The sequence below is a fragment of the Camellia sinensis genome, chromosome 7 (assembly GCF_055761805.1).
Source record: "Camellia sinensis isolate YWXY chromosome 7, ASM5576180v1, whole genome shotgun sequence".
NCBI lineage: Eukaryota > Viridiplantae > Streptophyta > Magnoliopsida > Ericales > Theaceae > Camellia > Camellia sinensis.
Genome location: NC_138967.1, coordinates 194,234,849 through 194,306,937, shown reverse-complemented (window position 1 = coordinate 194,306,937; position 72,089 = coordinate 194,234,849). Strand labels below are relative to the sequence as shown.

General features: G+C 36.2%; 2 protein-coding genes across 3 annotated transcripts in view; one reads left to right on the top strand and one right to left on the bottom strand.

Moving 5' to 3' along the window:
• Positions 1-49,983: 49,983 nt before the first annotated feature.
• On the bottom strand, positions 49,984-62,945 carry LOC114308408 (general transcription and DNA repair factor IIH subunit TFB1-1). The gene is made up of 20 exons (XM_082880291.1): positions 62,484-62,945; positions 61,658-61,736; positions 61,331-61,392; positions 61,083-61,146; positions 59,524-59,653; positions 58,749-58,824; positions 58,479-58,574; positions 58,085-58,129; positions 57,631-57,687; positions 57,344-57,499; positions 57,106-57,171; positions 56,490-56,613; positions 54,485-54,541; positions 54,238-54,365; positions 53,965-54,156; positions 53,751-53,864; positions 52,486-52,563; positions 51,852-51,899; positions 50,892-50,960; positions 49,984-50,315 (listed from the first exon to the last, which is right to left on the bottom strand). The coding sequence occupies exons 1-20, from the start codon at positions 62,562-62,564 to the stop codon at positions 50,229-50,231; spliced, it is 1,809 nt and encodes a 602-aa protein (XP_082736417.1). The 5' UTR covers positions 62,565-62,945; the 3' UTR covers positions 49,984-50,228.
• A 5,487-nt stretch (positions 62,946-68,432) lies between these two features.
• The window catches only part of LOC114308427 (protein DNA-DAMAGE INDUCIBLE 1), a 6,570-nt gene continuing 2,913 nt past the window's right edge, over positions 68,433-72,089 (top strand). Inside the window, exons 1-10 of one of the 2 annotated variants that reach the window (XM_028254012.2) lie at positions 68,433-68,799; positions 68,880-68,912; positions 68,999-69,129; positions 69,585-69,693; positions 70,018-70,134; positions 70,954-71,019; positions 71,245-71,307; positions 71,390-71,434; positions 71,793-71,854; positions 72,056-72,089. The exon at positions 72,056-72,089 is cut by the window's right edge and continues 60 nt beyond it. In XM_028254012.2, the coding sequence (XP_028109813.2) occupies positions 68,734-68,799; positions 68,880-68,912; positions 68,999-69,129; positions 69,585-69,693; positions 70,018-70,134; positions 70,954-71,019; positions 71,245-71,307; positions 71,390-71,434; positions 71,793-71,854; positions 72,056-72,089 (726 nt within the window). In that variant the 5' untranslated portion in view covers positions 68,433-68,733. The remainder of the gene's footprint in view (positions 68,800-68,879; positions 68,913-68,998; positions 69,130-69,584; positions 69,694-70,017; positions 70,135-70,953; positions 71,020-71,244; positions 71,308-71,389; positions 71,435-71,792; positions 71,855-72,055) is intronic. The other variant, XR_003645479.2, reaches the window with a different exon arrangement.

Genomic DNA, 72,089 nt, shown 5'->3' with positions numbered 1-72,089 from the left:
AACTGAATAAATATTGATCATATTATTATGGTTACATAATTGAACTTGTCCCGGATGAAGTGTGATTTGGAATTTTAAATTCCTTAATGAATATGCAGTTATAGTTTAGGATTTTGAAATATGTGCTTGTGTTAGTTTATGATTTGATTTAAGATTTTGAATGATTTGTTTGTGTTACGAATTGATTTTGTTTTGTTTTTAATTTTATAAGTTTTAATTCATTAATTATTAATATTGGAGCATTTTAGGAAATAGGAAAAAAATGACCCAAAATAAATATTTACAAAATAGGAAAAAAATAAGGCTCAAAAATAATTTTTTAAAGAAAAAAGTCCAATCCGCAAACCGTCCGCAACCGCCCGCGCATCGGCGAATCCTATCTGCACAAACCGCAAACCGCACTGCGGGCGGTTGCAGGTTGTCTTTTTCCCAAACCGCATAGATATGGGCTAGTCCAAACCGATCCGTAAACCATACAAATCCAAACCGTGAACACCCATAATAAATACATAGGTGGCATCATTCTATTGGATAGTTCAGATAACACTTATCATTTCATTAAACTATGACATAGGTGTAGACACCCCATTTTGACGGGCCTTAAGATTTTAGCGTTTTCTTTTAATTACCCGATGATGAAAATAAGAATGTGTTTCTCTCAATATTCTCAGTATGAATGATAAAATTTTTGCTTTATTTCTAACCCCAAGCCTGTTTTGGCCAAGTATTTTAGAATGTGTTTTGATTACCTTATAATGAAAAGAATAATGTGTTTCTCACAATGTTCTTAGTACGAAAGATAGAACTTTTTGCTTAATTTCTAACCCTAAGTCTGTTTTCGCCAAGTTTTTTAGATCCATTCAAAACTCATTTCTAAAATATTCCTTTTATACATAGTTTAAATAATTCTGCTGAAAATCCCTATTTTCTCAAAAAAAAAAAAAAAAAAAAAAAACAGTAAATGGTGATGAATAGTGCCAACCGGCCAAAACGGTCGATTAATTTTCCCAAGAACAGGGCAGTTTCGGCAACATTCTTAATGAAAGCGTGTAGGTCATGCCATTTCAAATCCTTTGTTGATATATTCATGCATGAGATGCATCTACTCCCAATCTATTATTATTTTTTGGCCTCTATTGTCAAAAGGGAGTTTGTTCTCTCCCACCTCGTCTCTCACCTTATTGACTTAACAGCCTTCCCTAATTGCTTGTAGAGTTAAAGAGGATCAGAATGTAGAGGGGGGGATGAATTAAAAGAGAGAGAATCAATTAAGAGAAGAAAGATAGAGAGAAAAAAAATTAAAAAAAAGAAAAAAAGAGAGAAGTTTTAATTTGAAACCAAAACTTCTATCTCTTAGATATACACTGATACATCTTATATTCTATTACCAAAACCATCAAAAAAACTCTGTTATAACCAAATTATTGAGCTTTGATAAAAAAAGAGTGAGTGTTGTTGAAAGAAAGAAAAATAGAGAGTTTGAACAACTTCCCCACACACACTGCTAAACCTCCAAAAAAACACTATTCCATTCAAACTAAGGATTGAGAACACACTTCCTAAACTTTAGGGTGATCAAAAAGAAGTTTAGAAATTAAATCCTTCCCTGGAAAATGAATTTTGCACACTTTTCATTTTCTTTTACTTTCTTGTATTTTCTTTCTTATTTTACTTTTCTTGCTTTAATTTCATGTTTTAAACATGTTGTAAGCTAACTGGAAGTAGTTAGTTGAGCCACTTACATATTTTCCATTTGTTTTTCTAGTTTCAACAACAAAATAAAGCATGTGGCCTGGCCTGATTGGCCAGCCAGCCAGGTCATCTTTTGGTCGGCCAGCTAGATTCTCCTGGACAAAACCTAGTAGGCTCTCGGATGTCGAGTAAAACAGTCTCCGACGATCTCCAAAGCCCCCTGAAGTTTCTGGTTTTTTTTTTTTCTGTTTTTCTTTTAATTAAAGAGTGTTTGTGATGATATATTTTGTTGTAATATTTTTCCTCTCCCCTATTCGGATTTGTAATATTCAAAGCGTTGTAATAATTCTCCACTCTCACTTCTTTCTATCCCGTTCTTTTATTTGCTTTCCATATTCTGTAAATATGCATATTATTTTGTTTGTCATCGTATTCATGTCTTGCATCTATGTTTTATGCCTTAAGATCCAGCTAGAGTTGTATCTTTGGGTTTAATAATTTATTATGTGATTTTGTGCGCTACTTGATATTTTGAGATGATTCACATGCATATATTGGAAGTCGGATCTATAGTTGCATTTCATGAGTGAATTGTATTAGGATCTTCTGTATAGGATCATGCTTGTTTTTGCTAACTTTGTCTTGTACCAATTTGCAAGACGTCGATAAATATATAAGTTTTTGTACTTTAGTATCCCGCCTGCGTGTGATTTTCTTACTATATTTAGCATCCTGCCATGTGGTTACGTGCTTATTTGATATAACTCTATGCATGTCAGTGGATGAATGTTGGGTTATTTAATTTGGAATAAAATTGATTTTCATGATTGCATTATTCAAAACACTTTCAAAAATACATGAAATCGAATTGCTCCAAATTGAACGACATAATCTATATGTGTTTGCTTCACATAGTAACTTTTAGGATTTATTAATAATCGGAATATGAACATAAAGTTAATAAAAATCATATTATGGTTAGTAAATGTCGATCTTCTGATCGGGTGAGCGGTGATGCTCAATTAATGACCTTTTCCCTTCATACTTGAGGTTCCGAGCCAAGCATCATTGGTTACAATGAACAGTGGCCTTGGCACAAGTCATGAGCTTCCTAATTCTTCTAAAATATTAGGTGGTGACTCTAAGATCTGATGATGCAATCCATTTCTGGCAAATATTTTTGCAATAAAATGAATTTTCCAAAAGTTGTCAAATCTACACTCTCATCTATGTTTCACATTGTACTCATGAGACTAGATTAAAGAGACTGAGGGTCCGAACTGTTAACAAGCACAGGTATCCTCAGACAGTGTTACAATAGGCATACCTTTACGTGGATAACCTATGAATTTCTTTATAGCTCTAATTGGGGTACACTATTCGAGGTTTGACTCTCACGAAGAGTCCTTCACAAGCTCCTTATTGATTGTCTTTTTTGTACCTTTCAATTCGCGAGGTCTCTCTCTCTCCCATTACCATCTCTCTCTCTCTCTCTCTCTCTCTCTCTCTCTTCTATTTATTTTATTTCACGATGTACACACTCTCTCTTCCATTACTCTCTTTCATACTGTCACGCCCTAATTTTAATTACTCGGAAACATTACCAAAAACCTGTAAATTAGGTCATTTTTTTTTACATTAAAAATATCTATTACCCTTGAGTAATAGAAACATAATAATAGATGTCCTCTCTCGTAATGAATACAACAATAACAATAATACATGCCAAGTTCCGGCTACAGAGTTACAAATAAATAAATACAAACATCCATGTTTAATATGATTACACATAAGAGGTACATGAACTTCTTAACTCTCCAACCAATCAATCCGAATTATCTTCCTATAAGAAAAATAAAACAACGAGGGGTGAGCACAATTGCCCAGTAGGAATCTCATAGCTCTAAAACAATAACCATCCTATAGATAGAAATGATCATGCATGCATGGTGATACCATATAGTAAAGTAATGTTTTGTAATTTCAAAATATCATACGTAGAGTACCTTTTTCTCAAAATTTATTTGAACATTTAAAGAAAACTTGCAACCATAAAAAACTATCCCTTTTTATCAGAAAAAAAAAAAACCATAAATCCTTTTTGAAAACAAATATATTTAAGGAACAACATCATTTTAAATTTATTAACCCATTCCAAAATGTTCCTCATTTAATTTCCATCTTAATATTTATCTTTTTAATTCCATTTTCCCTTTCTACTCATTACATTTATTAAAATTACATAACCTTAAGTTCATTTTCCCTTAATACTCCAAAACATCTCACATACATGCTATTCCCACCAATTTATTTATATTTGTTGTAACTCCTCAATGTAGAAATCCAAATCTCCTTTATATTCAATAACTGTTATCCTACACTCAACTCTTACTTATCTAACAACTACATCACATCCACACTTGCATTATCAATCATAATTCAACATATCACAACTACATCATATCCACATGTGTGTTGTCCATTATGATTCAACATATCACAAGGATAATAAACCATTTTAATTCAATTTCTTTAGATAATTTCTATATGCATTCAATTTCCAAGCCAAATTACACATCAATTGTAATTTCATAAGTTCATCTCAATTCACACATATTATCATCAACTCAACACATTTCTCAACACATTCCATCTTTTGCCGACTTGATATCGCGAGACAGTGGGTACCCAATCCATAACACTTTTTACCTTTTGCGGGCTATTATACGGCGGGAAGTGAACTCCCAAAAACCATTTCTCAAAAGCCATATCTTTTTTCTGAAAACCATTTTTAACTTTTTAAAACCATCCCTCACATTTGCCAGCTATTATACGGCAGGACGTGGGCATCCAAAACATTTTCAAAAACCATCCGTTTTTTCACTTTTGCCGGCTACAATACGGCAGGATTGTGTGGACACCCAAAAATATTTTTCCACTTTCGCCGTCTACGATACGGCAGAACTGTGTGGACACCAAAAATTATTTTTCCCACATTCATCCAGCGATAAGTCTATACAGGGCAATTGGGCACCTTGAATTCAAACCACCCCCATATTTACCGGCTATTATATGGACGGTCGTGGGCACTGAAAAACCATTTTTCAATTTTTTTAAAACCATTCCCCACATTTACCAGCTATTATACGGACGGTTGTGGGCACCGAAAAATCATTTTTTTGACTCCCCACGCGAGTACCAACCACAACACAACCCAACACAACTCAACTCCGCACAACACAACTCAACCAACTCAACACAACATAACCTAATACAATTCACATAATGCACAACAAAATTCAACACAACCATTTCAACACAAAACTCATATTATCCATACCATTAGTAATTTCTTTTCCCCCAAGTTCGATTTCAAATTATAACATAATTTAAAACATCAACATTAAGAGTTCAATCGCAACTTTTGCCTAAAATTTTCAAACTCTTTAACACCTCAATTAAACTTGTACATATATAATTTAACATTTCAATTTCATGATTCTACCATCAATTGAAGCAAAACCATTAACCATCTTCATGAGCCAAATTAGAGTTTTTAAGAGAAATTAAAGCTTTTCACAAAAACACATTTTATTCCAACCCTTCTATTACTTCTACACTCAAATTCATGACCCAAGATCATGATCCAACAAATAAACCCAACTCTCTTCAAACTTTAACCCCCAATCTTATGATTCATCACAATATGCATAAAAATGTGAACTTTTGTATTTATATAAAGAAAATATCACAAATCTATCTATAAATAAGGGTATTGAAAGAGAACTATAAACCCCTACCTCTTGAAACCAAGAGATGATGACCTAAAAATCAATGGCGATGAAACCACGAACCATTCGGATCAAAATAAAGCTCTTGGCAAGATCTACACTCTTTCTCAAAGAACCATGGTGAAAAGATCACTCCAGGTGAATAGATCTAGAGATTTAAGTGAAAAAGTTTGAGTTTTGGGAGGGGAGAGAAGAGAACTTACAGTTTGAGTGAGAGGAAAAAAGAGAAAAAATGAAATGAAAATATGTTTGGAGCCTATTTATGGTAGTAAGGTAATAATAGAATAATAACTCAAAAGTCAAATAAAAAGAACAAGTCAAAAAACTCCCAAAAAGTAGGGCCCAAGCCAGCCCAAAAAGCTGAAAATTACACGCAGGTGTCGACCCTTCGGGCATAGATGTCGACCCTTCAAGAAAAAAAGCAATATGTGCAATAGGCAATGTGTCGACCGTTAGACAGGAAGGGTTGACACTAAATTTCAGCAAGCAACTTCCAAATTCTGCAACATACAAGGGTCGACCCTTCCAAACTGGTGTCGACTCTTGGGGCCAACAACAAAAGGCAAGTGTTGACGCCTCCAAGATTGGTGTCGACCCCAGAACAAGATTTTCATGCTCTCAAACAACCTTTCAACGAAAACAAGCGTGAAAGAACAATCCTAACAAGATTAAATCGGATTATACACCTCCAAAACCAACATTCAATAACCCCAAAGACTCCCAAAAATGAAAATAAGGGAACTAAATACATGCTCCAATGGATTAAAGGATGCAGGCGTTATACATACTCAGACTTTTTTCAATTCACTAGGTCACTCTCTCTCTTCTATTACCCCTCTTGCTCTCTCTCTATATTCTCTCCTCTATCTCTCTACCATGAAATTCCTCTCTACTCTCCAACAACCGCTTTTTGATCAACCCTTGCTAGAAACAATTTAGCCTTCCATATCCCCTATCAAAAACTTCGATGTGGTGATGTGATGTGATGGCAAAGCGACGGCAGTAATGTTGATTATAGTGAGTCCTCTTTCACTTCTCCACTTTTAGATTCTCTTTCTTAGATCTATAAAAATGTTTGAATTTTTTTTTTTTCAATAACATGTTTGAATCATTTTTTTGGGGGGTTTAGTTATATACATTTTGAAGATATAGATCAATTGCAATTTGTGTGACACCTTGAATGTTTAATTAAATACCACATAAATATTTAGTTATATATAATTATGGGTGCATGTGATAATATATTATTAAATAAATAATAATAAATTCAGAATCTAATTTGACACTGGGTTATCAAATATGAGATTAATTAGGGATTATTATTTGGGATAAAATTAACATAAATATGGAATTATAGTACTAGTTGGGCCAAATTAAAGTTAAAAATAGTAAATAAATAAATAGGTTAATAAATAAATATAATAAATGTAATAAAAATATATATAGAAGTGATATCAGATATAGTAAATCTTTGAATTAATGATAATATCGGATTATATTTGATTTCCTAATCTAAATAATAATGAACGTGTACTGTTGGACTAATGAATATCGCCACTTGGGCTCTCAAGGCTTAGGAAAAGGTGAGTCATCCAAATAGGATGATTACATCATCCCCAGGCCTTGTGTATATATAAGGTGGGGTGGGGCTGTGAAAAGATTAGAACGGAGGGAAAAGAAAAAAAAAAAGAAAAAAGAGAGGAAGTGAGGGAGCAACCGTGAGAAGTTAACAACAATAGGAAGGAAATAGTAAGACTCAATCTTAAGGTGAGTTATATTATATCTTGAGTTACCATAATATATTTTACGTATGTTTTGACTTACAATAATTTATTTTATACAAGTGGTATTTTATTAGTTATATTAATACAAGTTATGTTTTATAAATATGTCAATTACGTAGATTAAATTCTGAACTCTATTTGTTAAAATGAAACCTATGGATATGTTTATTTAAATTTTAAAGAATATTTGACTATGATCTTATAAACAATTATGTTTTGTAAGTACTACCACGGGAGTCTCACGCCTTGGGGGACTTAAATAACCATTGGCCTCTGTTTGGCCACTTCGTGGTCTTCTGTTTGTCATGGATCCATTGACCTCTGTTCTGATTGTTACTTCTGTGACCTTTGTTCTGTTTTGTTCTATACCATGGTTATGGTTATTTATTTACATAATTTCTGTATTTCAGGTTCTGACATTTAAATGATTTATTTACCAAATTGAGTTATGTAAATGTTTTGGCTTAACTAACTATCCATAGTTATTTTCTATTCCCTATTCTCTTGGCATAATATTTCTCACTCTGCTGTGTGCTTATAACTGTTACCATTTCAGGTGAGGAGATGTAGGGGAAACCCATAACCTCACGTAATGGAACCCGCATGAGGATTGATGTTGAACTACTATTTTGTCTTTTTTTTTTTTTTTTTTTAAATATTTTTGCTCCCTTTTGTTTTTACTCGGGGTCGGTCACTGAATAATAAAATAATAAAAGTCCTATAAATGTATTTTCTCTTATTAAAATAGTAAAATGGAGTAATTTCCGGTTTAATTATTTTTATTTTGGCTTCCGCAGTTTAATTTGCTACAAATAGAATAAGTTAGTAAGTTGCGATTCTAACCCTAAACCCCTGGGGTTGGGTCGTGATAGTTTGTATCACCACCGACCGGTCTGTAATGACAATTTTTTTTTTTTTAAATAGCCAGTGCATAATTTAATTGAACAAATTTTCGAATTTGATTGCTGTGTAAATTCTATGCGAAAACAGTTCAGTTTTGTATTTTTTTTTTAAAAGAAAGGGAATATATTCTAATGATGGTTTTGTGGTGGAAGATAGGGTGATGATGTTTTTGTTTTTGTATGGTGGAATATAAATATAAAGAGAACATGCATGGTTAGCAGGGTGGTGGAGGATATTTCTTTACAAAAGAGAGAAGTGAGTGTTGGAGTGGGGTTCAAGCATGGGAGGGAAAAATATATTTTTTTAAGAGAGACACAGATACACACACAGAAGGCACATGGAGACAGGGACAACATTGCTTGGAGCTAAAAAAAAAAAAATACATCAATACACACAGGTTCTTTCTCTCCCCCTCTCTCCCGTGGGGAAAAAGAGACACACACGACGCACCTCTCTCTCTTTCCTTGTTCTCCATTGATGCTCAAGCTTTGAGCTTAGAGTGGGATCTTTAGAGTGAGATTTTGCAAAAGTGTTGTAAATGAAAGTCAGAGAGCTCATTGTGATCTTCGCAATGGTAGTCTCGGGTCCATGATCAGGCAAGATTTGCCTTCCAGATCTGCTATTTTTTATTATTTAAGGTAGAGATTTTCTTCATATTTTTACATTAAAGCTGTTAGACTTATTTATTTTGATGATTTATTTAACTATGTTTTTAATTTATTTGGAAGAGAAAAATAGAATCAAAATTTATTTTGATGATTTATTTGAAAGAGAAAAATATAATCAAAATTTATTTTGAAGAGAAAAATAGAATCAACATTTATTTTGATGATTTTATATTTTAATTTATTTGAAAGAAAAAAATATAATCAAAATTTATTTTGTCCCATTATTTCTTACCTAAAATTTGTATCCTAAATGTTGTTAGAATGTATTTAATATTTGATTAAATTAGAGGTTCAAACAGCCCAAAACAAAGGTTCAAACAGCCCAACATAGCAGCAGGGCAAAAGGTTAAAGTGGAAGATATTCAAATTAGTAATGATGGAGTGAGAGATATTCAAATTAGTAATGATAGAGTGAAAGATATTCAAATGAATGCAACGGCTATAAACGGCTATAAATTCAAATGAATACAACGGCTATAAGTTTCATTATATATACCAAAGCCTCTAATGTAAACAAGTTACAAAAAAATCAGAAAATATTCTTTGATCTATAATCACTCATATCTATTCTCTGAAAAATCCTGTGAGAAGTGTTCTTCAATTTTTGTTTACATCCTCTTTCAGAAATTATACACTGAGACGTATAGCTTTAAGCCTATCTCTCCTATGTGAGGTTTACAAAAAAACCAGAGTTTCATTTTTATATCTGTCTTTGAGAGATAATTATGGTAGCTTTCTGTGAAAGCAAAAGCATATTCTTTTCAACCTTGGAAGAGTGTAGTACACTCAGTGTTCTTGACTTAGAAAGTCTGTGTAAAATCTATGGAGGATTGCTCCATCCGTGAAAAGGTTGCTAGCACCCTGTGAAGCTAGAGTATAATAGTGGAAAATCTCAAGTGAAGTTTGAGAAGTGGACATAGGCCGAGTTGAAACCGAACCATTATAAACTTGTTTGCCTCTCTCTCCTTTATCTCTTTATTTTATTTAAATTGCCATAGCTATATTTCACATTTTCACTGCGCTAAAATCGTTAACTGACATAGTTGTTAGAACACTTGTTTCAATTATTTTTATTTCATTAACTATATTTATCTATTGTGCTAGTCATAAATTTTATTAGGGTATTATTATTTTTATTTGTAAAAACCTAATTCACCCCCCTCTTAAGTTGTTTTTGGGCAACAAAAGCTATGTTGGGATTATTTTGAGAAAATATATCATTATGAGAGATATTACATATATATATATATATATATATATATATTCAGATTTTCGTTGGGTAATTTTTGGAAGATAAATTATGTTGAATTGTTAAGAATATTGTTATTTTGAAATTGATTTGAAAAAAGCATCATGTGTTAGAAATACTTGTTAAAAATACGAAAATAAAATAAAATAAATAGTTGTATGAGCTGTATCTACCTCATATTATGGTTAGATAATTTATTTTGAAAAAATAATGTTGAAATATTTATCTCATTTTTTAGTTTTGAAATTTATTTTTGAGAAGAAAGATAAATTGATATTGATGAATATGGTGTGAATTGTGAAGTTGAGATTATAGAATGATTTTGGGATTTAAGATTCTAAAAGCGTGATATTTATAATGTTTTGTAAATGTTAATTTATTAATTTTAGAAAAGTTGTGAAATTGTGGTTTGTAGAGATTTGGGAAAAGTAACTAGGCATGAAATGTGTGGGTATTTTGAGTGACTATTCTTGTGAATTTATGTTTAGTATTATCAATTTGGAAGATGGTGAACTTAATAGATTTACTAATTTGATGAATTAAATTAGTTTGGTTAATATTTAAAATCCTTCGTAATTAAAGGGGTGTTATTGGGTTTAAGTTCCTAATTTTTAATATTATGAGATTAAAAGTGATGATGTTGATCAAGAATGAGATTTGGGGAAATTAAGCGAGATTAAGTTGATGTAATATAGTATTTGGTCCATAATTTTACTAGTTAAGTTATGTTATCATAATAATACATAAAATTCATATATGAGATATTCGAATTGTTTTGGCGGATTTTGACAATAAAGGAAAAGAATATGATTTTAGCTCGTTCGGAGTAAATGGATGAATTGGATTAAAACAAGAATGAATTATCAAAACTTTTATTTATTTATTTATTTTTTCTTGGTTTAATTTGATGCGATTGATGTTGACACTCAGAAAGTGAACACTCACGTTATATTTTATATTTATAGTCAAGAGAAGATTTTGATATAATTGATTAAATGTTAGAATATTCACTTATACTTATTGAGAATTATGATTGAACTTGAAGATTTCGAGATTTCACTTGCGTAAGAAAAATAAGAATTTGATTCTATTTAATGTTTGGAATGAGGATGAGTTTTGAAAAGATTGTAATTACAGTTCATTGATAAAGTATGTGAGTTAGAAGTCGATGAAAACTTGAACCCACTTTGGTATCATATGTTATTGCTATTAATGAACCTATTGCTTAAAAGTTTTAGTTTTGATAACTGGTAGGAGATTGCCACGTTGGTATTTAAATAAGGAGATTTTTAGAAAGGTAAGAAAATGTTTGACTTTAAAAGTTTGTTTTATATAAGGTATATTGTTGAATTGTCTTGAAAAGACTAAGTCAGAAATTGTTGATTTACATATGGTAAATACATGAACATTGGCATTGTTATATTATTTCTTGGGATTGTATCATGATATTACATTGATAGGATATGGAAATTGATCACAATGGAGAATTGTGTGGAGGAAATTTGAAATAGAATCATATAAAAGATTGTACATTTTGCATTATCGTTTTATTGAACCACTATTAAAATTGATTTTTAAGGTGCCGTTTGGTAACACTTACGTTTTCAGTTTTCTGTTTATATTTACAAAAATTTAAAAAACTCAAATAAAAACTTATTTGGTAAAATTTTTGATTTATAAATCAGTGGTCTCAATTTATAAATTGGCTAAAAAATGAAAATACAAAAAATGTGTTTCCATTTTGAGTTTTCAGTTTTTTTTTTTTTTACCACCCAACACTAGCCATCACCCTCCACCATTTTCCACCACCGTCTTCCGCCACCACCATCCACCACCCACACCCACCACCACCACCACCACCACCACTACCACCATCACCACCACCCACCTGCCATCCACCCGCCACCACCCACCACTCACTACTATTATCCACCGCCGGCTACCACCACCTACTTGCCACCACCATTCACCAGCCACCTGCCACCACCACCATCATCCACCACCTGCCACCACCAGCCACGCACCACCACCAGCCACCTGCCACTCACCCGCCACCACCACCCACCACCCACTACCACCATCACTACCACCATCACCCACCTGCTACCCACCTGCCACCACCACCACCCACTCATTACCACCTACCACCCGTCAACGTCACCTACGCACCCACCCACCACCACCACCACCACTACCATAACCACCATCCGCCACCTACCCGCCACCACCCGCCACCACCGCTATCCGCCACCTACCTGCCACTACCACCACTACCACCCGCCACCGTCACCCACCCACCCACCATACTACCCGCCACCACCCGCCACTCACCTGCCACCACCATCCACCACCCGCCACCATCACCACCACCACCCACTCGTTACCACCCACTACCCGCCACCGTCACCCACCCACCCACCATCACCACCCGCCACCACTTACCACCACCTGCCATCCGCTATCCACCGGCCACCACCACCCACTCGCTACCACCCACCACTCGCCACCATCACCCATCCACTCACTACCACCACTCGCCACCACCACCACCACCGCCACCACCACCACCCACTACCCACCGTCACCACTTTCTACCACCGTCTTCCGTCGCCACTTGCCACCACTCGCCATTTCTCACTCTTTTTTGTATTTAAATTTTTTTTAAACATTTTGTCAATTACCAAACGCGTTTGTAATTTATGTTTTTCTAAAAATAAATAAAAAATAAACAAAAATCAGTTTATAAAATTTTTGTAAATATAAACTGAAAACGTAAACGTTACCAAACATACCCTAATCTTTCATTGGAAGGTTATGGTTTAAAAAGCAAAATTGTTTTATGAAACAAGATCTATTGTTTTGTTTTTGGTAAATACGTTGGTAAGTCCGGATAAGGGGTGTAGTTGGTATTGGTTAAGTTGGCTTGAGTGTCCATAGTGAAAGACTAGAAACCTGCGCGGATAGGTGTCGAGCCTTCCAGTTAATACAGGTAAAAATGACAGATTATAGGTGTCGATCCTTCCAGTTAATACTGGTAAAATTTTACAAATTACAGGTGTCGAGTCTTCCAGTTAATACTGGTAAAAATGACAAATTGGTAGTACATGTATAGTCTACTTGCAGACACCAGCTTAGGGATTACCTGAGTCGTGTTTACTGTTTTAGAATTTTATTGAAATTGTTGGATCAATGTGCTTTCAAAATGGAATTGTGCGTAAGATATTCACAAGATGAGAAAAATATTGTGAGCATGACATGGTATATGCATTCATCTCATAAGACTGTATAAAATGAATTTGATGAATTATTTAATTATTTGATTCAATTGGTAATGAGATAATTGATTGAATTGAAAAAGATGTCATGTTGCTATTGAAACATATTTATTTATTTAAGTTAACTTGTTGTGGTTAATTAAATAAATTGGATTTAAGAGATTATGTAATAAAATCATATGGTTTTGACATGATATGATTTCACGTATATATATGAGTATTTGGGTACCAACATATCTTCTAATATTTTAATATGAGATTGTTTGGTGGGCTAGTTGTTGCTCACCCCTTGCCTGTACATGTGCACATGGAATGCTTTTCAGATTTGAAAATCAAACAATAGGTTTTACCATTTCATAAGTGTGATGTAGTGATGGATTGTAGTATTTCATTTGTTGTTTGGCTGAATGCTATTTTTTTGTAAATAATAGTGCCCTCTCTTTTATTGTAAACCTCAGGGCATTTCTTTTATTTGTATGTAAATGTCATTGTTGTATAACGAGAGAAAATATGTGTATTTAATTATTCATCATTTCATCCAAGAATGAAATGTTATTACGTTACACGGTCCGACCGTCAAACCGAATGGTTTGATGCGGTCGATTTCAAATAGCAGTTTAGTCGACAATGGTTAAGCAATTTCAAACCTAATCCATTCGGTTCGAGTGACGGATTGAGAAAAAACCCAACTCGAACCGACCCGTGAACACCCCTAACTGCCTTATTTCAACTACTATATTGCAGTTGCCAACCTCTCTATGCCTTATGTATTCAACTTCATCAATTTGATAGCAATTCTAACCATGCTTTTGCCTTCATTGCTACTACCGTTGGGTTTATCCACTTCAATAGATAGAGCTCTGTGCCGGTTGCTTAGAAGGCACTAACAATTTCACTTACAATTGACTTCATCTGCTGGAGTTATGTTGTTAAACTCTCTATTACCATCCAATCTTCATGCAACAAAAATAAATGAATACACAATCTCTTATTGATATCTGATATCTCTTTTATCTTATATAAACCTTATATTTATTTCTTACTCTCAATCTTTTCGTTTCAAAGCCTAATGTTTTCAAAGTATTAACATCAATTCTTACCCATGTCCATCATCTTCAAGCCAAACAACATTATGCAGGACACTATGTCAGATGTCTCTTTTGTCAATTAGAATAAATTTTACATTCTATAAATTGTCTATGTTTGTTTTTTAAATATATTTTTAAATAAACAAGAAAAAAGGAGAAAGTGATAAATTAAATAATTAGAATTCAAACATTTGGTTAGTTCCTTAAGGACTTTATAAAAAAATAAACAAAGAATTGATAACTCAGTGATTGTACAAATTAGTTTTTTTTCCCACCTCCTTATGTATGTTATATTTATTACTTTTTATTTAATATTTAATTTATTAGCTAATGCGGCACACTTATAATCATTATTACAATAAATTTCACATTACTTTTATCAATATTTAACAATTATAAATGTACCATATCAAATAATAAATGGTATAATAAGATAACATATTTATTATCATTGATATTTTAGTACACATAATAAAAAAATTAACAAAACTTGCAATAAATCTTTAAATTTTAATTGACCATGTCAATGTCATACAAGAGTAGTAGAGAGCTTTCAACAAGTGTTGAGTATTTATTTATTGATGTAAATTACAAATACACCCTTGATATTTAATTAAAATACAAATCACTTTTTGTGATTTTGAAAATTGCATTTCACCCTCTAAGAATTTTAATTTTATAACAAATGGCCTTTGATAGGGCCACGTGGAGAAGAAGGATTCATGTAGTCGGCCCCATTTGATGGGACTTAAGGCTTGGTTTGGTTTGGTTTGGTTTGGTTTAACAAATCGCCTATTTTATTAATAAATCATCAAGTTAATTAACAATTTTTAATAATGTCATAAATATGTTTTAATTAATAATTTAGGTAATTTTGTTATTGTATAAGAGAGCAATTATGAATTTTATTTTTTTTACTTAATTCTATTAAATAAAAAATTCTAACAAAGGGATATTTGTAATTTTTCAAATCACAAGAAAAAATTTGTATTTTAAGCAAATTTCAGGGGTGTATTTGTAATTTATCTTTTTGTATTTTACATTCTCTCTCATCCACGTGGTTGTCTATTATTGACCACACACTCTTTGGGCTTTGGCATAAATGGGGTGGATCCACATGGGCATTGGTGACATGTTGTGGGCTGAGTTTGGCCCAAACAATTGCTATAGAACTATCCATTCCACCAGTTGGCCCATTCATCATTATGGGCATTGGGTACAAGCATTTACATTTAGGCTCTATTTGTTGCAACTTCTGGGAATAATATTAACTTGATTTTTTTATTTTGAAATGTAAATAAAAATTAAAATACTTATGAAAAAATATGAAAAATATAATTACTAAAAACCAAAAAAAACAAAAAAATATTTATGAAAAATAAAATTACTAAAAACCACAAAAAAAGTACATTTACATTTTTTTGGTCTTTAATATATATGCAACAAAAAAAAATCAATAAAACATTTTTTTTTAAAGAATAAAACAAAAAAATTTAAAAACCTTAATAAAACAACACAAAACGACAAGTGGTCAGGGCCAGGGACACAAGACAGATGGAAAAACCATTTTATAGTGGGTTGTTTTAGAGGTCATAAATTCATCATTATCAAGGTAGAAAGTTGTTGCAAATAATATATATTAATCCAAATTATTATGAATTAGGAAGGAATATGTGGAAACATGTTAATTATTTAAATTACTGGAATCTTCGTAGTTTTTTTCATTATTAATTATGCCATCAACTCCATAACAAAACAAAGTAGTTTCTTTCTTGATTAGTATTCTCTTTTCTTGATCTAATAATACATATAAGATTTTTATTATCCCCTTGGAATCTAGTGAAATATATACATACATATATATTTTTCATGGTATATGTGACAATGCCATAAATAAATATGAGCCATCCATTTATACAATTGTGGGGATATATTTTCTGAGTACCAACACGTGGCCAAGGTGACGCCGACGTGTCAGCTGAGGTGCCACATGTCCTAGTCATGGCGCCGAGGTTATCTCGGCTAGGCCGAGATTACCTCCGAAGATATCGGAATCCAAGATAAGCGGATAAGGCACAAGAGTCCTAGAATGAGGAAGGACTTCAGCATGGACAATGATAACACTCTTAGGGAGTTTATCTTTATCTCTTGGAGAGTCCAGGATAAGCACTGAACAGAAGTCCATTGAAGCTAGGCTTCTATGGGGACTAGGATTGAATTAACTATAAAAGAGAGGCACCCCCAATGGGTCTAAGGTACGCAATTTATATTCTGAACAGTAAGATTAGCACTATTGATTATCTTCGAGAGGTATACTGACTTGATCGTCGGAGTGCCCCCGGGTGGACGAACCACCGCCAGAATCTTCTCGTTCTATTACAGGTCAGTTAGGTGCCATCTATTCTGCCAGTGCTCTCCAACTGAATACTGAGTTTGGCAGTGTGGTCAGAAATTCACTCACACAATTTGGCGCTGTCTGTGGGAAAGAAAAGAGAATAGATGGCCAGTGACAGACAGAAGGATAAGGTTGGGGACGAAATCCCTGCTGGGAGTGGTAAACACGTTGACCCAAACGTAGAAGAAGATGGTTGCAATGAGGAGACTCAGAACCAGACTCACGGCAAGAAAGACATCGGCCAGGATGGCGACGTGCCGAAGAAACCAGATCGAAGTGGATACTACAACGAGGACGACCTCTAGGTATGGAAGGATAGATGCCTGCGGAGGGACGAAGAGGTGAAAGAGATGACAAACAAGTTGGCAGACCTATAATCGGTCGTCAATTTTATGATGCAAAATAACGTCATGCAGCTACCATTCCCGCTGCAGGACACGCCGATTCCAGTGGCCAATGCCCAGAAGGGAGGGCAGAAACCAATCCCAATAGCCCCTCAGCACACCAGAAGCGAAAAACACTCTCACCGGCCTTCCAGGGAGGTCGGGCGAGGAGAGTCGAGGAGAGAAGAGTCACGAAGGACACATCGCACTAAAGAAGCATACCCCAGAGAACATCGGCATGTTCAAAGGCAGGCGCTGTGCTTTGACACAACTCATAGAGAAATGTCAAAAAGGTCCCACAATGAAGCTGAGAGTAGTATGCTGAAAAAACTGAAGTCGGGAGATAGCCGAGCTCCTGGGCGGAGCAAGGAAGACTTGAGAGATTACCTCAAGAGAAAACAACATAATGCCGATGCCGAGGTAACTTCACCTGTTATGCCGAGAACACCATTCTCGGTGGAATTGGACAAATTTGAGGCTCTAAAAAGATTCAGTACGCTGAGGTTCCAAATATACGATGGTAAGTCGGACCCCAATTTCCACGTTGGATTATACCTGAACTCAATGGCATTATACAGTGGGAACGAGCTGTTGCTCTGCAAAGTGTTCCCCTCCTCCTTCGGGGAGATTGTATCGGATTGGTTTCACAAACTGCCAAAGGGAAGTGTGAAGACCTGGAAGGCTTGGCCGAGATGTTTGTGGCCAGATTCGTAACAAACAAACTAAAGCCATTAAGGGTGGACGCATTGATGGCTCTGAGAATTAGTAAGGACGAAGGCCTTAGGGCCTACGCAAAAAAATACTACGAGGTGTTCAGCCGAATACATGAGTGCAACCAAGAGGTGGCGGTCGTATCTGTCAAGAACGGCTTAAAAGAAGACTGTCCACTATGAAAGTCTTTGGCAAAGACATTACCAAAAAGCATGGAAGAACTCATGGCCAGAATCGAGAAGTATACTAGAGCCGAGGAAGACACGTCAGGAGTTAAGGAGACAAAGCAAGAGAAAGGTAACGATTCGCCGAAGCGAGGCCGAGGTAACAACGGATCCAACAAAGAGATAGGACTGAGGGCTATACAGGCAGTCACAACGGTGTTCCGAATCCTAATTCACAAAGTCCTAGACAAAATTCGATCCCAGCCCTATTTCAGAGCACCAGCCAGGGTGCCAGGAGAATTTATGGGAAGAAGCCATGGTAAGCATTGTGCTTACCATAACGAAGATGGCTATATGACTCAGGGTTGCAGAGCCCTGAAATCACACCTGGAAGACCTGGTAAGGCAAGGCCATTTAAGGGACCTTGTAGACGAGGCCAGGACAAGGGAAGAACAAGCAAGATTGCCTCAGGCACCAGCAGCTTCACCCCCCCAGCACAACAACCGCAGACGGGCGAACCTCAGGTAATTAATGTAATTCACTCGAAGGTCAACGAAAACGAAATACGGGGGGAGACCCAGTATAGCGATCCTGGTTGTCCCTTTACTGTTCAGTTGTATTCCGGACTCGGTTCCGTGGAGTTGGTAGTTGTATCTATCTTGTTGTCGTCCTTTAAATCCATTTGTTTGAGTTTTAAGATGTGTTGGGCTTGGTTATTACAGGTTGGTAGAGCTTGGCTCCCATTGTTGTTGCCCAATTTTTGAATGGTCCACTCGAGCGGGTCATTTTGCGCTCGAGCGGGGTTTACATCCTTCCAGCATTTCGTGTCCCTGCAAAACTTCTACAGGTGTGTTTTCTACGCTCGAGCGGGTAGCGCTCGAGCGGGCTTGTTGGCGCTCGAGCGGGTAGTTCTTTTCTGAAAAAGTCTTGAGAGATGAAAATCTACACTCGAGTGGACTGGTTCTTTGTCACGACCCAAACTCACCCCTATGGGTTTAGCACCGTAACCGGCCAGTAATCCAAGATTACCGAAGGCCTGCTTAACAGTAAGATAGTAAAACAGAGTACAGGGGCCTGGCGGAAGCCAATACAGTAAATAAACAATGTTCAATAAGCTGTGACAGTCTGTATGCCAAAAAGACTTTTCATATATATACATATATACAGTGCAGAACAATAAGTACAACATTTATAATCATCCAGACCAGGGACCTAATCCCTATGAAACAGTACAGTAACAGTCTATACAGTCTACAAAACAGTTACAGAGACAGACGGGGAAAGTTAAAATACCCCTAAGCCATAGCTTGACAGGCTCGGAACCTCGCAGTGAGGCACAGTGGTTGGCTTGACAAAACTGGAGCTTACCCCGACGCTACTAGCCACGGTCTGGTGCCTGTACACCTATATATATATATGAGTAGTGAGCTAAAGCCCAGTGAATAACATAATGCGTAAAGAGGTTTAGAATGAATGTCCTTACAGTAATGAAAACGGTTCATTAAATCAGTATTTCAGTCGTTCAGTCAGTATAGTCATATGTGGTACATCCATTAGCATAACAGTATAGTAAACAGTAGGTCTTGAAAGACCGAATAGTCAATGATAGCCATCAATCAGTAAACAGTAGTGGTTCCAACAAGGGAACCGGTAGAGGTCTCTGTAACAGTAATAGTCAGTAACAGTAGTTGCTAAGGATGCCACAATACAGTTCAGAATAGAGGACATACATTCATTCTATTAACAATATCAATTCAAAAACAGTACAGTTCATTGTTCAAAAGATAATCATTTTTGAACATATCTTTACACAGTTGTTACTCACAGAGTTCTGGGCTACAGTTAACCGCATCCCCAGTTGCCAACCCTACACAGTTTACAGATTGAACACACACTAAGCTACACAGTTAGGAAATATAATGATTTAATCCCTAGTTTGCCTCGGTGTGGTTCTACATCTATATCCTTATTAAGATGCCTTAAACTAGGCTTAAGAATGCCTAGGATGAGATGATGATGCAAAGATGCACTGTAAAAGTATTTTCAAAAAATAGGAGTCCCGCTAGAGTGTATGTTAATCCGCTCGAGCGGACATACAGACAATGGTTTCCGCTCGAGCTCAGACTTGGACGCTCGAGCGTACTGCAAAACAGTCAAAAGTGCTGGACAGGTGAAAATCACGCTCGATTGGGCGCTCGACACCCGCTCGAGCGGCAAATAGAAGGTCCTGCTCGAGCGTAAATTACCCCGCTCGAGCTGACTAAAAAACAGAACAAAATGCTGGGAGCACGATTTCCACGCTCGAGCGCCAGTCACCCCGCTCGAGCGTGAGTTCAAAATCTGGAATTCCCAGATTCGAACCTCAAGCTCAAAATCAAGTTCAAATGTATCAAAACCAATCCCCTTGGGCTAATTTTCCAGAAAACTCCTTAAGACTCATAGCTTAACATGATTCAAAACTCAATTGTAAAAAAAAATCAAAGCCCAAAGGGAGTTCAAATAAATCTAATTTCAAACCAATTTTCATGAACAAGATGAACATGCAACATGCATGAACTTAAATCATTTTCAAGCTTCAAATACATGCTCTATTGAGCTAATATCTTCAAAGACAAGATGAATTCATGGACTTAACATAAATATGGGCATGCATGCATGAATTAAGCTATAATTCAATAATTAAGAGCCATAACTTGGCTCTAGACTTCAACTTGCTCTAAAACCATGCAAGAATCAATTGAATTCACAAACAAGAGGGTAGTTACACTACCTTAGGTCTCCAATGCAAGGTAAGGGAGCTCAATTTGCAATCTATACTTCAATTCTTCAAGTTATTCAAGCCAATCCACAAAATCGAGTTGAAAACACTCCTATCCTCTCACTCTCTCACTCTAGTCGGCTATGTCTCTCCAAAATGGCTGAAGAAGATGTTTTGGTCAAGTGTATATGAAGCATAAAGTGTTTAGTTAGTGGGTCACTAGGCATGGCAAAATGGTAGATAATGCAACTTATGGGATTAAGCTCATTTTAATCTAATTAAACCATACCAAATCAAATTTCAGATAAATACACCATAAAATCATATAAATTATGGTGATCGTAAAACACTAATCAATTTCCGGTTCGGCCGCCGATAAGGCCTTCAATTTACAGTTTAAACATAAAAACATAAACAGATAATCAAACAGGCAACAGATAGAAATGCAATTCAAACAGATATATTCAATCAATCAGTTTCAGATTTCGGTCAGTCAGTCCAGTATTTCAATCAGTTCAATTACCAATCATAATCAGTCTCAGTTTAGCAGTAATCGGTAGTTTATCGGTAAACAGTGGCGAGGGTTGTTACATTCTTCGCGCTTGTGCGGATGTGTTTTGCTTTTGTTTCTTGGCGCTCGAGCGGGCTTCCTTGCGCTCGAGCGTGTCCAGGTTTTTGTTCTTAACGCTCGAGCGTTCTATTCTCCACTCGAGCGGAAATGTCGTATATCAGTTGGCAGCTAGGCGTTTTAAAATAACTTTTTACATTCTCTCTCTCTCTCTTACTTTCTAAAAACACTTTTTTGAGAGCTTCTCTCTCTAGGATCTACCTTCTCTCTAGGGTTTGATTTAGTTAGAGTGTCCCCCTATCCTTCGGCCTTTGTAAAAAGGGTGTTGATCGTCGAGGGCTTCGTTTTGATCCGTGGATCTTGGTGTTTGGAGCATTTTGGTTTTCTTCAACTTCCCCGTTTGAGCTCTAACTTCGAGGTAGGGATATCCTACTCCTCTTTATGAGCTTTGTCTTTGAATTTTAGCATTTTGATATGTTGGGGGTTGTTGGGTAATGTTGAGAAAGTTTGGGTCTTCGTGTAATTTTACAAAAGATGGAGTTTAATTTATAATTAAACCTATATGCATGTTTAGCATAGAGAAATGAGATAGATGATGAATTATGGATGAAAATGGAACCTTGGGGTTGTTATGTTAATTATGGAAAAATGCCCTAATTAGTTGGATAAATTAATTTGTATAATTAATTTTGAGAAATGAGGAATTGAATTGAGAATATTCAAATTGAAAGATTATGGGATTAAAGGGTGTAGTTAGATTCATTTAATCACTTACCTAGGTTGAATGTTGATGATATATCCTTTTAGTGCATTTATTTTCTGTTTAGAAATAATTGTTTTGGACTATCGGTGGAGGATGGTCTTGATTGTTGTAGACAATGCATCATGATTAGGCAAACTAAAACTAATCGATTGAGTATGTTATCGAACATAGCGGTTGGAATAATACATCAACTTTATGTATTGGTTAATTATGTATATGATCTATGTTTATATACATGGTGTGTGTGGGAAGAGATAGGGGGTGTACTCCACGGTTTAGGGGAAGATAGGGGATGGACCTCTAAATCGGATTGTGTGTGACATTGATACAACACTATAATGTGTATCAAGTGTTGATTATGGAAGTGTTTAAATTGATTTGATATAGCACTAAAATGTATATTGTTATCAATTGTGAAGTATAAAAGTGTTTCTATGTTATGTTGATACAACACCAAAATGTGTATCGTTCGTACAGTATGGAAGTGGTCTACGTGTTATTGATATAACATCAAAATGTGTATCCATCATGAACTTTAAAAGTGTTTTAAAGATGAGTCTTATCCTCATTAAGTTATTTGGTAAGTTTTCAGCCTTGTTGTCAAACTCAAGGTTGAAAAAGAAATGAGAAAGGAAATGTAACATGGACTTAAATGTCATGAAACATAAATGTGATATAAGTGGGTGTATCGGTGTTGACCATCCATAAACTGCTAATCTTTTAGTCATTGTTCATAGCTGGTTTAGTGTATTTCTGCTGGGTTGTGGCTCACCCTTTATGGGACATCATTTTCAGGTACAGGTAACATGCCACCTCCAAGGACATAGCTTGGGAGGCTAGAGACAGACAGACTGCTTGTTTGCTTTCTTTTGATTTATTACATGTAAATTCAAGCCAAGGGCTTAATATGTATTGAGTTAGCACTCTTCTTTTTGTAACCAAGTGTTAACTTGGAAAGTTGTAAGCCCATAGGGCATCTGCTTTTGTTGTTAACGTGTAATACTTTTGAAAGAACTACTCTGATTAATGGAAATATGGTTATTTTCTTATATCATTGCATGTCCAAAATGATGGGTTTTACGTATTTTTTTAGGGCGTTACAACTTGGTATCAGAGCGTGCCGGGTTCGAATACCTTGGGCACGTCGGAAGTGATTAGTATCATAATGGGTTTGTCTCGCTTGTTAGAGACTTATGTGTGACATTATGTGTTTGTTGGATAACATGTTTATGTGACTACTTGGGCATGAGATTTAGTTTCTAGGATGTTGATTGGATCTTTGGGTTTCTGTGAGTCTTGTTGGAAAAGCACTTGATCAATGTTGTTTCTAACCGGAACTCTAGTAACGCCTCGAGACTATCATTATCCGGAAATGAAATTCGTAAATGTTTATGTGTTTATGTGCTTACGTGGAGTAAATTACAGTTGTCCATGTATTAGGACGCGAGTGTTTAGTTTTGGTACATTTATGAATGTGCTAACGTTCTTCGTTATCTTTATTAGGATGTCAGGATGATGAAGAGGTGGTAGACGTGGCAGACGTGGTAGGCAGGAGATGCCTTTACCGGATGATATTCCGGCACAGCAGGAGGGGGTTGGCCAGGCCAATGTGGCCGAGCCATCAGGACAGGAGGCTATGGGCGCTTTAGCTCGAGGGATAGCCGATGCTTTGAGGGAGTCTATGGGTATTCTCAGAGCTGAGAATCCAGTTTAGGCTCCAGTGTAGGCCCAGGTTGTTGAGGCAGGGCCTTCCTTCTTGAAAAGGGAGTTCTTCTGGTCTAACCCGGACGAGTTTATTGGGGATTCGAAGGAGCCACTGAAGGCTGACAAGTGGTTAGAGAAAATGAGTAAGACGTTCGAGATGCTTGGCATCGAGGACGGAGCGTTGAAAGTGACTTAGCATCCTTCCAGCTAAAAGGGGGTGTGGGTCAGTGGTGGAAATACATGAGGGGCCGTATTGCTGGCACGTGGGAGGTTTTTGTGGAGGCTTTTCAGGAGAAGTATTTATCTCCAGCAGTCAGGGAGAAGCTGAGAGACCAGTTTTGTCAGCTTTTGCAGTTGAGTTCTTCAGTAGCCAAGTATGAGGCTACTTTTACCAGCTTGTCCAGGTTCGCACCTGAACTTGTGGCGTCTGAGGAACGCCGCTGTATCGAGTTCGAGAAGAGGTTGAGGCGCGACCTCAAGATGAGAGTTGGAGGTTCGATGATCCGAGACTATGGGCGCTTGGTTGATGCTGCAGCCCATATGGAGATCATGATGCAGGAAGAGGAGGGACAGAGAGGCTCCAAGAGGAGCCAGGATGGTCAGGGTGATGGCAGGAGACAGAGGGGTGCTAACCCTCAGCAGTCCTAGGGGATGTTGCTAGATCGACCTTTCCAGTGCCGAGTACAGGCTCGGAGAGAGGCAATCAGGGAGATTTCACCTGTTACAAGTGTGGTTAGCTGGGCCACAAGGCTTCGGTTTGCCTATAGAGGGGAGGAGGTCAGAGAGATGCTTCATCTTCAGCTAGACCGTAGAGCCAGAGTCAGGGCAGGGGCCAGCCCTTGTCTTGTTATCAGTGTGGTCAGCCTGGGCACCTGAAGAGGTTTTGCCCACAGTTGAGTGCCACTTCAGGCGCATCTGGTTCTAGGCAGACGCAGGGTTTTCAGTCACCTCAGTCTGTGCAGGCCTCGAGGGCCAATCTGGGAGCTTCGTCATCCCAGTCTGTGCAGCAGTCGTATGCTCCGAGGGGTGAGCAGGTGGATCAGAGGCTTACTGGGCACGTGTATGCTGTTACCGCGCAGGATCTTGTACCTGCTCCATCAGTTGTGAGAGGTACCTTCTTATTTTGTAACTCGATTGCTAGTGTATTGATTGATACGGGTGCATCTCATTCTTTTGTATCTGCTGCATTTGCATCTGTTTTGGGATTGGAGTTGGCATAGTTAGTATCTCCTATTTGTGTGGCGTCTCCTATTGGGGGTGAGTTGATTTTGAAACAAGGATGTAGTGGTTGTGATATAGAAGTCGCCGATCACCGGCTTCCGTTTCCTTTTGTAGTTATGTCAATGTCGGGATTTGATGTTATTTTGGGTATGGACTGGCTATCATCATACCGGGTTGTTATCGATTGCTACCGCCAGAGGGTTACGGTATGTACCTGGAGCAGGGAGTGTTTCCATTTCTCGGGGGATCGGGTTGGTAGTGTGTTGCCACCAGCGTATGATCCACAAGGGCGGGGTGAGCTTAGTGGTCTACTTGCTAGCTTTTCGAGTAGTGAGTGCGGTGAGACCCAGACTGTGTTGCTGAGAGTGGTTTGTGAGTACTCGGACGTCTTTCCCAAGGACCTCGTTAGTTTGCCACCTCATCGAGAGATTGTGTTCTCTATTGATCTAGTGCCCGGCACGGCGCCGATTTCTATGGCACCTTATCGTTTTGCCCCAGCCGAGTTAGCTGAGTTAAAGGTTCAGCTCCAAGAGTTGCTGGATAAGGGCTTTATTCACCCATGTGTTTCGCCGTGGAGAGCACCGACCCTTTTTGCTAAAAAGAAAGATGGTGCCTTGAGACTTTGTATAGATTACCGGAAGTTGAATCGGGCTACAGTTAAGAATAAGTACCCCATGCCCCGTACAGATGATCTGTTTGACCAGTTGAAGGGATCTCGTTGTTTCTCTAAGATAGACTTGAGATCGGGTTACCACCAGTTGAGGGTCAGGGATGAGGATATTTCGAAGACGACATTCCGTACGCGGTATGGCCACTATGAGTTTCTGGTGATGTCGTTTGGGCTCACCAATGCACCGGCAGTTTTTATGGATTTGATGAACCGAATCTTTCGGGAATTCTTAGACTGTTTTGTAGTTGTTTTCGTGGACGACGTTCTGATTTATTCGCCTTCAGATGAGGAGCACGAGGAACACTTGAGAGTGGTGCTTGAATTGCTTAAAGCCCATAGGCTGTATGCCAAGTTTGGGAAATGTGAGTTCTGGCTAGGAGAAGTCAAGTTTTTAAGCCATGTAGTTTCCGGAGAAGGGGTGTCTGTTGATACATCCAAGATTGAGGCAGTGCAGGATTGGGCACAACCTAAAAGCGTTTTTGAGATCCGCAAATTTCTAGGATTAGCTGGGTATTACCCCCGGTTTGTGAAGGATTTCTCCAGGCTAGCTTTGCCGTTGACTAGGTTGACGCGGAAAGGGGTCAAGTTTGTATGGAGTTAGACTTGTGAAAAGTCGTTCCTAGAGTTGAAAGTTAGATTGACCATCACTCCGGTTTTGATTATTTTGGAGAAAGGGTTGGGTTATGCGGTTTACTGTGATGCCTCATGAGAGGGTTTGGGTTGTGTGTTGATGCAAGAGGAGAAAGTGGTAGCTTATGGGTCACGTCAGTTGAAAATACACAAGAAGAATTACCCTACACATGACCTAGAGCTAGCAGCAGTGATCTTTGCCATGAAAATCTGGAGGCACTACCTTTATGGTGAGAGATTCGAGGTGTTCTCGGATCATAAGAGTTTGAAATATCTGTTTACATAGAAAGACTTGAACTTGAGGCAGAGGAGGTGGATGGAGTTTATTGAGGATTGTGGCTTCGAGTTGCACTATTATCCGGGGAAGGCCAATGTTGTGGCCGATGCCCTTAGCAGGAAATCCATTAGTGATGTAGCTTGTATAGCCATCCGAGAGTGGGAGATGTTAGGTGCGCTTGGCGAGTTTGATTTGCTTCTGGGCGAATTCGTTGAGGCTGCGGCCTCATTTTCTGTTGTTACTCAGCCTACACTTGTGACTCGAGTGTTAGAGGCACAGAGAGGTGACCTTGAGGTAAAATCCCTCCGAGAGAAGATCTCAAGTGGGAAGGTTGAGAAAGGTTTGACAGTGTATCCCGACCAGAGTGTGAGATACCGGGACCGTTTGTTTGTCCTGGAGTCTTGCCGAGAGGAGGTACTCCGAGAGTTTCATTATTCATGCCTTGCGGTGCATCCGGGAGGCACTAAGATGTATCGGGATTTGGGTCGCCAGTTTTGGTGGTGGGGTATGAAGAGAGATGTGGCAGTTTTCGTATCTAAGTGCCTTACTTGTCAGCAAGTGAAGGCCGAATATCAGAGGCCAACGGGTTTGTTACAACCCTTGCCTATTGCCGAGTGGAAGTGGGAGCATGTCACTATGGACTTCATTGTAGGTCTCCCGAGGACTCAGCGGGGTGGTGATGCTATTTGGGTGGTTGTAGACCGGTTGACTAAGTCGGCGCACTTCATTCCTATGCGCGTGAGAGATTCAGTAGATCATCTTGCCGACTTGTATATTCGGGACATAGTGAGGTTGCACGGGGTCCCAGTGACGATTGTCTCAGATAGAGATCCTCATTTTACTGCTAGGTTGTGACAGAGTTTGCAGAGTGCCATGGGCACTAAGTGTCACGACCCAAACCCGGCCCTATGGGTTTAGTACCGTAACCGGCCAGTAATCCGAGATTACCGAAGGCCTGCTTAACAGTAATACAGTAAAACAGAGTACAGGGCCTGGCGGAAGCCAATACAGTAATTAAACAATGTCCAATGAGCTGTGACAGTCTGTATGCCAAAAAGATTTTTCATGCATTCATACATAAACAGTACAGAAAGCATTCCGTCTGTACAACACAGTACGGTCTATACAAAATTTACAATCACACAGTACAGGGACCTAATCCCTTGATAACAGTACGGTAACAGTCAGTCTATACAGAACAGTCAGACAGTATGGAGACAGGCGGGGGAAAAACAAACAAAACACCCCCAAGCCATAGCATGGCAACTCGGAACCTCGCAGTGAGGCACAAAGGCTGGCTTGACAAAACTGGAGTTACCCTGACGCTCCTAGCTCCGATCTGGTGCCTGTACACCTACATATATATATATGAGCAGTGAGCTAAAGCCCAGTGAATAACATAATGCGTAAAGGGGTTTAGAATGAATGTCCTTACAGTAATGAAAACAGTTCAATTCAACCAGTATTTCAGTTGTTCAGTACAGTAAACAGTCATATGTGGTACATCCATTAGCATAACAGTAACAGTAGGTCTTAAAAGACCGAACAGTAATGATGGCCATCAGTCAGTAAACAGTAGTGGTTCCACGAGGGAACCGACAGAGAATTCTGTCGCAGTAACAGTAACAGTAAACAGTAGGTACTAAGGATGCCACAGTACAGTTCAGAAATAAAGGACATACATTCATTCAGTAAATAATACCAGTTCAGTAAACAGTTCAGTTCAGTATTCAAAAGATAATCAGTTGAACATATCTCTACACAATTGTTACTCACAGAGTTCTGGGCTACAGTATGCTAGAGCGTGTCTCCCCAGTTGCCAACCCTACACAGTTCACAGGTTGAACACACACTAAGCTACACAGTTGGGCAATATCATAACTTAATCCCTAATTTGCCTTGGTGTGTTCTACAACGATATCCTCATCTAAATGCCTTAAACTAGGCCTAAGAATGCCTAGGATGGGATGAGGATGCAAAAATGCACATTTAAAAGCATTTTCAGGATTTTCAGAAAAACAGAGTCCCGCTCGAGCTCAGGTTTCCCCGCTCGAGCGTACAGGCAAACAAAGGTACACGCTCGAGCGCAAACTTTCCCGCTCGAGCGTACTGTAAAAGTACTGGAGGGGTGAAATCCCCGCTCGACGCCCGCTCGAGCTTGAGACATGACTCCGCTCGAGCGCCCAATACTCCGCTCGAGCGGACTGTAAAACAGTGCAAGATGCTGGAAGCTCGATTTTCCCGCTCGAGCGGCACTTCCCCCGCTCGAGCGGACGACTGAAATCTGGAAATCCCAGATTCGATCTCCAGGTCTAAAACCAAGCTCAAAAGCATCAAAACCGATCCTCTTGGGCCCATTTTCTGGAAAACATTTGTAAACGCATAGAATAACGTGAATCAAGGCTCAATTTGAGAAATCAAAGCCCAAGGGTGTTTTATTCAAACCCAATTTCAAACCATTTTTCAAGAACAATCTTCAAACATGACATGCATGATCTTAAATCATTTTCAAAGCTTTAATGCTGTTTCAAAAGAGCTCAAACCTTCAAAGATAGGATGAACTCATGGAGTATGACCAAAAGATGGACATGCATGTGAGGCATTATGAACTACAACCTCAAAACTTCAATATATGTACATGCATGCAAAGATTGAGCTTCAATTCAACAACAATGAACCAAAACATGACTTAGTTCTACAATGAAGCATGAATCATGCAAGAATCCACTCAAAACATGAATAAGAAGACAATGGAGCTACCTTTAGTCTTGTATTTCAAGAAGGGAGCTCAAATATGCAATCACTTCAACAATTTCTTCAATTACCAAGCAATTTACAAGCACAATCAACAAGAACAATTCTCTCTCTCTCTAACCCTCCTCTCTAGGTCGGCAAAAGCAAGAAATGAGCTGAGCAAAATGTTTGATTCAAGCATACCAAGGCTCTAACATGTTATAATAAGGGCCCACTAACAATGGCAAAACGGTAATTAAGTCCAGCTCTTCAATTAGCTTACTTTAATCTAATTAATCATACCTAATCAGTTTTCAGAAAATTATACCATAAAATCACATTAATTATGAGGGTCACGGAACATCAATCGGTTTCTAATTCGGCCGCCGATAAGGCCTTCAATTAGCGGTTTAAACATATAAACATGAACAGATAATCAGACAATCAAACAGATAGAATGCAATTAACTAACATATACTCAGTCAATTCAGTTTCCAATTTCAATCAGTCAGTTCAGTACTTTAATCAGTTCAATTATCAGTCAGTTATCAGTCATTATCAGTTCCGTTTAACAGTAATCGGTGATTATCGGTAATCAATCCGTCATTAATCAGTAAACAGTATGGGGGTTGTTACACTAAGTTGACCTTTAGTACGGCTTATCATCCTCAGACTGATGGGCAGTCCGAGCGTACTATTCAGATCCTTGAGGATATGCTTCGAGGTTGTGTCCTTGACTTTAGTGGGACGTGGAAGAGGCACTTGCCCTTGATGGAGTTTGCCTACAACAACAGCTTTCAATCGAGTATCGGTATGGCACCGTTTGAAGCCTTGTATGGCCGACTGTGTAGGTCTCCAGTTTGTTGGGCTGAGGTGGGTGATGCACCTTTGTTGGGTCCGGAGTTAGTGAGGGAAACGACGGAGAAAGTTGAGCTTATCCGTAGGAGGCTGGTTACAGCCCAGAGTCGCTAGAGATCTTATGCCGACTGTAGGAGGCGACCTTTGGCATTTGAGGTGGGTGATCATGTCTTTCTAAAGATATCACCAAGGCAGGGATTAATGAGGTTCGGGAAGAGTGGGAAGTTGTCCCCTCGGTATGTTGGCCCTTTTGAGATCCTTGAGAGGATTGGCGAGGTTGCCTATCGTTTGGCTTTGCCGTCGCAGTTGTCCGAAGTTCATGACGTGTTTCATGTGAGTATGCTCCGGAAGTATGAGCCGGATCCATCGCATGTATTGGATTGGACTGACTTAGAGGTTGATGAGGATGCCTCATATGAGGAGAGGCCGGTTCGGGTCTTGGATAGGAGGGATCAAGTCTTGCGAGGCAAGACCATTCCCTTGGTGAAAGTTTTGCGGAAACATTACAGAGTGGAGGAAGCCACTTGGAAACGTGAGGCGGATGTCTGTGAGAATTATCCGGACTTGTTTATTGATGTATAATTATGTATTGAGATTTTGTAATATTATTGAACTTTAAGAACATTGTATATGTCTTAAGTTGTAAAACATAGTGATGTTTTGGTTTATGGAAATGTTGTGGAACTTGCCTTAAAATGGAAGTTTGTTTTAACATCGTGTATGTTAAGTATATTGTGGAAATACAAACATGACATTAATGTTGCAAATGTGGTAGAATTGTAGAAAATGTGTTGGAATTGGTAAATTTCAAGGGAATGCATGTTTATAATGCAGGTTGATATATATAATGTGTTTTGCCTCTTGAAAAGAGATGAGATTGACCGGTAATGGGTCAGGTTGTTTAATGTTGTGTTATAATATTGTTGGGAATTGAGGAAAACTTATTTTTGAAAACTTATATTTAATTTCGGGGACGAAATTCTTTAACGGGGAGAGGTTATAATGATCCCGGTTGTCCCTTTACTGTTCAGTTGTATTCCGGACTCGGTTCTGTGGAGTTGGTAGTTGTATCTATCTTGTTGTCGTCCTTTAAATCCATTTGTTTGAGTTTTAGGATGTGTTAGGCTTGGTTATTAGGCTGGTAGAGCTTGGCTCCCATTGTTGTTGCCCAGTTTTTGAATGGTCCGCTCGAGCGGGTCATTTTGCACTCAAGCGGGGTTTACACCCTTCCAGCATTTCGCGTCTCTGCAAAACTTCTGCAGGTGTGTTTTCTACGCTCCAGCGGGCTTGTTGGCGCTCTAGCGGGTAGTTCTTTTCTGAAAAAGTCCTGAGAGATGAAAATCTACGCTCGAGCGAACTGGGTCTTTGCGCTCGAGCGGATGTGTTTTGTTTTTGTTTCTTGGTGCTTGAGCGGGCCTACTTGCGCTCGAGCGTGTCCAGGTTTTTGTTCTTAACGCTCGAGCGTTCTATTCTCCGCTCGAGCGGGAATGTCGTATATCAGTTGGCAGCTGGGCGTTTTAAAATCACTTTTTACATTCTCTCTCTCTCTTACTTTCTAAAAACACTTTTTTGAAAGCTTCTCTCTCTAGGATCTACCTTCTCTCTAGGGTTTGATCTAGTTAGAGTGTCCCCCTATCCTTCGACCTTTGTAAAAAGGGTGTTGATCGTCGAGGGCTTCGTTTTGATTCGTGGATCTTGGTGTTTGGAGCATTTTGGTTTTCTTCAACTTCCCCGTTTGAGCTCTAACTTCGAGGTAGGGATATCCTACTCCTCTTTATGAGCTTTGTCTTTGAATTTTAGCATTTTAATATGTTGGGGGTTGTTGGGTAATGTTGAGAAAGTTTAAGTCTTCGCGTAATTTTACAAAAGATGGGGTTTAATATATAATTAAACCTATATGCATGTTTAGCATAGAGAAACGAGATAGATGATGAATTATGGATGAAAATGGAACCTTGGGGTTATTATGTTAATTATGGAAAAATTCCCTAATTAGTTGGATAAATTAATTTGTATAATTAATTTTGAGAAATGAGGAATTGAATTGAGAATATTCAAATTGAAAGATTATGGGATTAAAGGGTGTAGTTGGATTCATTTAATCACTCACCTAGGTTGAATGTTGATGATATATCCTTTTAGTGCATTTGTTTTCTGTTTAGAAATAACTGTTTTGAGCTATCGGTGGAGGATGGTCTTGATTGTTGTAGACAATGCATCATGATTAGGCAAACTAAAACTAATCGATTGAGTATGTTATCGAACGTAGCGGTTGGAATAATACATCAGCTTTATGTATTGGTTAATTATGTATATGATCTATGTTTATATACATGGTGTGTGTGGGAAGAGATAGGGGATGCACTCCACGGTTTAGGAGAAGATAGGGGATGGACCTCTAAACCGGATTGTGTGTGACATTGATACAGCACTACAATGTGTATCAAGTGTTGATTATGGAAGTGTTTAAATTGATTTGATATAGTACTAAAATGTATATCATTATCAATTGTGAAATATAGAAGTGTTTCTCTGTTATGTTGATACAGCACCAAAATGTGTATCGTTCGTACAGTATGGAAATGGTCAACGTGTTATTGATATAGCATCAAAATGTGTATCCATCATGAACTTTAAAAGTGTTTTAAAGATGAGTCTTATCCTCATTAAGTTATTTGGTAAGTTTTGAGCCTTGTTGTCAAACTCAAGGTTGAAAAAGAAATGAGAAAGGAAATGTAACATGGACTTAAATGTCATGAAACAGAAATGTGATATAAGTGGGTGTATCGGTGTTGACCATCTATAAACTGCTAATCTTTTAGTCATTGTTCATAGCTGGTTTAGTGTATTTCTGTTGGGCTGTGGCTCACCCTTTATGGGACATCATTTTCAGGTACAGGTAGCATGCCACCTCTAATGACATAGCTTGGGAGGCTAGAGGCAGACAGACTGCTTTTGTTGTTTGCTTTCTTTTGATGTATTATATGTAAATTCAAGCCAAGGGCTTAATATGTATTGAGTTAGCACTCTTCTTTTTGTAACCAAGTGTTAACTTGGAAAGCTGTAAGCCCGTAGGGCATCTGCTTTTGTTGTTAACATGTAATACTTTTGTAAGAACTACTCTGATTAATGGAAAGATGGTTATTTTCTTATATCATTGCATGTCTAAAATGATGGGTTTTACGTATTTTTTGAGGGCGTTACACCCAGAGGGTAAAACACTTGCAGTACGTGTACCAGGTCGGGAAAAACGACATCGGGCCGAGGTGTACCAAGGACTAGCAGTGTCCTTTCCTGAAGCCGATCTTGAGATGGTCCAACATCCCCACAATGATGCCTTGGTAGTATCCCTCCAGGTCGGGGAGTGCCAAGTGAAGCACATCCTAATTGACCAAGGCAGCTCTTGTGACATCTTGTACGTCAGGTGTTACAAGGAGCTTGGCCTTCATCCAGACAATTTGGAGCAATCTAATGGCCCAATGGTCGGGTTCAATGGAACGCCGACGTGGCCACTGGGAACAACGAGCTTGGAGGTGCAGGCTGGCACTAGGAAGATACAAACAGAGTTCACCGTAATCGACACAGCCTCCCCTTATAATGCAATTCTGGGGAGGCCATGGCTACACGCAATGAAGGTTGTTCCCTTAACATTGTACCAACTACTGCGGTTCCCGACAGAGCATGGGATAGAAGAAGTTAGAGGAGATCAGCTACATGCAAAGAATTGCTCCATGCCAGCAATGAAATCTACCTGCAGCATACGAGAACCAGAGAAGGCAGAAATCGAAAACGAGGACGTAAAAGTCCTAGAAGATGTCGGCAATGAGCCAGCTGAAAAGAGTGAAGAAGCACTGAAGAAAATCCTCGTCTAGGAGGGGGATGAAGACCGCTTCTTCCTTCTCGGCTCGGGCTTAGCCGAAGAAGAGGAAAAAGAGTTGGAGGCTTTCCTGAGAGCAAATATTGAAGTGTTTGCCTGGACGCCTTACAAAATGCCTGGCATTGACCCCGAGGTCACTTGTCATAAACTGAACGTTGACAGGTCGGCCAAACCTGTAATCCAACGAGCAAGAAGACTGACGTTGATGCACGTCAAGGCAGTGGAAAAGGAAGTAGACAGACTTCTGGAAGCCAGGGCCATTCAAGAGGTAAACTACCCGACATGGCTATCGAACACAGTAGTGGTAAAAAAAAAGAATGGTAAATGAAAGGTCTGCGTAGACTTTACCAGCCTAAACAAGGCCTGTCCCAAAGATAGTTTTCCTTTACCCAAGATTGACCAGCTGGTAGATGCCACATCAGGGCATGGAAGGATGAGCTTCTTGGATGCCTACATGGGGTACCACCAGATAGCCATGTACCCTCCAGATGAAGAGAAGACCGCGTTTATCACCCCAAAAGGGCTGTATTGCTACAGAGTGATGCCCTTTGGGTTGAAAAATGCAGGAGCAACTTACCAAAGATTGGTAACCAAGATGTTCAGACACCTGATTGGCCGAACGGTGGAAGTTTACATTGACGACATGGTCGTAAAGACCAAGGAACCTGGGGGTCACCTGGCCAACCTAAAAGCAGTCTTTGAAATCCTTAAAACATATCGGCTCCGACTCAATGCATCGAAGTGTGCATTTGGAGTTGGATCTGGTAAGTTCTTTGGGTACCTGGTGACCAGAAGGGACATTGAGGCCAGTCCAGATCAGATTAAGGCCATTCTGGAATTGAAGAGCCCGATGTCAGCAAAACAGGTGCAAATGCTGACTAGAAGGGCCGCAGCCCTGAATAGGTTCATAAGCAGAAGCTCAGACAAGTGCAAACCTTTCTTCAACTTAGTAAAGAAAGCCACAGACTTCTTATGAACCGAGGAGTGCAAAACCACCTTGGCCGACTTGAAGAAGTATCTGACCGCAACTCTAGTTCTTTCAAATCCAGAACCAGGAGAGGAGTTGTTCTTGTACCTAGCAATTTTAGAATATGGGGTAAGTGCGGTGGTAATTCGAGAAGAAAAAGGGAAACAAAAGGCTGTTTACTATGTAAGCAAAACCCTGACTGACGCAAAAACCAGGTATTTACCCTTAGAGAAGTTGGCGCTGGCATTAGTAATGGCTTCAAAAAAGTTGAACTATTACTTCCAAGCCCACAAAATTGTGGTGTTAACAGAACACCCATTGAAGTCCCTATTGTAGTAGGGAGACCTGACAGGGAGAATAGCCAGATGGGCAGTGGCCTTGGGCTAGTAAGACTTGGAGTTCAGACCCAGAACAGCAATCAAAGGCCAAGTTTTGGTCGACTTCGTGGTCGAGTTCACGCCTGAATCTATCATACATTAGGCTTCGTTGAGCCGACGTGAACAATGTTCAAACCAGCAAAGAGGAGCCCAGCCGAAGGCAATGGAACAAAGGAAGGAAAAAAAACTCAGACCCTGCAGCATTTACATCGGCGACTCCTTCCGACTGTTTGTTGATGGGAGTTCAAACCGACAAGGAGCGGGGGCAGGAGTAGTTCTGGTATCTCCAGATGGACAGATATTAGAACAATCCATTCGTTTGGGGTTTAAGGCCTCAAACAATGAAGCAGAGTATGAAGCATTGATTGCAGGACTGAAGCTGGCAGTAGCAGTAGAAGCAGAAGCAGATGAGGTAATAGTCTTCTGTGATTCGCAGCTCATAGTCAACCAGACAACGGGCGAGTTCGCAGCCCGAGATGAAAGGATGTTGGCCTACGTAAAGGAAGTCAACAGGTTGGTAGCCTTGTTTCAGAATTGTCGACTACATTAGGTAAGCCGAGATGATAACAGTCACGCCGATGCACTGGCCAACCTGGCTAGTGCAATACAACCTGGAAAAGCAAGAACAATTATAGTTGACTACTTGTCGGACCCCAGCATCGAGCCATTGACCACAGAGCGTGAAACAATGTGTGTGAATATGGAACTAAGCTGGATGGATGCAATTGTAGCATTCTTAAAGGAAGGGAAGCTGCCAGATGACCACAAAGAAGATCCTTCACTGGACCCCTTTTGAGGTGTGTACATCCTTTGCAAGTTGAAGATTTTTTATATGAAATACATGAAGGAATTTGTGGAAGCCACGCTGGGGGTAGATCACTAGCTCATAGGGCCATCACCTAGGGATATTGGTGGCCCTACATGCAGAAGGATGCAGAGGCCTATGTCAAGAAGTGTGAAAAGTGCCAAAGGTTTGCGCCACTGATACACCAACCAGCAGTTGACCTGAACCCAGTATCCAGTCCTTGGCCGTTTGCCCAATGGGGCATGGATCTCGTTGGGCAATTGCCCCCAAGCAACTGGACAAAGGAAGCACCTGCTGGTAGCAACAGATTACTTCACTAAGTGGGTAGAAGCTGAGCCCCTAGCCAAGATCCGAGATGTGGACGTGAAGAACTTCATATAGAGGAACATCATCACCAGATTTGGGATTCCAAGAGCAATAGTTGCCGACAATGGAACACAATTTGACAGTAAGCTAATTAAGAGTTTCTATGCAAAATTTAAGATCAAAAATTATTTTTCAACCCCAAGCTTTCCTCAAAGCAATGGATAAGCAGAAGCATCTAACAAAGTCATCCTGGATGGGATAAAAAAGAGGCTGCAGGCAGCGAAAGGAAAGTGGGTGGATGAACTGCCAAGTGTACTCTGGGCATATCGGACTACGCCGAGAAGATCAATTGGGGAATCCCCATTTGCCATGGCTTATGGCACAGAAGCAGTCATTCCTTTGGAGGTCGGCATCCCAGGGATCAGAACTCAAGGAGTAGAGAATGGGACCAATGATGTATTATTAGCCCGAGATTTGGATCTACTAGAAAAGAGAAGGGAGAGAGCTGCAATTCAGCTGGCAGCATACCAGTAGCTTGTCAGGGCTTATAATAAGAGGGTTAACCCAAGGGAGTTCCAAGTCGGCGACCTGGTCTTGAGAAATGTCGTCGGCAACAAAAAGGATCCCAGAAAGGGTAAGCTTGGCCCAAATTGGAAGGGACCCTATAGAATCACTTCGGTATTGGGCAATGGGACATATCGGCTTGAAGATAATGAAGGCAAAGAGTTGCCAAGACCTTGGAATACTTGCAACTTAAAATTTTTCTATCATTAGACTTTGCTGGTCTTTGTTATTTATCGAAGTAAATAAATAAAATTTTAGCAGAATTCTTCTACATTTATGATCGATAAGATACTTGCCGACGTTTCTGGAATACATGTATAATGAGAACCCAAGTGGAACTTAAGTTCACATTAGGGGGCAAAGAGTTGGAAAATGGATACGTCGAACACTTGTTGAAATTTGCAAAAAATTTACAAGTTGAAGTTAGCCGAGATAATGTTTAACACTTGTTGAAATTTGTGAAAAATTTACAAGTTGAAGTTAAACCGAGATTATGTTTAACACTTGTTGAAATTTGTAAAAAAATTTACAAGTTGAAGTTAAACTATGGATACGTCTAACACTTGTTGAAATTTGTGAAAAATTTACAAGTTGAAGTTAGCCGAGATAATGTTTAACATTTGTTGAAATTTGTGAAAAATTTACAATATGAAGTTAAACCGAAATTATGTTTAACACTTGTTGAAACTTGTGAAAAATTTACAAGTTGAAGTTAAACTAAGGTTATGTCTAGCACTTGTTGAAATTTGTTAAAAATTTACAAGTTGAAGTTAGGCCAAGATCATGTTTAACACTTGTTAAAATTTGTGAAAAATTTATGTTATCCCAGATAGGCAACCCAAGAGGGGGGGTGAATTGGGTTATTAAAAATTTCACAATATTAAAAATAACACAATATTCAGAATTTTAATAAATAAAAAAAATAGAAAAATAATTATCAATATAAAAGTAGAAGAGATAGAGAGAGAAAATCAAACACTGCGATTTATAGTGGTTCGGCACGCCAGGCCTACGTCCACTCCCCAAGGAACCTCCTTGAGAATTTCTTTACTATCAATTGAATAAATACACCACCAAGCTTGTGGATTTGGCACAGGACTTACTCTTATCTATTGAGCCTCACTCAATAATAAATGCCTTACTCTTACAAAATCTCTCACAAAAATAAGGAATAAGAATAAGTGGTAATTGAACCCACTTTTACAATAATTCTTTCACAAAGAGTAGATATGAAAGTGTAAGAACAAAAGCTAGACTTAGATTTGAAAGTGAAAGAGCAGAATACTCAGAATTTTGGAGCTCACAGAAATATTTTCTCTTCAAGTTCTTGGTTTTTCTCCACATCCAACACTTCTCTTTATACACAAAAATATACCCATTGGACACTCCTTGCTGACGTCATGGCTTACATAAGCACGCTCCTGACGTCATGGCTTACATAAGCACGCTCCTGATGTCATGGCTTACATAAGCACACTCTTGATGTCATCGCTTACATAAGTACACTCCTTGATTTTGAATAGTCAACAAAAGATAAAAAATAAGACTAATTTTTTCTTTTTGTTATTTCAAACATGGAGCCACCATTTTTGTAGACAATTTAATACAAAGTTCATAACTTTCAAACAAACAAATAATTTTCTCCATCTAGTTTATAATATATATATATACACACATATATATATATATAACTCCATCTTTTTCTTCTTGTTTAATTATAATATGATATAATCAATGTAGTGTAGTGTGATATGATATAATCAATGTAATGTAAAAAATTTAATAGCGCACGTGATGTATTCTGCATATAATGTTATATAAGTTCTGATCAAAATTTTGCATACAGAAAAATCTCTATAAATTATATTTATGATGGATCTGAAAATATATGTCCTCTTTAAAATATTGTATATGTTGTAGAGATTTTAAACTAAATATATTTTACCACTCCATATTAATTTTGTCAAAATAAGATAACCCATAAATATCAAATTTGTCAAAATAATACAACCAATCAATCATTTTTGTCAAAATAATATAATTAATCGATTTGTCAAAAGATGAATAGTAATTAACCCTATTTTTCAAAAAGTGAATAGTAAAGTTTTTGAAAATATTTAAAATAATATTTAACATAGATATTTTAAAAAGATAATATTATTTTATTTAAATAATATTTAACAAATATATATATTTTAAAAAGATAATAATTTGTGTCAAATAATATGTATATTAACTAATATATTTTAGACATCATCAAAATTAAATAATATGATTAACAATTTACAAGTTGAAGTTAGGCCGATATCATGTTTAACACTTGTTGAAATTTGTGAAAAATTTACAAGTTGAAGTTAAACTAAGGTTATGTCTAACACTTGTTGAAATATGTTAAAAATTTACAAATTGAAGTTAGGTCGAGATCATGTTTAACGCTTGTTGAAATTTGTGAAAAATTTACAAGTTGAAGTTAAGCTGAGGTTATGTCCAACATTTGTTGAAATTTGTGAAAAATTTACAAATTACAGCCAAGGTTGTACTGAACTAAGTACTTATGTATTTACCGATGTAAACCGTTATTGGGTATAGCCGAGGAATTTCACCCTGAGAAAATTACACAGTTAAAGTGTGCATTGAAGATATGCAAAATATTCTAAGAATGGAATCATACAAAGCAGTAAAGAGAGGACAAAAATACAAGCATTCAGAAAAAGAAGCTGTATTAACATTCAAAATGAGTCATGTCGGCCAAAGCTTACAATTGTCCCAAAAGAAGAAAAACAAAAGTACAAAGTATAAAGGAAAGGGACATCGAAATTAAGACTCTTCAACAACAGTAGATGGTTGGGTTTGAAGTTCAGAAGACTGCTGGGAAGATATCTCGACAGCCTTCTCAGCCGCGAGCTCGACATTTATTTCCTAGAGGGTTTGATCAAGGCTTTTGTCGGCAATAGGCACGTCCGGTATCGCCTTTTGAGGTGCAGCATTTATGGGAACCTCCTCACCCTCCTCATCTTGAGTCAAGTCCAGGACTTGCTCATTTTGAGAAAGGGACTTGGCCCCAGCAGCGTCTTTTGGTTTCCTCACCCAAACCTCCTCCTCAGATTTAGAGTCGTCATCGGAATGGCTTAGAGTCGGGAGGAATGACAGAGGAAGGATGTCGGTATTCCTGAGGGGGGAATCATTAGGGATTTCGAGCTTTTTAAGTAAAGTCATCCAACCAAGGGTGAAACCCTTGTTGCATGCCTGCTTTACTTGTTTCTCGTAATTCGCCGTGACGTCGGCCACCCTCTTATTGTATCCCTTCTCATCGGCGGCCTTGACTTTGGCCTCTTTTGTGGCCAGGGCTTCTTGAAGTTCCTTCTGGGCCTAGGTCATCTTTTCCTCGGCCTCTCTCTTTTCGGCCTCGAGAATCTTCTTGATGGCCTTAGCGGATTCTGTTTTTTCCTCAACATCATCCTTAGCTTTGATGGCAACCTCGGCTTGATCCTCCAAGGTCTTCATTTTTTATTGCAAGTTTTTATTAGTCTTCTACAGACTAGCAGCCTCCCTCTTCTTGTCGGCCAGCTCCTTCCGATTCTCAAAAGCTTACATTGAGAAACAATGAGCATGCTGGATGGCCTGAAAGTGAACAGAGCAGAATTTATTAGAAAATTTTCTAAGTACAAAAAAAAAAGAAAAAAAAGAAGAAAGATACCAAGTATGAAGACTTACTTGAACAGAGTGTTGGAGCATCAGGGCAAAATTTTCATACTCGCTCATATCGGCGTTCCGGTTGAGATCGCCGGGAAGAAGCAGAGCGGTACTAAGGGCGACATCGACATTAACATCGCCGGCGCTATCACCAGCTCTGACTGGCCTGCCCTCCAATGTGATCTGGGGGGCCTAGGGGGAATCATACTTCAAAGACCCCGAGGTGGTTGTAGAGGATAACCTCGGCTTCTTTGATCTAGCAGACTCGGATGGTTGGGTTTCGGCAGGCCTATTTTTAGCAGCAGAATTGGACTTATCACTCTCAGCCAATTTGGAGATTGGCAAGGTGTCCTTAGTGTCAATCTGAGTCACCGTTGCCTTTGGCTGAGCCTTCTTCAGGCGTTTTTTTGGCTTTGGTTGAGGCTGGGTTTGTTCTGGTTGATCACCACATTCGTCAGGAATATTGGCCAAAAGATCTTTAGCAACTACCTTCTGGCGGCCCATCTCGGCAGTAAAAATAGTTCGTCGCCGGCGTTGGCGTTGGGATATTGGGATCAAATAAGGAGTCGAAGTTGACGGCTGCTCTGCTGGATTATAAGTCAATCCCTGATCTGGCCGAGATGTGGAGGCAGCTTGAGGAATTGTGGCGGAAGGAGGAGACAAACTCTTCTTCTTCTTCTTTGGAACGTCGGGAAGAACCAACTTATAGGTCGGGATAAAGTTGAGTAGCAGGGGAGCTTTGCGCTTGGGAACTGGAAGGTCCAGTAGTTTCTTCAGACCTTTGCTGGGGAAAAAAGACTTTCGGAAGCCTTTTTCTGGTTTTGGAAGAGCTGCAAGAAAAAACAGACATTAGAATAAACAAAGTATTGAAGACTTTAAAAATAAGTAAGTATGAGCACAGGGCTCTTACCATTACCCTCTACAAAAGCTGTTCGAGGAAGAGGGAAGAGGTAGAGGTCCTCGTCTGGAGCGAACTCCCAGTTTCCCGAGGTAATGAAGTAATCATCCCCAGCTCCCTTGTTGGAGTCTGGGAGGTCGGCAATAATTTTGTACTCCGTGGACCTCGGTTTGAGGTAGTAAACATAGCCTGTATCTTTTTTGAGGCCACACATGGTATAACAATATTAGATGTCGGCTAAGGTAACCCTAGCATTTTCTTGTTTGGCTAAGACAATTATACCATTTATGACTCGGAAGGAATTGATGGCAAGCTGCGTTGGGTTCAACTTATAATAATGGATTATCTCACGAAAAAGGATATCGAGTGGGAGCCGAAGTCCGCACTCGATGAAAGCTACAACTGGGAGGGGCATAGAATCAGCTGTGGGCATGATAGAGTCATCCTCCCCAGCCAACCTCAGATTTACATTGGCAGGGATGGAAAACTCTTGCCTAAAGTATTCTAGCTTGGTCGGGGTGTCTACCCTATGCCTCCACATATCCATAATATCGGCTTAAGTGAAAGTTTTTCCTAAGAATTTGTGGGTTCTACAAACAAATCCCAAACCTAGATGTACGGGAACAAAGATTAAAGGCAGGAATCTGGAAAAGACACAGAAAATAGAAAACAAGAACGTGTTTCAGAATCAAAAACAATGATAAACTACCAAGAACACTGTGACAGAGTGTGTGTAAGGGTATAAGGCCAAGAACAATGGCAAAAATGAACAAATGTGTGTGTAGGTTGTGAATAGTCAAGAAAAGATTGGGCAAAAACAGAATTGCGGGGTAACCATACTCAGATACATGAACAGATTAAACTAATCAAGGTCATAAGCAAGTTCGCAAAAATGACAGAGATTCAAGATACCATCAAAAACTGAAACGAGAAGTTAAATCGGGAGGAAACAGTAACTCACTGAAGAGGGGAAGCCGGTGTTGAGATTGCCGAAGTCAGACGAACAGCGACAACAGAAAAAGAGCCTCGCCGGAAGAGATGAAACAGCGGTGGCAGCAGAGCTTCAGAGCTTGGAACAATGGAGGATTAGAGAAAGTAAGATAGAGAAAGAGTTTGAACAAAGACGATGAAAAGTGAAAAGACGAAAGGAGAAAGAAGTTTTGTCAAAACTCGAAACGGCGAAAAAAAGGTAATTAATGGCCTTGTTTGGTAGAGCTGTGGGAAAGTGCTTATAGCTTATGCCTTAACAGCTTATACCTTATAACTATGAACATAAGCTGATTTCTTACTTATAAATTAAGCTTCTCCTGCCCCACTCAAAAAATAAGTTGATTTCTGACTTACAAAAAGCTATAAGCTGCATTGTTAAGCTAAACCAAACACATCAAAATAGCTTAAATTAAGCTAAAAGCTGAAATAAGCTAAAAAAAAGCTGTACCAAACAGGGCCAATGTGCCTAAAACAACGTATGCGTCAGACGGCGCACGCAGGCGTGAGATGATTTACAAATGCGTATCAAGAACGATCCAGTAAAGGGAAGACGCGTGGCTAAAACGGTTGAGTTATTGTGCACGACAGCTCATACGCGTGAAGGAGCTCTTCAAATTCATGTTCTTTAAAAAAGACATGTCGGCCTATATGATGATCTCGGCTAAAGAAATTTTAAGCCGACGTACTGGAAGGAAGTTCTGGTATAGGTTCCATCACCTCAGATTGCCGAGGTAATAGAACCTAGGGGGTAGTTGTGGGGATATATTTTCTGAGTATCAACACGTGGCCAAGGTGACACCGACGTGTCAGCCGAGGTGCCACGTGTCCTGGTCATGACGCCGAGGTTATCTCGGCTAGGCCGAGGCTACCTTCGAAGATATTGGAATCCAGGATAAGCGGATAAGGCACAAGAGTCCTAGAATGAGTAAGGACTTCAGCATGGATAAGGATAACACTGTTATGGAGTTTATCTTTATCTCTTGGAGAGTCCAGGATAAGCACTGAGAAGAAATTCATCGAAGCTAGGCTTCTATGAGGACTAGGATTGAATTAACTATAAAAGAGAGGCACCCTCGATGGGTCTAAGGTGCACAATTTATATTCTGAACAGTGAGATTAGCACTATTGATTATCTTCGAGAGGTATACTGACTTGATCGTCGGAGTGCCCCCGGGTGGACGAACTACCTCCGGAATCTTCTCTTTCTGTTGCAGGTCAGTCAGGTGCCATCTATTCTGCTAGTGCTCTCCAGCTGAATACTGAGTTTGACAGTGTGGTCAGAAATTCACTCACACAACAATCAATTTGTTTGGTAGCATTGTCATAAAAATTAAGTTTGATTTGATATCGATAACATATCATTATCAGATCATATTTGTTCATAAAATCATATGTACCTTTCATTTTTGTTAACAAAAATGTAATCTGATTATATGATTAATAATATTTGATGAACTTGATTTTACATGAATCTAATTGACAGATTATACAAAATAAATAACTCAAATCATCTAGCATGGGACCGTAATGAACAACACCAATTACTTAAGGCACACAACTAGCTCTCTAGGATTATCGAAAAGGAATGAAATTTATTTCAAAACACCCATATCTTTCATGTTATGAAATTATTACATCTTAGAGCATTTCCAATGCTTACTCTTTTTCTTTTTTTTCTTTTTTATTATTATTATCAAATTTGAGTAAAGATTTGGATTGAAAGCTTCATTTGATATCAAGCATTCTAACGCTAAATTTTTTATTTTTTCAAACAACCAGTTGATAGGAAAGACGACTAGGAGGATGCTCGGGCAATCGTTCGGCCTAGTGTAAATTTTTTTCAAATTTTTTCCAATCCAATCATCCACCAGGTTGTCTGGCCGGTTGTCTACCCGGTTGACCGGTCGGTCATCCATCCGGTCTTTTACCAATGGTCACCTACGAGATTTGATGAAAAATTAAACGTTCTCTTCATTTGATAAAAAAAAGTAAGACTTCCTTCATTTTATACCAATTTGATGAAAAGGTTGACATACTATTTTTACTAAATTTTATCAAATTTAAATTTGATGAAAAATTTGAATTTAGGTTGAAAATGGTCTTAAGATTTTCAATGATCTCAATAGTTTTTAATTTTTTTTAGACAACAAAATAAAAAAGAAGATTTAGGATAGAGTTGCTGTCTCAAAACACAAACAACCACAAAAGATAAATGAAAATTTTGGATTAATTAAGGATAAGATTCGTCAATAATACAAGATAAAATTGATATTATCGTTTTACTCATATACCGTTTGAGGGATAGGAGTTTTAATTAAAAAATTATTATAAATTATCATATTATTTTTTTATATATTTTTAGATGTATTTTCATAAAAATTAAAATAATTAATTTCAATCTCAATATTTTTTTTTCTTCCAATTCGTGATCGAACTGGAGGGTATTGTTGGATCCTTGGGGGCCCACTAACGGTCCTATTTTGATAATATCAATCGTTCAATGTGTAGAACTTGTTGAGTACTGTATACTTATAAAAAATCACGTTGATCGAATATTAATAATTACGTGATCAAATTAATTTTGTATTAAAAAAATAGACAGTGAAAAAATAATAGTTGATAGAAATCTAATATGATAAAATAGCTATCGATATCCGATCAATATAATTTTATACAGACATATAGTACTCAACAAATTTTACATTTTGAATTATTTAAATTATCAAAATAAAATACATAATAAACCTTTACAAATCTAGGCTTGGTTTGAAAAGTAGGTTAGCTTTTTGACTTTTTGACTTTTTTTGATTATTTTAACCTGGGCTAAAAAACTTGATTTGGGAAGGACTTTTTGACTTTTTGATTTTTTTGACTTTTTTTGTAAGAAAAAAATATAATAATTATGAATTAAATGTGATATTTTTATTTATTACGGCTAAAATAATTTATTTTATTTTTTTAACTAAAATAGCCAAAAAAAAAAAAAAAAAATCTCAAATCTTACTTCCCAAACGATGGTCTAATATATCCTCCAATCAACCACACCATCCAGTCCGATCAGGGAGGTAAATCAATCCCTTTTACTTATGATAATGTGGCACGTCGGCATGATTTGAAAACAATAAAACTCCTTTAGCAGAGACGTTGATTCTAGCTTACTTTCCGTTGCACCCAACAAAGCGTAGAGTAACCGCTTCACTAAAATCTGCTCTCTCTCTCTCTCTCTCTCTCTCTCTCTCTCTCCATCAATTGATGAACAGATATACAATTTCAACCCTACAACTTCTCTCCAAATTCCTCACTACACTTCACGCTATCCTCAACCAGCCCATCACATAATACCCTCTCTCCTCTCTCCCCAACCCAGAAAAATCTCGATACAATTCCCAGATCTGAATCAATACATATATATATATATATATAGAGAGAGAGAGAGAGAGAGAGAGAGGAGGAAGAAGAATGTGTTGCGGGACAAGGATGTGTATGCTGTGCACCTGCGTGATACTGGTGGTGATCTGCATAGGAATGCTGTTTGGGTTTGGGGTATTCAAGCATGGGTTTCACAAATTGAAGGACACATTGCATGATTGCGATTCCATCAATGGTACCTCTTGTTCTGGAAGGCCCTTCTTGGGTACCCCTCCTCCTTACTAGGGTTTATTTCTTTCTTCTTCTCTTTTTTGATTTTTTACAAATATTCTGGATCTTATGTCTGAAATTTAAAAAAAAATAAAATAAAAAAAAAGCGATTCTAGATCTTGGAAATTGGGTTGTGTGGTTTGCTCTTTATTTTCAGCACTGTTTTGATCACCAAAAAATTAGATTAGACCTGAAATATTTTATTTGTAATTGTAGATGTGAACAAAATGTGAAAATTTGTTGATTTCAGTGCACTTTTTATATTTATTGTCTTTATTTTTTTTTGCAGCACCGTTTTATCCACATAAATTTCTCCGTCGAAAGGAATCTTATTTGAATAGAGAAAATTATGTGAATGAATCATCTTAATTATTTGTATTTAGACGAAAATATTTATGTGGATAAATTATTAATCTATTTTTATTCAAAAAAAAAAAAAAAAAAAAAGAGTTTTGTTATAGTAGAAGATTTCTTGGTGTATGTGTCGGTTGATGGTCTGTTCTTTGTGTTCGGTTAATTGGGATCGTTTCGTTTGGTTTAGGTGGTAAAGGTATGTATGTTTTTGAAAGTGTCTTTTTTGTTGGGTTCCAAAAGATTAAAGTGATTAGGTCACTGATAATTGACAAATTAAATTAGATTCCTTTGGAGTGTGGGCAGGTGTGTGTAATTAAGGCAAAATTATTTAATATTTTTAAAATGTCACATGTTTATATTTTAAGATTAATTATCATACATTATGATTTTTTAAGTTCCTCGATCACTTAATAATTAGTCTTACCTTCTCTGCCAATTACATTTCCAAAAACACCCAATAACCATTCTCATTAAGCTAACAACTTTTTTTTATGCAACCCAAGAATGAATATGTGTAAATTGGGAATATTGGATAAGGAAAATGTTTGGTAGTTCAAAATTTTGTGACTCAAACGGCTCAAATCCCTCAAAACGATAGCTCAAATCCCTCAAAACGACGCTGTTTTGAGGGATTTGAGCCATTTGAGCCACAAAATTTTGAGCTACCTAGCATTGCTGATTGGATAATTGAAGAGAGACCGTGAACCTTTTTTATTTTTTTATTTTTTTAACTTCGCAATCGGTTCATTGAACGATTAATCATGAAAGATTTTCATATAGATTTTAATATGTGAATTTATTATCCAATAAATCTTATAATAATTAATGAAATTTTGTATCAAACATTATTAAAAAAAGTTATTAATAGTTAATTTTTAGTGACAGTTTAAAAATGAGTTTTGTTAGAGATTGCAAATGTTTAACAAATATTTTATCAAATGTCTTATATAGGTGTGAGATCCACGTGGTGTCATATGAGACATTTGGTAGAACATTTGGAACACCTAGCATTTTTTTTTAAAAATTGTCACAAATTATAATTTTTAGCAATAGTTTAAAAAAATCATTATAAAAATTATTAATTTTCAACTTTCAGTGGCAGTATAAAAAATCATTAAGTGAGTTTTTGTGATGATCTAAATAATTATATTTTTTGACTTTTTATGAAAATATAAAAAATATAAGTTTTAGCAACAATTTATGGTGAATGTCAAATAGTGCCTAATTCTAAGTTTTAACGATAATTTATAAAAATCGTAACTAAAAAAAAAAATCACTAATTATCAATTTTTAACGACATGCAAAAAAAGGACACAAAAGATTATTTTTAGAAATAATTTTACTATGATTTATTTTCAATAAAACTTGAAGAGAATTAATTCCAACTATTAGAAACTATTGATAATTTACCCTTAATCCGGAGATTAATCACACCGTTTATTAGCGGGGATTCCAATTAAAATTGAGACAAAGTCTCATATAAATTGACTCTATGAAATTACTTACATTTAAGAAGTTTTAAACCTAAGATTCTGAATGGAACACACCTCGTACTCTCAAGTTTTGACTACTCAACCAACCCCTTTGGATTGAGACTAGATACCTTGTTTTAATTAATTATTGCAAGATGTTATTACATGCAATTTGGGATTGTTTAAACTATTTGTCTCATAACTTACAATAGAAAATGCATAAGCATTATGATACATTTTCAAAATAAAAAATAATAAGTAATCCTAATAGATTGCATCAAACAAGATATTTGTCCTGATATAGATTATAAGAGAGTTTAGATCATAAATTAAATAAATAAATAAAATCTAGAGAATGTGAATGATGTGTTAATAAAATTTTACTATATTTCATTCATATTTCACTTATTTTTTTTATATATATATATATATATATATCCTTATCAAATTCTAATCTAAATCTATAATTCAAAGGCAATTTAAAGTTTCGGAAAATGATTGGTGGCCCTAAAACATTTGCCCCTAATGCCCCTAATTTCCATTTTTGGAAACTGTTTTCTTTTTTTCTTTCTTTTTTCCTTTTTTTTTTTTTTTTTTTTTACCAAAAGTGGAATTTCGGGGCATTCGAGCCCCGAAATTTAGGGCCCTCAAGCAGCGCTGTTAAAGTTTCAGAACTGGCACATGGTTTTCAAATACTGACGTTTGGCTGCATGATAAAAAAAGTTGACATGATAGATGAATGGCGTGTTTGATGCAAGTTGCAACATTCTAAACTTACTTAGCCTTTATTTGAGATGCAAATTAATTTTTTTTTGACTTTTTTATCTTGAAATTATGTTTGGAATAAACTTTTTAACAATGTGAGAGAAAAAATAAAATCATTATGATTTGAATATAACATTTTGTCTTATTAAGTTAAAAAGTTCAGTTTTTATTTTTTTTATAACTAAGATATTCCCAACTCAACCCAAACTTTCGTGCCAAACATAACCTTAAGCTATAAGTTGTAAGGAAAATGATTGGTGGCCCTAAAAAATTTGCCCCTAATGCCCCTAATTTCCATTTTTAGAAACTGTTTTCTTTTTTTCTTTCTTTTTTTCTTTTTTTTTTTTTTTTTTTTTACCTAAAGTGGAATTTTCGGGGCATTCGAGCCCCGAAATTCGGGCCCTCAAGCAGCGCCCAAGTTGTAAACAGATTTTGCACTAACATAGAATTTCAAAATAAAAAACTAAATGCAGCTTTATAAATTGCACCAAACAACTCGGAAGTATTCTCTCGCTAATTGTGATACGTCTGAACTTGAACTTGAGTCCTATAATTGCATAATGTAGTTTTATACTTGTCATCCTATCCTAGAAAACAAAATAAAATAAAACAAAAACAAATAAAACATATTCGTGTTTGCACAATAAGGTTCTCAGCCAAGTATGCACAAATGTTTCTCATCCCATCCTAGAAAACAAAATAAAATAAAAATAAATAAAACATATTCGTGTTTGCACAATAAGGATCTCAGCCAAGTATGCACAAATGTTGCTAGATTATACTTGACTAACCTGAAAGGATCAAATGCTCCGTCACAATCAATGTGATTATAAGGTGGAAGGTTTGAATTTCAAGTCTTTACAATTTATTAACATCATTTTTGGTTGTTGGGCAAATCACCAAAAGAAAAAGAAGAAAAGCAGTCAATTTCCATATGTTGCTAAACTCAAAAATTCAAATTAGTCCAAATCAACATTGCAACTTATTGTAATTGTTCAAAAATTTCCTCTCATATTAATGCAATAGCATTTTGTAACCCAAATTGTTCAATATAAACTATTAGCCACCAATTGAACAATAAATGGTGTGTACACTTCTTTCAAATCATTTTCTCTTCGACAAAAGCTGTGACCAAAATTTCATTAGATATACAGTTGTATATGATCACCATGTAATAGAGGCAACCCTCAATGCTGCAACATCAAACAGGCCAGGTGATACAAAGGCTAATTTCCGCTACACGTATCCATTGGTCCTGTCTCCGCCCTTTGCCGATCTCTTCTGCAAGTCTGCATCATAATGTGCAAAAGCCGCATCCAGAGCCTGCACCAAACATGGTCTCTGTCCATGAGTTGCAGCCATCAATAGAAGTAGAAAAAACTCAACTTTTTCTGTCGTCTAACCCAAGTTCAGTTGCTACCTTGAAACTAATATGTTAGTGGCTGTATTAGTGAAGGTGGTGTTGTTGGTAGTGGGAGGGTGATGGAGGTGGAGGTGGTGGTGGTGGTGGAATGGTTGGGTCGTCTAGGTTGGAGTGGTGGTGGTGGCAGGGTGGTAGTGGGGGTGGCATTGGAAGTCAGAAAATGTCTTTTCCACTTTTCAACAGCGGCTTGTTTAACGTTTTATGTTGACTTTCATTTTCTATCATACCAAAAGCAAGTAAAAGCAGAAAACAACTCGCACCAACCTTCAAGTGATGATAATTTTTCAAGGCCAAAAGAATTTAGAGATGTCTCAACTGCTTTGAATTGAGCAGGCAAACTAGGAATAAGCATATGAACCTACTTACAGTGCCACCAGAAACTATTATTATGATCCCTCATAATCTTGGAAGTTCAGGTCATCAATAATACTAAAACCTTGCAATTCAATGAATAAGAAAAGTACACTTTTTTTCACCTGAAGCATTGGTTGAACAAGAAGGGAAACTTGATGCCGAAAATCTGACTGTACGGATTCCTTAATCTCCTGAAATGGGAAAAGGACATCACCAAGAAAAAGAAGAAAAAAAAATCAAACTACACAACATACACAGGAAATAAAAATTTTGAAACTTGCACCCAAGTAGCAGCAGAGGCAATGCAGTGCAAACTCCCCGATCCTTTTGATCAATGCTCATAAATCAATACAATTCAGTTTCATGAGCAAACATGCATCATCAAAGCTGGAATTTTTCAGAACTTCATTTCACATGTAATGGAATACCCATCATCAGTGAAAGCCAAATCATTTTTTTATTTATTTATTATCCAAAAGCCAAGTCATTTAATGTAAACATTTCAAATAACCAAAATGTCACTACCAGTAATGTGCTCCAGCGAAAAGCCCTCAAGATTTTTGACATAAAAAGTCATTTGTTTTCCTTTTCATAAATTCATCCATCTTTCATATGAATTCTAATCATGGTAACTCCCACACTAACAACTGTTGTTAATATGCTACCAATTCACCATAAGAAACATGTATTAAAACTCAGAAAATCAATGAACTCTACATTTTTGTTGAAGCTTAGATAATTTTTTTTTTTTTTGATAATATGTTAAAGCTTTAGATAATACTAAGGTGAGTGACAAAATTACAGCTGAAAAAATGAAAGGGAAAACAGGAACCAAGAAAGAAGCACTCTAGAAACAGTGGTAGCAGCAAACAGTTGCAAAATATTTAGACATTCTAACTAGGTGACCAAAAAACACTTTCAAATGTGAATTCCAAAGAGAGATTCCGGTGCCTCTATTCGCATACCAGTGAATCAGTGATTGTTGTTGATTTACAAGCAATAAATTAAGTAACCACAGTAATTACATGTGAAAAGCAAAAAATGATCATACATACTGAACATGACTTTTGCAAGAAGATTACCTGTAACTTTGGATAAATTTGTGACATAGCATCCTTCAATCTGCCTACCTGCAAAATAAAGGCCAAATGAACAAAGCATAAAATAAAACTAAATCCACAAAATTAAAAGATGATGTGATTATAAAAGAACTTGTACCCAAACCATCACAAATATTTTTGCATACTTAATAATTGAGCAACCGTTATTAACCTCTTGAAATTTCTGCATTAAGCACTTCTTCACAACAACAGTGCTTCTTCCATGAACATGATTCACAGCAACTGAATCTAATCTTTCACTGTTATCATATATTCTTCTTTCTTACTCTGGCCCCTGGGGGTTTGAGGGGAAGATGGAGTAATCGGAAATGCAAAATATATTTCTGTTGGGCATTGCTTTGAACTTCAGTGTTTTCATTTTTCAAGTTTTCGGAAATAAAATCTTATTGGGAACAATATAAAAAATTTTGTCATTTTTTTTTTTGGAAGGACAATGGTCAAACCTTAGTTTGAAATATAAACAATAATTTCTGGAGTTCTGGTAACCTTGCCACAATTTAAGAAGTATATAAGATCAGCTAAAGAAATCAACTTTAAGTTTGATGTAATACAGCATAAATAAACCTAAGTAAGCATAAAGAACTACAGCATTTACCTTAACATAAAGATATGATGTTGTAATTGGATATGATGACCAGAAATGTTTAAGTAATTCCTGAATGGACGTCCAATGCTGAAAACAAGCAAAGTTATTTTTAATAGAATTTAAAGGAATGTTAAAAATCCAAAACAAGAAGATAAAGGTAACATTTGGTAGAATTTTAGAATTATGATTTGAGAATAGAGTTGTATTTTGAGTTTGAGTTTTGAAATTATGATTTGAGAATAGAGTTGTATTTTGAGTTTGTGAGTTTTGGAATTATGATTTAGAAAGAGAAAATTTGTTTGGTTATGAGTTTTGAATTGAATTTTGAATTTTTGAAGTGACATATGAAATGAGAAAAGTTGTTTGGTTGTGAGTTTTGAAAAGAGTTTTCAAAACTTAATTCAAAAATTTATAACTCATAACTCATAAACCAAACACACAACTCAAAACTCTATTGAAAATTCTATTCAAAATTCATAACCAAACTCTTTTTAAAATTCAATTCAAAAAAATAAATTGTTATTTTGATCTAAAAAAAATAATTCATACATTTAAAAAATATCAAAAACAAATATAATTTTTTTCCAAATAACAAGTGGGGATTGGCAATTGTAATTGCAAAAGAAAAAAAGAAAAAAAAGTTACTGTTCCAATCAACCGGCCGGACATATGTCCGGGTAGACGACCTAAAGCGCAAATTCAAAAATCAAAAACTCACTGCCAAACATGCATTGGAATGTGTTTTCAAATGTGGCATTGGAATTAATTTTTAAAAACTTAAACCAAATATAACATTGGAATGTAGGGGTGGAATTATAATTTAAAAGCTATACCAAACACAGCCAAAGTTTTCCTGTGCTTTCTGATGCAAAATCCCCATTTGACATAGTTTTCAAAAAACAGTTCTCCATAACATGTTTTGTGAAAAAATAAGGAAATTTTGAGAACATGGTGTTTTCGGTTTATCTTTACTGGAAAAAAAAAAAAAAAAAAAAGAAGAAGAAGAAGAAGAAGAGAACAAAAAACAATGTTCTAGTGTTTTCTGGAAATTGGTTATTTTTTAACTTATTTCTCCGAAAACAGTTTGTAAAAACAGTGAACAAAATGAATTTTGAGTTTTGTTTTCTGTAGCTCTGAGAACAGAAAACTGTTTTTAAAATCTCAGCCACACAAAACCTATTTTCCTTCCTAAACTTGATACATGCAATTACCCACAGCAATAGGTAGACTGGGAAGTTGAAATATTGTGTACAAAAAAATTGGTACCAACTCACATGTAAGAGTTCATCTTTAGTGATGTTTGGCAACCTATCCAAAACACTCTCCTGCGGATTCTTCCCAAGATGATACTTGGTGCTTGAAATATTCTGGGTCAATCCGTTAAAAACCTACATGATAATATTGAGCAGTTATGACCATATATGTCAGTGACCTCTCTCTATGGCAGATCAGATCATGAGGATGATTTGCAACAAGAGTTTCAATTACCTTGAAAGCAATTTCAGGCTTAACTATGGGATCACTTAATCCGGCAATTTTGATCTCAGATATACACTCCCTTAGAGAACCATAAGCTTCACTGGTACTCAGGTTGCATTTCATTTGTCTTGTTTCAACTAACGTATCTCCCAAAGTTTTAAGTGCATTAGCTTGCTGAGAATCAAAATAGTCTCGAGGATCCTGATCCAAGAAACAAATCATAAAATACCTATTTGCAATCAAAACTAACATGTGTCATTTTTTTTAAGATGAAAGGAATACCTTAATGAAAAGTGGTGCCAATGGAGGGTCACGAGGTGGCTGAAGATCCTCAATCTCAGCCAACTGAGAAATCCTATCTAAGCGTTCCTGGTTTGCATTCCCATCAGATGCTTCATTAGCTAACTCAACTGCATAGAAACTCAACAATTTAGTGTTCAAACAGAAAGAATAAAAAAAGAAAGAGTTGGGGGGAAGACAAAGCACTATATCAAACTGAATTGCACAAAGAAAAGTGAACTATGCTAACCCTGTTTTGATCTGGCAAGAGCTTCAGCTACAGACCTCGTGTCTCCCAACTCCACATCTGTATTCAAATTGATAAAACAGAACTTAGGAAAAAATTTTATGAAGTCAGGTCTCAGCAAGATCAATGAACTGCATCCATTTGCAATTAAAATGTCAGAGAAGTTTCTTAAAGAAATCAATATGTTCTCTGAATTACACCAACTTACTCACATTTGATTGCTATAATATGTTCTATTCTATCAGATAAAGAAAGAGAAAAAATCATGCCTCGAAAAAAAAGAAGAAGAAGGGCACAGAGAAACTTTTTTATCAAATAAACTAAACATTGGAATCTTATACTTGGGAGTGACCAATTGCTGAAGCCCAGTCAACATCAGCTAAGAAAGTAACCTTTTCTTTATGAATTTGCTCCTTGCTTAGAAAATTAGAGGTTAGAGGTGGTCGGTTGTGGACCTCTGCAAAGATGGCAAGCACTTCAATGGCTTGAGGTCACCGGAGGTGGAGGAGAAGACCAAGGCAGGCTTAAAGATAGAGAGGGTGATAGTGAGAGACCTTGAGCACTTCGATTTTATGTGTTGTGATAGATGTATTGTTGTGTGTTAATGTTGGCTGCTGTATACATGATACGTTACAAAGACTCCCATAGGGCCGTAGTATTGGAGTCCTTTGGAGCCCAAGCAAACTATTGGACAGGTGGCAAGCTCTTCTCAACTCAACAAGGAGCTGACATGAGCCATACTGTCGTCTGTGATTCATGCTGGCAAGTATGATATCTTTGGGCAACACATCATGCATTCAAATGTGTGTGTAAGGTCAACACCGCCTCTCTCCAAACTAGGTCAAGGTGGAGTGATCTTGGCAAAAAGACAGCCAAGACCTTGACGATCCTATGGTCTTAAACTCCAACCACAATCCTCCAATGATCCCCAGTGGGGTGCCTACGCCTAGCTCCCAGCCTAGGCAGCCAAGTGGTTAAGTAAAATAAACGAGCATAAAGGTGAGCCAAGGGCCCAGCCTTAGGCCTCCAAGTGAGCATATGTGAGCCAGGGGCCCAAGCAAGCACGTAGGTGAGCCAAGGGCTCAACCTTAGGCCGCCAAGTGAGCATATGAGAGCCAAGGGCCCAAGTGAGCATGTAGGTGAGCCAAGGGCTCAACCTTAGGCTGCCAAGGGAGCTCTCCATACTTGGTGGCGTGCATGCCCCAGCTTAGGCTACGCATATAATCCCAATTGATCATGGAGCCTTGAAGGTCTGCCATGCGGGGGTGTCATGGCGATGGACGCCAAGTGCCGTGCGTGGTACAAGAACCACAGCCTACAATGTCAATCATGGAAGAGAAAATAAACCACTCTCTTTCACTCTCAACAGCAAGAGAGAGTAGCAAAAATATGATGCTTGGTTCAATGTTGTAGCGGCAGATTATGACTGAAAAACAACCAGTCCATTCCAGGGAATGTCCCAGTGCTACAACAGGCCATGCTGTAGAGTAAAGGACAGAATCATAGTTTCAACTAAACCCATTAGTTGATTTCATAATAAACTCACTTTAAATGGTTCATAATGGTGGTCATCCCTTATATTATTCAAGGACCTAATGGGAAAATAACTTGCCTGGCATTTCAATTGCTGGAATTCTGAAAGCCACATGAAGGGAAATCTGGTTCGTAAAACTTTTTTTGAAGGTAAATGTTGATTGATGTCTAATAGTTGGCTTTCTGAAACTACCATGTTTTTAACTAAACCATGTTCCTTGCATTGAAAATTTTACTTTCTTGTTTTTTTTTTCTTTCTTTCTCTGTTTACTTTTCCTTTCTTTCTGAACTTAAATATTTGTTTTCTTTTCTAGTTTTTGAACAAAATGCACATCCACATCCAGGCTGGGACCCCTTCTAATGGTGGCAAAAAAACTACAAAAGCTAACGGCTGGTTGTTAAATTAGCATATTTTCACAACACTTTTCTGGCAACATTTTCCAAGAATAGAAGATACTCTAATGGGAAATCTTACCTATGGATCTTCCTTCAAGAACAACTGCACCATGCCGATTAAGGACTTGTGAAAGAGACCTTCTGTATTCTTCATATGGTGAGTCAATAGCATCCTTGCTGTCATCGCGAGAAAGCCCATGATCCTACATGCAAGACAATATGATCATACGCAAATTTGTGCAAGTTTAAACAAAAAAGGTTAAAAGAACACAGAACAAGTTACATGTGAAAATGTAGATGAAGAATCACAAAAGATTCCAATAAATAGTTCTCATAAACCAACAGAATCTTCTCTACATTACTGGACATCCAGCAACAAGCAACAAGAGGACTATATTGTTTGCTTCCCAGATACAGTTAGAAATTACAGGAATCGATGCAAAAAGAGGGAAAGAGAGCACAGATTCCCATAAGCTCAACATCATTGAGCTGATGCAAAAGCCCAGATTTTGACATTTATCATCAGCAAAAAAATGAATAAAGAGAAAATGTACATGATATGGAAACTGTCAATTCATAAATTCAAAACAATGCTGTATTGAGAAAAGGTGAAAATAGCACCCTCAACTTGCAGAGTTATACACCAGGACTTAGCTAGCAATAAGATAGTAAAACACAGGTGTCACCGAAAGTACCGGAAGATGAATGTAATCATCCCCTTCATCAGCTTCCATGTCTAAAGTTGGATCAACCCGTCTAATCTGCAAACCGAGATGCCACATAAAGAAAGCTAATTTATTATGTGGGGACAAAAAAAACAAAAAAACAAAATTGAGTAACCAGAGGAGAAATATGCAGCAAAGATATAATCGTTGCGAAATAAAAATGTTGACTTCAAACGAAAGAAATTCCAATTTCCAAAAAGGAGAGCACCTTGCGCCGAGCTTCACTTGCCCATACATCATCATTCTTCAAGAAAACAGCAAGTTCCTCATCTTCTGCAGCCTCTGCTGCAGCAGCAACAGGATTTTTTGTACTATGGAGGTATTCTGCTCTGCAATATTTGTTCCAGAAGTCCTTTTCGGTCATCTGGGACACAAAAACCAAAAACAAAAATTCAATTATACAAGTTGATTTAATTAGGAGACAAATTAAGGAAAGTGGTCATTGATAATAAGAAATTCCTGAACGATGATTTACAAGTCCAACATGACCATTACCTTACGGGGAACAAATTTCAGGAATGCCTGGTGAACAGCTGGTTTCTCAGCAAAAATCTGCAAATACATGGAAACTAATTGAAATTAGGCCTCGTTTGGAAACAGGCTATTTTAGTAACTTTTTGGCTTGTTGGCTAAAATATGTGATAAAAAAACTAGTATGTTTGGGGTGGCTTTTTGGCTTTTTACGAAAATATGTGCAAAAAGTAGAGAGAAAAAGAAATCTTTGACTTTTTTGTATAGGTTATAGGTTTTTTGGCTTTTTTAGTAACTTTTTGGCTTTTTAGCTAAAATGTTAACTTGCCAAACGAGGCCTAAGTTACAGCTGTAAATATCCAGCAACTACGCCATTTAACCAGCGACAGAAGAGAATAATACTGGTCAATCAAAGAAATAAAAGGGCAAGTAAGATCAAAGGAATAAGGTAATAACAAGTTAAAGGAATAGATCATGCCTGATGAATAATCTCTGGTGACAAGTTAAATGTAACTCGATTCGACTGCAAAAGAAATAAATAAAGTTTCCACGTGAGAGCATTGCAATGATAAGGTACAAAAAATAGTAAAATCTTACTAGTAAAAAGCTTAACCCATGTAATTTTGCAAGAAACAAACAAATTCAAGAACTCATAGCACATGTTTGAAAAAGTAAAATCTGTTAACCTTGGAGTTACAGGATTTTCAAGTAGGGTTGATCAGTATATGCGTTTAACACTAATAAAGATACAAATGCACACAAGCATAACTTTGCACACTGTGCACACAAGGAGCAAGCACATAAGACGTGAGAGTGTGCTTAAGCAGATGTGCGCATGCAGACACAGAGGGAGAGAGAGATCTATGTTGTACCCGACCATCAGCTGCTGGTTTGACATCTGCAAGCATGGCACTTTTGAACCCTGCCCGTTGTTTTATCACGCTGCTGGTGTTCCTATCCAGCAACTTCTGCACTTAATTTGTAAATGGAAAATTTTCTATCATGCACTCATAATCACTTTGGTGCTCTATTGGAGCAAATATGGAGAACTTAGAAAGCTCAAACGATTCAAATGAAAATCCAAGCTCATAGAAAATATATATACATATACATATTTGGATAGAGTCTTTATAATAACTAACCTTCCTCGTTGCCCAAAACTCGGCTTCTGTCAAAATACCTCCTATCACAAATTGCTTATGGAGTTTCTGCAACTCCCTGTGAAGGATACATGTCAGTGATATCATTTTTAAAGGAAATTTATAACTAGTAAAGTTAAATACTACATTTAGAAAGTTAGAAACCATTATACCAGAATACTATGTTCTTGAAACAAGTATAAACCTTTACCTAAGAATTTAGAAGCTAATACATCCTGTAGTATGTCCAGTAAGGTGCCAAACGATTTTTTCCATGCCATGAACATTCGCAATAACTTCCATTTGTCATAATAGTTTTTTAATGCTGCACTATTTTTTAAGTGCTATCCAAGTGTCCCAAAATCAAACATCCAAAACCAACCAGTACAACTTCAATATAAATCACCAATAACACTCACAGTAGAAAACAAATTTAATAAATTAACTAATTAAAATTAATATATGCAACTGATAATGACTTTCACACACAAAAGAAAGGATACACACACAAATATATATATATATATATTAACTAAAATGGCTATCATTCGAAGTGCATTCTTTCAACTATTTGGGCCCAGCAACACATATAATTCAAGTTACTGCCTCTTCATAAGTTAAGCATTAACAAATCTGGGGAAAAGAACCAGGGGGAAAGTGAGAACCAAAACTCTGAAAGGTTAGATGGCATTTCATATATATAAATAATATATGGGCTTGCATGGAAAATTGCATCTGATCAAAGTATTTTTCTCAGGGTATGTGACAGTCAATTTACCCATCTTCTTGAAGTAGCTTAATCCGACGCTCCATTTCTTGTGTACTAATAAGTTGTTCATCTTGAGGTGTAACAGCAGATGGTTCAGAACTAGTTTTGCCAGCTTCTCCAGCCATTGTAGTAGCTCTGCCTGTTCAAGAGGCCACAGGTGCAACAACTCAGGTAAAAAAAAACTTCAACCAATATGCTAAGCAGTTAAAATACATCAAATGGAATGCAACAAACAATTATAAAGATGTAATCCAGATTATAAACTACATTGAAGTTTGTTAATGAAAAGAACTAGTAAAAGGCCAAAAGTAGAACCACAGTAATGTTGTTTAGGCAGTCCAACAGTGACAAAACATGTACAAAACTAAATTATTGAAGGTCATAAACTCAATAATACAAGTTTAAACAGACTATCGTAGATAAAACTCTTTATATGATGCTAATGCAATGCATGATTTTTACCTTCACAAAGAGTAGAGTTTGTATGTCTAATCACCGCATAACTTGATTCCACCATATCAAAGCTTCACTACACATAACATGCTCAAGACTCAACTATGCTAAAATTAAAAATTACAGAAACACTACCTTGCATACTCATATGTGAGGTTCAACATTCGAACAAATATTAGGGGTACATGTGAGATTGGACAATCACGGAGAAGATCAGAACTAAAGAATTGCTCAAGTGTCGAGTGGGTAGGTGTATTTTGGATATTAGTGAATGCGTCGTGTCATGGTTTTTCTCGAGTTTGAGCTTCCCGTGTTAAAATTTGTGCTTCTCCTATGATTGTTTTATATTTAATTTGTATGATTTTATTGCTTAATTAATTAGGAATTAATCTGATTTAAATATGCTTCGAAAAGATTCTTGTTCAGTTATCTTTAACTGAAGAACTGTGGAGGCTATTTGCACACTTTGACTAAAAATAAATCTTTCAAAACCCACCTCATGAACCACATTTTCTCTTAGGTAGTACCATTCAGCAAATATAATATGCTATTCTTCAAATGCCAACACAAATGGGTAACATCTATCATGTGATGAAGGATAGAAGACTTTCTAACTAATGCCTGCTTTCTACAGGGACCTTGAGGTTTACAACTAAACAAATTCACTCTCAGTAAGGCAGGTCCACATAAAAGTATCAATAACCAAAAAAAGAAAAAGGCAGTTGCTCTGGATCTATATAATTAGTGAGGCTTGCAGCCATCTTTCTTCCTCCACTAAACAAAGGGAAAATATACTACTCTTTATCATCTAGATTGTGGCTTGAGTTCAGCAATTTATTCATATAAATAGTACATAAATAGAAGCTTTTGATCACCATAATAAAATATATGCGACAAGTGATTAGCATGAAGAATTATGAGGAAAAAATAAGCCCCAGTTTCCTCAAAAAAAAATATTTGATAATTATAATGATGCTTGAGCATGAACACAACAGACAAACAATCTGCACAAATTGATGACTTACAGAATTTAAACTTTCAAGCAAATTGAAAAACAGTCTCATTTGGAGCTAAAAATCTTGAGAATCAGTACTGTGGTAGAAACTGAGACCTACCTACAAATTCTCTGCAAACATCACGATCAGAAAAGTTTTCAAACTCAAAAATGTAACTCCCACCCTGTAAAAACACAGAGTCGTCACTTACATGTTTCGTTCATGATAAATGGGGCAATAGTATCTTCATGTTCAATAAATATGTAAGAAAAAACAATTAAAAAATCATGATTAGTACACTACAGGGCAATGAGCCAACATAACAGCAATGAAATTTGAAGAACTGACATATTAGTGACAAAAGCAACCTGATCTTGGGTAAGATTAAGCAGGGCATGCTTATGTGATCCCTCCTTGGTGAACTTGTGCCCTGATAAGACATGACAAATATCAATGTAGGCATATTAACAACTTTAGTTCACCACATGAGCACTTAAAATTTAGAAAGATAGGATATCATTTAAAAAATAATAATAATAAATGACAAACTATTTATGATTATATATTTAAATGGCCTGCGGTTTGGTTAATTACTTTGAAAAAATATATATATATAAGTTGCCAAAATTATCAATTGTAGTGAAAGAAGCGTGACACTCCTGAATAACAAAATCATACATGTGCACAAGAAGTACCTTTAATCAATTTAAACTGTACACTAAGACTTGAAGACAATTTCGGGTTGTTAGGCGTGAAGATGAACCTATCCTCCATCTGCATGAAATTACAACAGTTAAAATGCATGACAAAACCACCAATACATCACATATATACAAACATTGACTAAATCATTTGCAATACAATGTTTGCAGCCTTAAACACCACAAAAAAAGGGGTTATTTATTTCAGTTCCAACTACATCGAGTAGAAGTTTTAGCAAAAAGCTATATGAAGCAATCCAATAGATAAACTCAAATTTTAGTAAAGTTGACAAGTGTGAAGTTTAAATGGAAGTTATGGGTAAAAGTATAGGAGATCAGTCGAAAGTTTGGATAACAATTCCCAAATGTCAAGTTTCGATTGAATAGAAATTTGATTAAAAATGGGTCCCACTTGATTTGAGTAGAACTCCATTAAGTATAAATTTGACAAAAAAGAGTGGAGAGAGATTTCAATGGTCTTTTACTAAAAATTAAGTTTGGATTAAAGGAGACCAAATGTTAAGCTTGGATTGGATAGAAATTGAATAAGGGAAATGGGTCTCCCTTGAACTGAGTAAAAATTCGAGTCAAACTCTCAACTTGTTCCAGATTTTAGTAAATGAGTGGATGAGATTTCATGGTCTTTTTACTCAAATTTAAGCTTTGGTTCTAGATTTGAGTAAGGGTGTGAACATTACCCCACTTTTCCCAACAATGTCATTGTCAAATAATCATACATACAAATGTAAATGCACAGTATACATACACACACACACACATATATATATACACACACAAACAATAGGCTATAAAGAATCACCATCTCTAAGATGCCAGGAACACCAGGGTCCTTGACTGAAGACTTGTACTTGGCACGCTTAATGACCTTCCCACTGGCCATTTATATGCGATTAAAGTTGGAATCAATCGAACCAAAAGACCCAAATGTCGAGATGATCTGAAGAATTAGCGAAGAGGAGTGAGGAAAAAGTGAGTTCTAGGGCATTACATAATGAGGCAAAACAAAACCAGTTTCGAGAGTTGATCTAGAGAGTGGATGTGAATCAAAGGGAGGTTATTGGGGGAAAGAACAAAGGTTGAAGATGATGGAGGGTTGGTTAGGCAAAGGAAGGTCTCTCTCTACCCCTCTCTCTGATTCTGTGCGTGGCTTTCTGGGCGCCAATTGGGTACAGAGGCCCTCGCGGTCTATACATATTTGACGGGCCTGGTGACTGTTAGCTCTTTGGAGTTTTTTTTGGTAAATTACAAATGCATGATATTTGTTAAAAAATGTTTACTATATACATCTTATAATTATAAATAAAAAATAAAAAATAAAAATTGACATAATTTTATATATTTTAGTCATAACTAAAAATAAATTATAAAAAAATTATAATCAAATATAAAAAAAGTCATAATTAAAATATCAAAATAATGTTATAATTAAAAAAAATAACTTAACTAAAGATGCATATGATAAAGAGCATGCATTATAAAATTTTTCAAATATATGTTGTTCATTATAATTTTAAAAATTATATCTGATCCTTTTAAGTTTATAATTTCATAACAAATAACTTGTTTTATTAATAAATTATCAAATAAAATAATGATGGCAGAATATATTTTTCTATTAATAATTTAGATAATATTATTATTATATAGAAGATTGTAGTTACAAATTTCATTTTTTCTATTACTTCTGTTAAATAAAAATTTGGGCAAATTACAAACACCTCCCTCGAGGTTTGGTAAAAATACAGATTCCCCCTGAGATTTGAGAAATTACATTCCGCTCCCTGAGGTTTATATTTTCATAACAAATTGCCTCCTGAGGTTTTTATTTTCATACAGATTCTCCCATAATTTGTTATACAAATTTGACCTTCGGGGGACAATTTGTAATTTCTCAAATCTCAAGGGAGAATCTGTATTTTCACCAAAGCTCGAGGGGGTGTTTGTAATTTGCCCTAAAAATTTTGACAATATGCTATTTGTAATTTTTAAAATTACATAGGACAATTTATTTTTTAAACAAATCTCAGTTAGTTTATTTGTAATTTACTATTTTTATTTTATTTTGCTTTTTTTCACAAAGCATTAAGAGAGAGAGAGAATTGCAAATTAGCATATTTTTAAAAATATTTTTAAACTATTGATAAATTTTTATCAATTTTAATAATTTAAGTATAAATTTATCATACATTTGTAAATTATCTTAAATAAACCAGAGTCAACTATGTTTTTTATATAAATAAAAATAATATTATTATTTTCTTCTACACTGAAATTGATCAACTATGCTTTTAAATAAAACAAATTAATTGATATATTTTATTATTCTACACTGAACGGATGAAACAACATCCGTTAATCTCTGTTTAATGATTGTGAATTGCTAGTACAGTTTTAAAACTTGTCACAATTGTAATTGTATTTAGGTGTTCAAATATGAAACATTTTAGCGTAAGGGTTATACAAATGTGGAGCGGGAGTAAAGTCGTGTCACCCTATACTCATTTCGTCACGACTCATAATTCATAATCACAATCACTTATTTACTTAATTGTAATTGTCATTCATTTTTTATGAAAAAAATGTTATACACCTTAAGGTCATGTTTGATTTACAAGACTAATAGTGAAATATTAATAATCTTATTAAATTAGTGTAGTATTCACTATCCAATTAGATTAATATACATTAGATTAACAATCTCACCCCTACCCCATTACTAATAATCCTACAAATTCGTTGGATTAATTATCCATTGGATTAATAATCCTAAACCAAAATGTTAAAACAAACATAAGATAATTGGACGTACGGATTAATAATCTCAATCCCATACTCTAATCCATCCAATCAAACATGCCCTAAATGATTTACTAAATTTTTTTATCAAACTTTTCACATGAGTATGAGATCCACACAAACCCACATGTGTGTGGGTCCCACATCTATGTAAGAGGTTTAGTAGGAAATTTAGGACTAGTTTGGCATCTCTAAAAAAATTCAAAAAGTTAAAAAGTCACTATCCTATTTAAGGGCTAGTTTGGCATGTACTAAATAAGTCAAAAAGTCAAAAAGTCACTATCTTATTTAAGTCACATCATCTTATTTAAATCACATCACCTCTCTAACACATCAACCCAAACCCAACCCAAACCCACCAATAAGTCAAAAAGTACACTTTTTTAGGACATCTCAAACCAACCCTAAGTCACATCATCTTATTTAAGTCACATCACCTCTCTAACACATCACTTCAAACTCAACCTATACCCAACTCATATTTCATAAAAAGTCAAAAAGTGCACTTATTTAGACCATCCCAAACTAACCCTTAATAAATCATCTGGGGTTTCTAGCATAACTCTTTTTATGGTCCTTCTACGTACCACTATTATTCGTTCTTTTTTTACGGTCCTGCTCTAACCCTTTCCACTACCACCTTGCAACTGCTCTAGCCCAACTCCTTCGTTTTCGCACCACTATGACTACCATATTTTTCACTCGTTTATAGTATTTTCATTTCACTTCTGAAATCCTATCTATTATTGACATCCTCAATTTCAAAACTCTATAATTAGTAATGGGAAACTGCAAAGAACAATGGAAAAGAAAAAGGCATATAAAGTAGGACTAATATTATAAGTTATCACATCTTTCTCTTTATTTTTTTTACATATTTTTATAAAAAATAAAAAAATTATTAAAATAATTTATTCTCAAATGATAAATATAAGAGGGTGATACAATGGGAGAGTGGTAGCATGTAAAAGAGATTGATAAGGATAGAGATAATGTGGTGAGGTAAAAAGTGGAGAAATATTTTGAAACAAAAAATGTGGAGATTTTTTGAATAGGTGCAGTGAGAAGAGAAGTAATTGAGGCTAATTTCGACAAATGAATATAATAAATTTATTAAATTCAATCACTTTTTGTAACTTATCCAATCTATTTCATTCTCTGCCAGGAAATTTGGGAGTCCTTGGAGTATGACCAGTATTTCTATTGCATGGCAACGGCCTCCGGCTAGGTGGGTCAAGGTAAATGTGGATGGTGCTACAACAAAGAGGAGTGGTCATGCAGTGTATGATGGTCTAATTCTGTCGGCCCAAGGAACATGGAGTAGTGATTCAAGCATAAGGTGGAAATTTCTTCTATTCTTGTTGCCGAATTGTGGGGTATTTGGAATATGCATTCTCAATTCAATCTTTGTCGGGAAATTTGGGAGTTGTTGGAACGAGATTGGGAATGGGATATCCAGCAAATTTGGCGAGAGGCCAATGGGTGTGTTGAACTTTTTGCAAAGAAAGCTCTTGGAATGAATGTGTTGAATGAGGTGATTGTTGTTGAGCCTCCTGCTCTGGCTGCAGCCTTGGAGTTTGACTTACGGGGGACTGGTTCCTCCTGGCATGTCCCAGTGTAGTTTTTTGCCTTTTGTGCTTTGGCTTCGGCCATTGTTCAAAAAAAAAAAAAAAAAAAAAAAAAAAAAACTTATCCAATCTATTTGGAAACATGGTAGATGTTTGGGAAGTGAGTTTTTTGTGTAGGTTTTTTTAGGTTATTTTTAGTTGTAGGATATTATTGGAGAATTTTTTTTTTGTGGTTAGATATGATTTTTGTGAGAAAAAAATGAAATGATTATGGTGTTTAATGTAATATTTTTTTTGTATTTATTTTTTTTGGTTTTGTAAAATATTTGTCTTGTAGTGAAAAAAATCAAAAAAAAATCCAAAAACTAAGTTGCCAAACACCGCCACGGTTTCTTTGTTGGCAAAACATAAAAAAGGTAAATTGCACTGAGACCCCTTAAGGTTTCTGTTAATATAAATCTCCCTCACATTTGAAAAATAACACTTACTTTTTTGTCAGATTAAAATGACATATTTACAATAATAAAATAATATAGATATATTTTGTTCATGTCATTTTAATGGAAATAACAATAATCTTCTTTGATGTAACTCACTCAAAAAATTGATTTTTTTTATTTTAAGTATTTTTATTTTTTTATTTTTTTTATTTTTTAGATATACCTACTCTAGACATACTTAAGAAGTATAATACTTTGTGATTCTATTTTTTTAAAATTCACCAAATACAAAATAATAATAATAATAATAATAATAATAATAATAATAATAATAATATATTATCTTATTTTGTTGTATTCAATGATTTTTTTAAAAAAAAATTGTACAAATTTTATACTTTTTAAATATATCTAAATTAAATTAGTCTAATTTAGATATAATGGCAGAACTAAAGATGAAAAATTATATTAATATATAAAAATTTATACAAAAATATCATAAAAATTCACGAGTTAACATAGTTTGGGGCTCGTGTCATTTTGGTTCCTGACTTTACAATTGTGACACATTTAATTTTGAATTTTGAATCATGTTTCAAATAAGAACAATTGAAGATACTATTGCTCAATTTCAAGGGCAAAGTCACTAATTTGATAAAATATAAACTAATTGACAAAAATAAATATCAAAAATTTTTTTTTTGAATTTTTTAAAATATTTTATACTCACCAAAGATAAAATTATATAAAATTGATAAATCTTGTAAACATTTATTTATTATTTTTTTACCAAATTAATTTTTGTTATGTTTGGATGATAATTATGTAATGGATGATTGTTAGGCTTTTAATGTGTAATTGATATATTTAGGGTTTGTTTGGGAAGTGGCTTGGCTTTTTGTCTTTTTGATTATTTTAGCCTGGGTATTTGGAAAGAGCTTTTGACTTTTTTATGAGAGAAAGAAGGTTAAGATTATGGGTTGGATGCGATGCTCTGTCTTATTGGGTTAAAAAGTCTATTTTAATTTTTGTGTGGCTATTTTAGCCAAAAAAAAGCCCAAACCCTCCCTTCCCAAGCGAGCCCTTAATAAATGAAATATTTTTAGTTTTGAATTTTTTGATGTAATGGATTAGTTTAATAATGATATCAAAGTTGCAGACATATTTGATTTTTAGAAAAATAAAAACTAATTAATAAAAATAAAAATAACCACCCATTACATGATCATCGTCCAAACACATAATAAAAATTAATTTGGTAAATAATAAAATTATGTAAATAAATAAATGTCTAAAAGATTTATCATTTTACATAATTTTATCTTTAGTGAGTAGAAAATTTTTTTAGAAATTAAGGGCAAGATGTTCATTTAGAAAATTTTAGGGTATGCCATCAGTAATCTAGGAGGTAATTTGTAATAAGATTACAAACTTTAAGGAGGAAAATGTAATTTTTCAAATGTAAGGGGATCTGTATTAAATAGAAATCTCATGGGGTGTCAGTGTAATTTACCCAACATATAAAAGGAGGAGGATCCCCTTCCGTCACTGTTTTGGACTCGATGAGAGTGGGTCCCATTTTGATAATTTAAACCGTTCATTTTATCGAGTATTTCATATATTTCTTCTACACAAAAAATTAGGTTGATCCGATAACTATAATTAATTCAATTTATCGCATTTTCACAAAAAAAATAAATCATACATTTTTTTTATAATAAATACGATAAATTGAATTAATTACAGCTATTAGATCGATTTAATTTTTTTTATGAATGAAATATATGACATACCTGACAAAATGAAAAATTTTAATTATCAAAATGAAATTCATAATGAACTTGATGAACCGAAACAGTCTTGTCCAATTCAAAACAGTGACAGCAGGGAATCCTTCCCCACGTAAAAATGAACAAAACTTTTATTTTGAAAACAAAAATAGTAACCAACCGATTTTCTCGTTATTTTCAAATTTTTTGAAAACAAAAATAGAAAGAAAGGAAAAAAAAACGGTTACAAGTTTTCGAGCTGGTTGGAAAGAAACGTGACGCGACTCCTCCGAAGTTGAAAATGACTTCTTTAATGAAAACAAAACAGAGTCCAAGAAAACTTTGGGACTAAGCAAAGCAAAGCAAAGAAGATACAAAAGAGACCTCTTTTTATAAGCAAAAAAATTCATATAATCGCATCTTAACACATTGTTTACAAGAATAATTCAAAACATCGAATCGTATCAAAAAAGAAGATGAAGATCACTGTAATGACTGGTGACAAACAGATCATCGCCTTAGAAGTTGATTGTGACGAATCTGTAATCTCCAAAACCCTAGTTCAACTTCGTTTTTTTGAGATTATTAGTTGTTTGAATGTGAATTTTGATCTCATTGACAGGTTGAGAACTTGAAAGCTCTGCTTGAGGTCGAGGTAAGATCGATTTCTCGCTCTACATATGCATATATGTGTGTGTGTGCATGAGAGGATTGAGATTTTGGTGTTTGGTTTATGAGCAGACTCAAGTGTCGATTCAGCAACAACAGCTGCTTTATAATGGAAAGGAGATGAGGAATGCTGAGAAATTGAGTGGTCTTGGTGTGAATGATGGAGATTTAGTGATGATGGTTTCACATGCTTCTTCTTCTAGGTAATTCTGTTACATTCTTTTATGGGTTTGTATATTGTGCAAGTTATGAGACAAGCTTTGAATTGTAAAAGAACATAGCTTTACGGGTTTAACGGGTTGTGTGGATGTGTCTATGATTTGATGAAAAATGATAAGAAATGAAGAGAAAGAGAACTGTCTTGTTTTGCAATGTAGTTTCTCAATTAAAATAGTAAAATTTGGTGAGAAACAAAATGAGCGGTTATGTATTTTTTATAATACCTACCAGGAATTTTCACCGAGGAAGAAAAATTGATTATGCTTATATTTCTCTTTCACATGCTTTATGCTCATTTAACTGTTTGTGTACTTTCTGTCACTATCCTCTTTAGTTTGTTATGATTTTGTGCATCTTATTGTGGTTTTTGTTTTATAATTGTGATTCAATTGAAGCCATGTTTTTACGATAATTGACATGCATATAAACATTGTGATAGTGCTCCTATCAATGACTTGGACTTCAATCCAGATGGGTCTGCTGTAAACCCTGTAGCCTTCCAGCAGCATATCCGACAAGATTCTAATATGATGGCACAACTGTTTCAGGTAGAGTTTTTTTTTTTTTTTTTTAAAAAAAAAAAAATAAATAAATTAAAAGAAGCAATTTTCTAACTTTACATGTGTAAAATATGTATATTCCAGATAGTACATTCCATTTGTGAAAATGTTGGCAGTCAGAAAAATTAGTTGACAACTATAGCTTTGACTGATATCTAGTGGATCTAATATTTATTGATAGTTGAGATCCTGTGTTTGGGTTCCAATGTTCCTTTAATGCATTATATTGGTATTGACTTCAATTGTTCTTTTACCTCTAGCTAGTGAGTTCCGCTGACTCTACAAATGTTATTTTTATTCTTTGAACTACAGGCTGATCGTGAACTTGCTCAAGTTCTTCTTGGAAACGATCTCAATAGACTGCAGGATGCTTTACGGGAGCGTCATCGCCAAAGATCTGAATTACAACGTCAAAAAGAAGAGGAGCTAGTAGGTTCCTTGTATTACTGATTTTCCTTCCTCAATTCCTGGTGTTTATAGAATTTGCCATACTACCTTAAGTTTTATTGAATCAATTAGTTTCTGCTTCACTCTTTGCAACTTTTGGTGTCATAATTTTATAAAAGTAGTAAAATTTTCCAAAGGTGCTAGGGAAAATCATGTTGACGGGATGTGCTTATTTAATTCCTTGTGCCAAAATCAATTATGTAAGCCTTATGAACCAAATTTTAGCCTGAGGTGTGCCTAGCATATCTTCTTACATGCATCACATATATGCATGCCTCGTGTGAAGGATTCTTTAAATCTGGTCACTATACACGTACATAAAAGAAGTCAATTTTTTTACGGCCAGGTTCATAATTTTAGTTGACCATGCAATCCTCATGATGTTAACCTGATTATTTTTTGAGACATGTTAGTGTTCTCTTAAAATTTTCTAAGTTATAGTAATGCTTACAGACATGACAACTGAAAATAAGCTTTTCTTACTTTCTTTCTTTTTTCTCCCTCATTTTCTTAGTGTTACATTTTCTGTATATTTACTTTGTAATTTATTTATAAAAGAGAAATCAATGTAGAGTGACTGAACCACCTGCTTCTGTGACTCAAACCTCTTCATCAGATAGAATTTCCTTGGGAGCTTCCCGACACATGTTGGGAAGTGTGCGATGAGTGTCGGTGTTTGACACAGACACACCAACTTCTTAGAACTGTCCATGTTTCTTAGGTACAAAGGTTAGTTATAACCATTTAAACTGACCATATGTGTAGCTGATTCACTCATGCTCTCTTTATTCTGCATCACAGGCACTTCTCTATGCTGATCCCTTTGATGTGGAAGCACAAAAGAAAATTGAAGCTGCAATTCGCCAGGTTGGTTGTTATTATTATTATATATTTTACCACTACTACTGTTTTTTGTTTTTCCTTTTTTTTTTTTTTTAACCCCCCCCCCCCCCCCCCCCCCCCCTCCTTCCAAAAAAAAAAACAAAATTGCTTGGTTGACCTTTCTTGCACTATATATTTCCTTGTAGAATCAATTTGTTCTTCTAATAACTACTCGTTTGGCTCTTTGCATTTTCGCTACATGGTTTGCAGAAAGGCATTGATGAGAATTGGGCTGCTGCACTAGAACACAATCCTGAAGGTTTTGCAAGGGTGGTATGTATACCTGCTACTTGTAAAACTCACTTTTTATCATTTCTTGGTAAACAATTTTTTGATTTCACATGCAACTTTTCAGGTCATGTTGTATGTTGACATGGAAGTTAATGGTGTCCCTTTGAAGGTAGTGACAAGTTTTGCTTCCATGCTTTTACATTTTTACTTTCATTTTATATTCTCTCTCTCATTTTGAACTCACTTGCGGTTAGAGCCCTTTGTGTCTTGTACTGCTTGCTAGACATTCTTCTCTCTCGTGGAACAAGCTTACATTGTCTTAAATATGTTTTTTAAAAAACTTCTCTATCTCCTGTTTTTCTTGATTAATCCATTGACTTATTGTTGCACAAAGGTCACAGTTTAGAAATTTTAGTTGGTCACTCTTGAGTAGTGTCACTTGTTACCTTTTTATGTTACAAATTTATAATCCTCTATCCTGTTGCTTGCTTTAAATGATTATGGACTTTTTGCTTCACTTCCTTCAGGCATTTGTTGATAGTGGTGCTCAGTCAACAATCATATCTAAAAGCTGTGCTGAGCGCTGTGGGTTAGTGCTATTGTGCTTGTAAATAATTGTATCTTGCTTCCTATTAGCATTGGTTGTTCTATAACACCTCTATTTTCTTAATAGAAAAAATAGTAACGTAACATGATATTATATTTAAAATATCTAATTATCTATAAAATAATTATATTTAAGATCTGAGTGAACTATAGGTTCATTGTCACCGATAATGTCCTCTTTCAGATTGTTGAGACTTCTAGATCAACGTTACAAGGGC

Bases quoted from the DNA above. Each gene is read 5' to 3' on its own strand.
- LOC114308408 (XM_082880291.1), bottom strand. From the start codon at position 62,564: ATGGCCAGTGGGAAGGTCATTAAGCGTGCCAAGTACAAGTCTTCAGTC. The intron at 61,393-61,657 runs GTACTTCTTGTG...ATGTCTTATCAG, and splicing joins ACAGTTTAAATTGATTAAAG to GGCACAAGTTCACCAAGGAG. The intron at 61,147-61,330 runs GTTGCTTTTGTC...GTGTTTTTACAG, and splicing joins TTAATCTTACCCAAGATCAG to GGTGGGAGTTACATTTTTGA.